The 72,089-nt window shown below is 44.8% G+C and overlaps 1 protein-coding gene across 1 annotated transcript; it reads left to right on the top strand.

Annotated features, from left to right (window-relative positions):
- The first annotated feature begins 28,944 nt into the window (after nucleotides 1–28,944).
- On the top strand, nucleotides 28,945–54,365 carry ccr12a (chemokine (C-C motif) receptor 12a). Its single transcript, XM_056293331.1, has 2 exons — nucleotides 28,945–29,029; nucleotides 51,859–54,365. Exon 2 carries the CDS (start codon nucleotides 51,873–51,875, stop codon nucleotides 52,953–52,955), a length of 1,083 nt encoding a protein of 360 aa, XP_056149306.1. The 5' UTR covers nucleotides 28,945–29,029; nucleotides 51,859–51,872; the 3' UTR covers nucleotides 52,956–54,365.
- The last annotated feature ends 17,724 nt before the right edge of the window (nucleotides 54,366–72,089 follow it).

Here is a 72,089-nt window from a genome sequence, read left to right as displayed (position 1 = left end):
ATCTTTACACCATTACATCTTACCATGACCATAAATGGTCTGACATATTCATTATCATTTTTAGGCCTACCAGTAATGGAAAACAACTCCAAGTCTTTTTCAGTCCCTGTTACCTCGATGATGGTCAGCTTGTGGGTTTTGTTGGAGGCCCTGTAGTCCTCATAATCAGTCTCTTCCTCCGATGCACTTTGCTGCTCATGGGGAGACTCCTCCCCGGTGATGTAGCGAGTCTGCCTCTCTGCAGGAGTGGCCCTCCTGCTCGTCCTAGGTCCCCGTCTGGAGCTGCCGCCGTGGTTGGCCGCCTCCGACTCCGATGATGCAGTGGACCTGCACGCCCTCTCCAGATGGCCCTTCCGGTTGCAGGCTCTGCACTGGAACTCTTTGTACCTGCATGTCTCTGCTTGATGTCCCTCTCCGAGGCACCGGCAGCACGCGGTGTCCCTGGCGCCCTTTTTCCTGTCGTGTGCCGCGTTTCTGCGCGCACTGGCGCTCCCTTTGTAGCTGCTGGCTCTCACAATGTCTGTTCTCAGCGGAGCTTGCTGGAACGCTCTAAGACTCGTGAATGTGCACTCAAAATTGTTCACCGTGTCCATCACTTTAGCCCAGTTTAGCTCTTGTCCATAAGCAGCACTCAACAGCTTAGTTCTCAGCTCTTTACTACTGATACCATATACTAGCTGATCTCTCAGTTGTTCTTTTAGCGTCGCGCCAAATGCGCAAGAGGCTGCTAACCCTTTTAGCGCGGCAACATACTCGGCTAGAGACTCACCACTTTGTTGCTTGCGGGCACGGAAGCTATAACGTTCGCTAAGGACATTCTTCTTTGGCACATAAAAGTCCCTCAATGCTTTAAAAATATCAGCTAATGGCGTTTCCGATGGCTTCTTTGGCGCTACCAAGTCAGTCAGTAAAGCGAAAGTCTTTGCACCCACCACGGATAGGAACACCGCCCGTTGCTTCCCCTCCTCAATCCCGTTGGCTTCGATAAACTGTGCAAAACGATCCTCGTACGAGCTGAAGCTTTCGTTAGCCTCGTTGAAGCACAAACCCGACTCCCTGCTAAACACAGCCATGTCGTGACTGACGTTGCTAGTTGCTCCTTTGCTTGCTAGCTAGCGCGTTGCTCCGGTTAGCTCTCTCTTCTCTCACACCTTTTTCTCCGTCTCAGAAGAAAAAGTTTTCGTGGAAAAACGAATCCCCTCGTCGCCAGTGTTGTGTTCTTATGGACAAAGTACCCGGAGATGACTTTATGTAAAAGGAGCTTTTATTCATATCTCTCGGCTGTACATGTCCACCTGACTGTCAAGGCATTGGAGAGTGCAGTTCTGGGTTTTGGCGCTTTTGCACCTAATACTTATATCCTTTCTGGGCGGGGTTAGATCCGGTCAACAACATGTAAACAATTAGTAGTTCCGTATCCACAGTGAATGATAGAACATTTATCAATACACCACAATGGTGGAAGTAACGAACAATTTCGAACGCACGAATTCTGGAGTAGAAAGCATGCAGAAGGGACAGTCATCTGTGCATATGCGAGCGGATCATGTCGGAGTGAGGAGACACTGAGAGCCCAGGACTGCGCGGAACCAGAGGGAGGTCAGCGACAGCCACCAGGACTGCTACAGGTGCCTCGGGAAAGGGCACGGACCGGGGAGCTGCCGCTTCAAAGACTTCCGGTGTCGCGGATGTGGAAAGAACGGACATCTGGAGCGAGCCTGTCGGAACCAGCGCACCGACGCCGGTAGGGACCAAGGGAGGCGGTCTGCTGGACATTCGTCTGCCCGCCCGCCTCAGACCAAAGGCGGGCGGGCAGTTGAACTTTGTGGACCAGGCAGACGCAACTCGCGAACCGGACTCAGGGACTGATTCTGAACGGCGAACTGATATGAGACTGTATTCAGTAAAGACCGAGTGTGAGTGTGTGAAACCTTACAAGGTGATGGTAAAATGCAGTGGTGTTAGGATGTACATGGAGGTAGATACCGGGGCAGCCATGTCAGTTATCTCAGAGAGCTGTACAAATCCAAACTGGAAGGGTCGAAACTTCATTCATGTGACGTGACATTGAGAGCATACACAGACCAACCGTTAGCTTTGTGGGGTAAAATCCTGGTGAATGTGCAATGTGGGAAGTAGCATTTACAGCTGCCTTGCTAGTGGCCCGTGGTAATGCACCAGCGCTGATGGGGCGGGATTGGATTCGAGTGCTCAGCTTAGTTTGGTCAAAAGTGAATCGCTACTACTACTACTGCTACCATGACTACCAGGCAGCAAACTATTTCCTGAAGTAAAGTCGCGTGAGGAAGGCTAGAGGGAGTAAATAAACTTCAAAATAAAAGTACTCTTCTCACATTCTAATAAAGTAACGTCACAAGTGCGCATTTGCGGAGATTATAGGGTGATGGTAAATCAGTGGCTTGATGTAGATCAGTACCCACTTCCAAAACCGCAGGATTTATCCTCCACTTTAGCAGATGGAAAGCATTTCACCAAACTTGACTTGACGCAGGCCTACACTCAGCTCGACATGGATGAGAAAAGTAAGCCGGTTCTCACCATCAATACACACAGAGGTCTCTATGTATGCAACCGCTTGCCATATGGGGTCGCTAGCGCGCCCGCTATTTTGCAGCGCACTATGGATGAAGTATTACCAGGGCTTGATGGCGCGGTATGCTACTTAGACAATATGTTGGTAACAGGAACAGATACTACCACACATCTGCGCATCTTAAACAAGTGTTACAGAGACTGGAAGAACATGGGCTGAGGCTTAACAAAGAGACATGCGCCTTCTTTTCAGAACAGTGTGGCCTACCTCGGGCATGTAATTGATGCCGAGGGTGTGCGCCCAATTAAAGATAAAACTGAGGCTATGGACAAAGCTCCTGTGCCAAAAATGTGATAGAATTGAGGTCGTACTTAGCCATGCTCAATTACTATGGCAAATTTATACCAAACCTGTCCAGCGAGATTAAGCCTATGACTGGGCTCCTCCATAAACATAAAGAGGGGTTGGACAAGAAAAATGTCAAGAGGCGTTTGAGCGTACTAAAGCACAGCTTGTAGCCGCGCCAGTGTTTACACATTATGATCCTAAACTGCCTGTAATTTTGGCATGTGATGCTTCACCTTACGGCATAGGTGCTGTGATTTCACATCAGTTTCCAGACAACAGTGAGAAACCTATAGCCTACATGTCTAGGACACTCACTAAAACAGAAGTCAGCTATTCTCAGATAGAGAAAGAAGCACTTAGTATCATCTTTGGGGTGACCAAGTTTAATTACTATCTGTATGGACAAAAGTTTACTCTGCTTACAGAACACAAACCACTGCTAAAGATACTAGGGCCCAAGACTGGAGTGCCTACATTGGCAGCAGCTAGGCTGCAGAGGTGGTCTTTCATTTTAGCAGCATACCAGTATGACATACGTTACAAGCCATCCTTACAACATGCAAATGCATGTTGTAAGGATGATAGAATCAAGAATCAAGAGGCAGACTCAGATTATAGTTCTGTGTTTAGGGTCTCATTCTTGTGTAACCTGCACAACAGGGGAAGGGGCCTATGCTTGCACAGGGACAGTTTACAGTCTAATGTCTAAGTTCAGTGGAGATTGGTGTAGGTTTTTTTTCTAGACCAGATTCTAGTACTCACCCCAAAGACAACACACACTCGTGGGTATAGTTTACAATAAAAAAAACAATTTATTTCAACAGTTCAAAGTCAAGTTATTTCAATATCAATACTAAATGAGATGTGTTATATTATATATATATATACACTCACCGGCCACTTTATTAGGCACACCTGTCCAACTGCTCGTTAACGCAAATTTCTAATCAGCCAATCACATGGCAGCAACCCAATGCATTTAGGCATGTAGACATGGTCAAGACGATCTGCTGCAGTTCAAACCGAGCATCAGAATGGGGAAGAAAGGTGATTTAAGTGACTTTGAACGTGGCATGGTTGTTGGTGCCAGATGGGCTGGTCTGAGTATTTCAGAAACTGCTGATCTACTGGGATTTTCACGCACAACCATCTCTAGGGTTTACAGAGAATGGTCCGAAAAAGAGAAAATATCCAGTGAGCGGCAGTTCTGTGGGCGAAAATGCCTTGTTGATGCCAGAGGTCAGAGGAGAATGTCCAGACTGGTTCGAGCTGACAGAAAGGCAACAGTAACTCAAATAACCACTCATTACAACCGAGGTATGCAGAAGAGCATCTCTGAACGCACAACACGTCGAACCTTGAGGCAGATGGGCTACAGCAGCAGAAGACCACACCGGGTGCCACTCCTGTCAGCTAAGAACAGGAAACTGAGGCTACAATTCGCACAGGCTCACCAAAATTGGACAATAGAAGATTGGAAAACGTTGCCTGGTCTGATGAGTCTCGATTTCTGCTGCGACATTCGGATGGTAGGGTCAGAATTTGGCGTCAACAACATGAAAGCATGGATCCATCCTGCCTTGTATCAACGGTTCAGGCTGCTGGTGGTGGTGTAATGGTGTGGGGGATATTTTCTTGGCACACTTTGGGCCCCTTAGTACCAATCGAGCATCGTGTCAACGCCACAGCCTACCTGAGTATTGTTGCTGACCATGTCCATCCCTTTATGACCACAGTGTTCCCATCTTCTAATGGCTACTTCCAGCAAGATAACGCGCCATGTCATAAAGCTCGAATCATCTCAGACTGGTTTCTTGAACATGACAATGAGTTCACTGTACTCAAATGGCCTCCACAGTCACCAGATCTCAATCCAATAGAGCACCTTTGGGATGTGGTGGACCCGGGAGATTCGCATCATGAATGTGCAGCCGACAAATCTGCAGCAACTGCGTGATGCTATCATGTCAATATGGACCAAACGCTCTGAGGAATGTTTCCAGTACCTTGTTGAATATATGCCACGAAGGATTAAGGCAGTTCTGAAGGCAAAAGGGGGTCCAACCCGGTACTAGCAAGGTGTACCTAATAAAGTGGCCAGTGAGTGTATATATATATATATATATATATATATATATATATATATATATATATATATATATATATATATTACTCTATTATACTTTTTAAAAGTTTAAACTATGTAGCTCGTGTGCCTCCTAGAGGCTACTAGTGGAACTTACATATGTCACAGGGTACAGGTAATCATGTGGGTTACACTTGGATAAAGTGCCAGTGTCCTCACAAGAGATTGCACAACAGACAAAGACTGATGCAGTACTACAGAGAGTGAAGCACTTCACATTGAATGGTTGGCCAAAGCATTTAAATGGAGATGAGTTAAGGCCATACTTCATAAGAAACACTGAACTGACTGTTGAATCTGACTGTGTGATGTGGGGTTTCTGGGTAATCATAACAGAGGTGTTAAGACCACAGGTGTTACGTGAATTGCATGAAAATCACCAGGGAATGGTAAAGATGAAGGCATTAGCCCGTAGTCACTTTTGGTGGCCAGACCTTGATTCTGACATAGAGTCACTGGTAAACCGTTGCCAGACATGCCAGTTAAACAGACACCAGCCTGCCACAGCTCCTGTTCACAATTGGAGCTGGCCTAACCGTCCTTGGCAGACGATACATATAGATTATGCTCAGAAGGGAAAGTTCAACTTCCTAGTGGTCACTGATAGCTATTCACGTTGGCCAGAAGTAGCTTTGATGAGTAGCACTACATCTGAAAAGACCATAGAAGTTTTGAGGGGATACTTTGCCACTTGGGGTCTTCCAGGCGAACTTGTGTCTGATAATGGACTACAATTTGTATCTGCTGAGTTTGAAACATTCCTGAAAAACAATGGGGTGAAACACATTACGAGTTCTCCTTACCACGCTGCTTCTAATGGGGCTGCAGAGCGTTTGGTGCAGAAGCTGAAAACAGCTCTTGGAAAGGGAAAGAGTAGCAATATGATGTTGCAGCACTGCATACACACTTTCCTATTCTGTTATAGGAGTACACCACAGTCTACTACAGGGAAAACACCTGCAGACTTGTTTCTCAGATGTCAATTCAAAACCAGGTTGTCTCTCACCAAACCTAATTTCCCAGAGTCCATGCAACAGAGACAGGACAGTCAACAGGCCAAGCAAGCAGATAAGTTGGCACAAGTCAGACACTTCCTACCAAAACAGAAGGTGTTGGTTCGAAACCACAGGGGAGAGGAAGGTGTTAAATGGGTGCCTGGGTGCATTGTAAAACCACTTGGTCCTGCCACATATCTTGTGAAAGTGAATGGAAAGTGTCCTTTCTCGGTCACTGCATCTACATTGACAGTCACTAGATTTAACAGTTCACATGTTGGCAGCCCAACTATGGCTGGCCCTGGTACGTCTACAACATAGAACTTTGCATTGATCCATTTGGATTCTTTGTACTGGCATGGAATGTCAATGGTGCCTAGGCAGGGGATGGTGTGACCACTGTATGCAGATAGCCTCCTGTTGGTTTTTTTCAGTCGTTTCTGGGTGCATGCATTTTCACCGTACATCTGCTTGAAGGTACGCAATGGAAGTGTGTTGCCTGACGCACCTGTGTCTATCTTCAGACGTAGTGTGTATCCACGACCAGGTAGGTCAGGTGGTGTCACCTTCAGGACTGTGTACGCCTCCTCTCTGGCCGGCTTGCTGTCTATGCTATGCATGCACTTTTCACTGATAGTTATGGAGTGGAACTGTTTCTGGTACGTACTTTCGTTCTCACTGTCTGTTTCACTGCTACTCTCTACAGCATGTATGCGAGTCCTGCTCTGTTGCTTTTTGTCCATATAGGTTTTGCGCTTGTGCTGTTTGTCTTGTGGTGTGTGGGACTTACTTCCCCCGCTCCTGCTCTGGCTGGAGTGTTCCTGGCACTCTCGTTTGGCCTTCCTGCAGCACCGCTCCCAGTGACCTTTTGCACCACACGCATTGCATTCATCATCATATGCAGGACATCGACATGGTTTGTGGCTTCTCCCACAGTTATGACATATGCGGTCCCTGTCCACAGCGTGGATTCTCTCATTGTGTGACAGGCTAAGTTTGTCTAACTGTTCATTGCCTGCTGTCAGGGCTTCATATTTTCATCCCTCGGCCAGAACCTCTGCTAAGGAATATCCTTTTGGTTTGCTGTATAGATCATTCCTCAGGGCATCATGGGGAGTGCTCGCAATAATAAGCTCAATCATATGCTCGTTAAGCTCTTCGTCTGAAAACTGACATTTCTGTGCTAGTGTTCTGGCTCTGGTCACAAAATCATCAATATTCTCATCTGGTTTCTGTCTGTGTTGCATCAGTTGCAGTCTATGGATTCTGAAATTTACGTTCAACTTTAGCTGTTTTTCAAAGAAGTCCCATAGTTTGGCAGGCTTTTTCTTTTCATCATCAGTGAGACCACTGGCGTTCAGTCTTTTTGATCCTTCATCTCCGATTCCACGACATATTTTCCTAGCTTGTTTAGCTGCGCCATTTATTTCTTCATCTTCTAAATACAGAGTCATTTTCTGTTTATACAGTGAAATTGCCTCACCCAGGTCCGGGTCGGACCAATTCATCGTCGGTAGATGCGATGCCATGACGTCTCCTGTTGCTAGCTAGCTAGTTAGCTTTGCGGCTAGCTCAGCTCCGGCGCACTCTTGCTTGAATGATGACAGAAATTATCCACGGACAATTTTATCAGTCTATCTTCATTCTTCATAGAGAGTACTTTACCGCTGCCACCATGAAGTAATACTTGGGGTAGTATTGGTCGAGGATCAATGACCACACCGGGTTATAGAACTCAGGTTTAATCGTGGCTCAGTAGGCAGACGTAATAACCATACATGGTAGTGGTGTAACCATAATAACAGTCCGGGTAGTACATAACACCTAGTGTAGTTCCAGTGGATATACATAGCATTATATCACTACAGAAAGGTGTACAAGAGACATGTCAATCAAATGATCAATACTGAGATTGAGAACTGTAATTTGTCAGATGAATCTGATGATGATCTGAGGGTTGTTCCACATGTATCACATGCATGTGTAGCGACGCCTGTAAACGTTCCAGAATCCACTGAGAGGGTTGTGCAGCAAGGATGCAGTGATACTGCTCCCTCCTCAGTTGCAGAGGGTGTCCAGAGGCCGCAGCGGCATGTGAAGCCGCCTGATAGGTTAAATCTGTGAGAACCAGTTGTTGTTATAACAATGTCATGTTGAAAAGATGTAAAAAAATGAAATGTTGTTTTACTGTAAATGTACTGGGTTCAGATTTCAGGGGAGGAGTGTAGTGTATGGAGATGCACACGAAAGCAAATGTTTTTATTTGCAGTAATATGTATTTTATGTTTGACCTCTGACCCTCAATGTCTATTGGTTGTGTATGTTGTATAAATGTATGCGCGCCACTCTGGTGTGCGCCCTTGAAAGAAGACAGAGCACGAGGGTCACTCATGTGTTTTCCTGCCTGCTTAACGCAGTCGTGTTGTAATGTTACTATGGTCTAGCAAATAAAAGAGGAAGACCAAGATACACCTTGATCGTTGTATAATTCAGTTATCCTGTACATACACGACAGACAACACGCACTACATCAGCCAATACACCCACACATGCACTGCCTTACACCACTGATTTACTGACACACACCTCCATACTTTATTGTATTAAGTGTATTCTTTATTTTGTAATAAATTATGCTTTATTGAATAGTTTTGATGTGTCACCCTTTTTGGTTGCACCCTGTAGAGCCAGGGGTTGTAACAGGTAGACAGATTTTTTTTTGTTTTTGTAAGTTATATCTCACATCAGTACGCTCTGTACGTGCACTCAATCGAGCTCTCTAGATATTACGGCCATTCATGGGTCACATTCAGGATTAGCTAGAGTTTCAATGGCCATGTGTACTATTCACAGAGGATTTGGGAATGTTTGCAATCACAGCATTGTAAGATGGTTACAGATGTAATCTTCGACCCCCCCCCCCCCCGGCTCAGGGATGGTCATTTCCTCTTAACATAGATGGCCTCTTTGACTCCCCATTCAAACCAGTGTTCCTCCCTATCAAGGATGTGCACATCCCCATCCTTGAAAGAGGGGCCACTGGCCTGCAGATGGTGTAGACTGTGGAGTCCTGGTCTGACATGGTAGCTCTCCTGTGTTGTGCCATCCTCTTGGCCAGCATCTGTTTGATTTCCTCGATGTACAAGTCACGACAATCCTCCTGGCGCTCCGCTTGCAGAGCTGATAATTTGGGCTTCATTGACAATTTTGATTTGTTCTGGGAACGCTTTTCCTTTTTTAGAAGAGACAATATCTACCCCAACAAGCTGGGTAGCCACATGTTAGCGGCCAATTTTCATTACGCCGTGCGGTCCTGTATTCATGAATGACCATTTTTATTCCCCACAGTCCCCCAGGTTAGTTCCAGAGCTGTAGATAAAAAAAATAAAATAAAAAAACAAAAACAAACCTTTGTTACATAAAAAATGTCTCCAGTTCGTTATCACCTGCTGCCCTGTGTAATCCAGCTCTTCTAAAGGTGAGTTCTAAAGGTGAGGATGACACACATTTGTCCATCAATGTGCCACAGACTGTTGGGAAATGGGACATAGTAAGTGCATCTTGTGACAGCATTGCTGCACCTCTGTGCTGCTGCTGCTGCTGGGTTGATTCTGGTTGGTTACTGCACCTCCAAAGACCCAGCTACTACTACTACTACTACTACTACTATGCTGTCAGTATTAGTTAATGTCTCTTTAAGAGTCTTCTGTTCACTGATGACGTCACCAGCACCACATGACAATACAGGAAGTGCAGTAGTCAACAGAAAACCTGATAAAGCCTCTAGACGTTTTGTTCATGATATCGCTATATTCTCTACATACATTTCATGCTTTTGGATGCACTGTCGATATGTTAATATTCTTGTTTTGTAACTTTAATTTTTAATGGCAGTATTGCAAATTACAAATATTCACAGTTTCATAGCAAATATAATAATACAGACAACAACAAAGGAACTAAACAATAATAATGATAATAAAAAAATAAAAATTAATAATAATAACAAAATAAAATGATAGTGTGACATGTGGGTTACTTCTTATTTACATAACATCTTTTGCTAGTTTCATGGTCATGTGGTGTCCTATAAACGTTACATTTGTTCCTCTCTCTTGTACTCAATTCATTTCACCCATTTCGAATCAAACTTCTCCCCTTGCACCCTCAGTATAAACGTGAATCTTTCCATATTATATATTTCCTCTACCGCACTCAACCACTGTTCTTTCGTAGGTGGATCAATCTTATACCATGCTCTTGTTACAGCTTTCCTACTAGCAACAAGCAAGATTTTGACTAGATACATATCACTACCTTGTATGTTTTCCTCCGTCAGATTCCCCAAGTATAATACTAATCCAGTCATAGGCACTTCATAACCCAAAATCGTCTTCAGAGCCCCCCATATTTCTTCCCAGTACTCTTTCAACTTGGGGCACTTCCAAAATATGTGAGAATGGTCAGCCCCAACCTGGCCACACTGTCTCCAGCAATCATTATGTTCTGGTGCATACCTCCCCTTCACTTTTGGTGTTAGGAAGTACCTGATGACATTTTTCCAACCAAACTCCCTCCACAACCTCGAAGCAGTGGCTGAGTGCTGAATCCTACATACATTTTCCCACTCCTCCTCGGTCATCTCCATCTCCAATTCTCTATCCCACTTATCCTTTATATATTTAGTTGAGTTACCCCTGTTTTCAAGCAGTGCTTGGTATAAAGCTGAAATGGCCCTCACTTTCTTCCCTTTATATGCATTAGCCACCAATCGAATCAGCGGGTTCTGTTCTACAGATTTGTCTATTTTTATTTCCTTGGCATAATAATCTTTCACCTGAATATACCTATAATAGTCTCCACCACCCAAATCAAACTTGTCCTTAAGACATTGAAAACTTTGTATCTCCCCTTTATCCATTATAGTACATATTGCCGTGATGCCCCTATACTCCCATCTTTTGAAACTCCAATCATCTTTCCCTGGTTGAAATCTACTGTCATGAGCCAGCGATCTAAGAACCTTGGTTTCTTTTTCCAGTTTGTATCTCTTAATCACAGTGTTCCAAATGTCTAGAGTGAATTTAGTGATCGTGTCCAATAATTTCCCCTGTGTCCTAAAAAGTTCCCTGTCCCCTAACAATGTCTGAATCTGAAAGCCCTCCCTCCCTGCTAGCCCTCCTGTTTCCATGTATCTCCATCTGGCTTCATAATTTGAATCACACCAGCATAACACTGCCCTGAGCTGGGCTGCATAATAATAATCCTCGAGATTAGGCACTGCCATTCCCCCTCTCTCTTTGGGCAACTGCATAGTTGTAAATCTAACCCTAGGTCTTTTTCCTCCCCAAATAAAACGAGATATCAATTTATCCCATTCCCTGAATTGATTATGTGGTATTTGTATAGGAAGAGATTGGAATAGGTATAGAAGTCTCGGCAACATGTTAATTTTGACCACTTCTATCCTTGAGCTAAAATCAAGGTTGATTAGTGACCACCTTCTCAGATCCTTGTTTATTTCTTGGTTTATGCGTGAATAATTTGCATTGTATAATTTGTCTATCCCTTTTGTAATGTATACCCCCAAATATTTCATTTCGTCTGAGTCCCATCTGATTTTGAAGCTTTCTTTGATCCCTTTTGGAGGTGAGTAATTCAACATTAAGATCTGCGTCTTTGTCACATTAATTTTATACCCTGAATAGTGTCCCTATTCCTGAAGTAAGCCCATCAATGCTGGAAAGCTTATATCTGGTTGTGTCATGTAAACTATCAGGTCATCCGCAAATAGACCCAACTTGTGTTCTGTCCCTCTTATCTCTACTCCCCTGATGTCTTGGTGCTGTCTAATCGCTTGGGCCAAGGGCTCAATGAAGATAACGAAGAGCGTGGGTGATAAGCAGCTGCCCTGTCGAGTCGATCGTTCTAATATAAACCTCTCCGATAAACTCCCATTCACCTTCACTCTTGTGGTTGGTTCTTGGTACAATGCTTTGATGCATTTAACTGAGTTATCATCGAATCCTAACTTTTCTAATACAATGAAAAGGTATGACCAGCTTACACAGTCAAATGCCTTTTCAGCATCTAAGCTCACCAGGACTGCACTCACTCCGCTCCTCTGTGTCTCTTCCACAATATGAATAGTCTTCCTTATGTTGTCCTGCGTTTGCCTTCCTCTTATAAAGCCAGACTGGTCCTCATCAACAACATCGGTCATGAATGTCCCAAACCTCTCTGACAGTATTGAGGTGTATATTTTATAATCTACATTGAGTATGGATATTGGTCTGAAACTACTGCACAGTTCTTTGTCCTTCCCTTCTTTTGGAATTGTGGTGATGTTAGCTTCTTTCCAAGAAGGGGGAGTTTTGCCCTCTTTCATGGTATACCTTAATGATGCCATAAATATTAGGCTCAGCTCCTGTCTGAATACCTTGTAAAACTCTGATGGAAATCCATCGCTACCTGCCGACTTGCCATTTTTCAGTCTACTTATTGCTTCCTCTAATTCCTCTTCTGTTATATCAGATGTCAGGAGGCTATTCTGTATTCTTCCTATTGATGGCAGTTCCAGACCATCTAAAAATTCCTTCATCCTATCTGGCTCTGCTGCTGTAGGTTGTGTGTACAATGCTTTGTAATAATCGACAAACACCCTCTCTATGTCCTCTGGTTCTCTTACCAGCTCATCAGTCATGGGGTCCCTAATTTTATGTACAGTGTTTAACTTTTGTTGCATCCTAATTCGTCTGGCTAATAATCTACTTGCTTTCGGCCCTCCCTCATAATAAGACTGCTTCACAAATCTGGCTTTCTTCTCTACTTCTCTCAATAGTAACTGATCAATCTTCCCTCTGACTTCCTTAACCCTCTCTAGCGTCTCGGTGGTATTCAGTTTTCTGTGATGTTCTTTTAGTTTTTTAAGTTGCCCGATTAAGTTTTGATAGAGTTCCAGTCTGGCTCGTTTGAGGAGAGATGCTTGTGCTATTAATTTCCCTCTGATTACTGATTTTAGTGCGTCCCACAAAATAGTCGGATCCACTTCTCCATTATCATTCTCCTCTCTGTATGTAATCATATCTTGTTTTATCTCTTCTACCAATTCCTTATTGTTTAATAGTCCTACATTCATTCTCCACTCAGTCTTCCTCCTCCTGCTGTTCAGGTCCACTGTCAGGTATATAGCACTATGGTCCGACAGGTCCGTTACCCCTATTCTGCATTCCTCCACCCTTTGTCGGTCCCCTGCTGTCATAAAAAAGTAATTGATCCTAGAGTGGGTTGAATGTCGATGCGAGTAATGAGTGTAATCCCTGTCTAGTAAGTGCATATCTCTCCACACATCCATAACTCCTAATTCTGACAGTTGTATGTTTATGTATCTACTAATACGCATCCTACTCCTGTTTGTACTTGTAGTGTCTAATTTATGATTGAGTACCACATTGAAGTCTCCTGCGCATATAAGAGTACCTTCTGTTTCCTCTGTTATGATATCAAATATAGTCTCAAAGAATTTCTTATCACTATCTGGTGGTGCATAGACATTGAGTAACGTGACCATAAGCCCTTCCATCCTCCCCTTAACCACCACATACCTCCCCTCCTTATCGCATATCTCCTTAGTTATGTCAAATGTCACAGAATTCTTGATTAAGGTGGCCACTCCTCTCCTATTGGTCTGTTTGAATGAACTGTGGAATGTATTATCATATCCAAACCGTTTTAGTTTGTCGTGCTCTTGTGACGACAAGTGAGTTTCTTGTAGAAATATGACCACGGTTCCCTCCTTCCTAAATTTTGCTAATACCTCGGCCCTTTTGACTGGGTTGTTCATTCCATTAACATTTAAAGACACCATTTGTATACCCCTATTCATTGTACAGCTCCACAAAAAGCCCTCCCTCAGTTCCCCACATGTCAAGAAACACACACAATAAATCAGTAGCAACCGCTAAACTCAACAAATAAACGCAAAAGAACAAGGTTTGGTCTTCCAAGGTAAACGGGGTTTTAAAATCTATACCCCTTCCCCCTGTTGGCGGGCAGGAGGTAAAACCTTTCCTAGTGAAAGGGCCCCCCCAAGTGGCGAAGACGTCCATTGCAATGGGTCTCCCAAGCTCACTATAATTGTCCAACATTATCATGCTAAACTCCGTAGCTCCCGGTCAAAACTTGTGGTTCAGAGTTAAATTTATCAAACAGTCTGAACATTGTGGGTATCAAAACCAGATCAAATAACATGACGTTAACCAAAAGAAAATATCCCTTGCACTCAGTTGTAGGCTCCTTCAGCCTTTGCGACCGTCGCTTGGTGTCCTTATAAATGTTATCCTACAAAAGTAAACGTGCACTTGCTATTTCAAACTTTTCTTACTCACCCATAAAAGCCTCGAGTCGAGGATGGTAAGCAATTATAAGTATTTCATGTTCTTTCTCAGTGCTAGTTCCAAGTGCCATCAATGGACACTTAGATCACACTCCCATCCCGTCTCTCAATATTCACCCCATCCCTCAATTGGGGTCTCTCGTTGTTCACGTACCGGGGGGATCTCCGCGCTCTCGTCTCCCGACCCTGGTCCACTTGCGTATTGCTTCCGCTCTCTGCATCAGCGTTGGCCTTTCCTCTCTCTGAACTGGTACCTCCAAGCCTCTCTGTCGCATCACCCTGGCTGCCTCCTGTGGGTTGTCGTAGACCTTGGTTCCATCGTTCCAGTGGATCCTCAGCGTGGCCATGGGTGATTGGAACCGGAGTCCCTTTTCTTTGAGAATCTTTTTAAGACCGGCGTAGTCCCGACGCTTAGCTGCTACCTCCGCAGGATAATCATGATCAAATGTGACTCGTTGCTCGGCCACCTGCACGTTCTTCTTCCATGCCGTCTTGACGACGTTCTCTTTGACATCAAAGCTCAGAAAGTTCACAATGATTGCTCTCGCTGGCTTGTTTTCTGCCGGTCTGGGGGCCAGTGCCCTGTGTGCTCTCTGGATCTGTAGCTCCTTGCCACCAGGCAGATCTAGCTCCTTGTGAATTAGCTCGTCGATATATTTTTTAGCCGAGTCCCCCTCAAGTCCTTCTTTAACTCCCCAAATACGGATGTTTTTTTTTCTTGATCTTCCTTCGAGGCCTGTCAGTTTTTCCCGGAGTCTGGCTTGTTGTTCCATCAGAGCTGTGATAGCGTCTTGAGCCTCGGTGTTCCCTTCCTCTGTCTCTCCCACGCCTTCCTCTACCAAGCCCATGTCTTTCCGCTGATCACGAATATCCACCTCAACAGCCGCGATTCTTTTGCTCGTTTCTTCCCTGTAGCTATCCAGGCTCTGCTTCGTCTCCGTTCTGATTTGGCCCATTTCCTCTCTCAATCTTGCCATTTCGTCTCGAACTCCTTTCAGAGCGTCATCCATTTGCTTACGTATCTTGTCCAGTTTAGTTTCCATGTTTCGCTGGCTAGCATCCATTTTAACTTGCATACAAGCTAAGCTAGTCTGCATGCTAGCTTGAAACGTAGCCACCCAGCTAGGCTGCTCGTCACTGCTAGCGTTAGCTGCTAGCACGGGGACCTCGTTGGTTTCTTTTGGCATCGTCGTCGTCTTTTTCTTATTTTGTGCGTCGGTTTTTGGCGGATTGGGCATTTTGTCTCTTTCTTGGCCCCTTGTATTCTTATTCATGCCCTATTCAGACTATTTTAGGAATTTTACACAATTTCTTTCTTATTTTGACCGGGAGCTCCTCTTTAATGCTGCCTATCTCCTCATGGCCAAACCGGAAGCCGTATGTTAATATTCTTAACATAAGTCTAAGTCACATTTTTTAGTCATATTAGTTTGGCTTGATGTAAATATTTTTTATTTTATTGTATGAGTTCATATTACATGTGCCATTTTTAGTGAATGCTAACGCTAGCAAATTAATTGGATGTGATAATCCGTTGTCATCAGTTTAGCCAGAATACTCACCTTAGTTGGTCAGTAATAAGGTATATGCTAGACATTGCATGGCAGTAACACACTTGAAACTCATGTATCATTTCAAAGTCATTTTTATTGATGTATTGAACTATGTATGTTTGTTGCGTTGTGTCTCTTGTAGTTTTACCCTACTTCCAGTCAACCATTAAACGGAGTGGAAATAAGCACCCTCTTCTGCGTGGTGATTCGGAGGAGGAGTTGTCTATCTGCCTGTTTATGCAGGGCGTATAGGGGTGGCAGAATAACTACTACTACTGCTACTTGTACTACTAGTAGACTTCTGATGTTTGCAGACAACACTATGGTCATTGGACTCATCCAGGATAGTGACAAGTTGGCATGTCGGTAGAAGGTTGAACGGCTGGTGCTCTGGTGTAGTCAGAACAACTTAGAAATGAAAATGCTGAAGACTGTGGAGATGAGAGTGGACTAAAGGAGACACCCCTCAGCACTGCTCCCCCTCACAATATCCCAACAGCCCTGTGTCAACCATCGAACCCTTCAAGTTTCTGGGAACAACCATTTCCAAAGACCTGAAGTGGGAGACCAACATCAACTCTCTCCTCAAAAAGGCTCAGCAAAGGATGTTCTTTCTGCAGCAAATGAGGAAATGTGGTCTGCCACAGGAGCTGTTGAGCCAGTTCTACACTGCAGTCATTGCATCTGTCCTGTGCACATCCATCACGGTTTCGTCCAGAGTACCAACAAAACAGCATAGGAACAGACTGCAGTGAACAGTAAGGACAGCAGAAAAATATCATTGACACTCCCCTGCCTACCCTACAGGACTTGCTCACCTCTAGAGTCCGGAAACAGGCGGGCAGAATCAGCACAGACCCCCCAGGTCACAGTCTGTTTGTAATTGTCTGGCAAGCACTACAGAGCAATGTGCATCAAAACCACTAAACATAGGAACAGTTTCTTCATCTATCATGAACGCTTAACAGCGTGGTGGACACTTATTATGGAAACATGACACTTTGTAAATACCCCCTTCTGGTCAAGATGTCTCAACAACGTATCGACTATGTGCACTACCTATATTTAAACCAGATGTGCAATACAAATGTTTGTGCGATACAAATGTAAAATTGTTAATACATATTCAACTGCTGTATACTGGTTACAAGTATTGCTGTTACTGTTGTGGTTGTAACATACTAGAAGAAAGCCACTTTATTTTTTGTTATTTTAGTTATTTGGTTACAATGAAACTTGTGTTCTGCATTCAACCCCTCCTATTGTATATGAGCAGTATGTACTTGTGAGGTGGATGGAAGGTGAATATATAATGTATACTTCTGATAAATAATACAGTACATTGTAATATAGTGGGAGCATGTAGTTGATGTGGAGTTGTAGTATGGTACAAGGTATAGTGTATGGGCAATAAGCAATATGGTATATTATATGGGCATAGGTTGTTGATTACTCAACCATAATAAAACTGTATAGTAGCGACTTAACTGTTGTGCAGACATGCTTGCCTCCAGTGTCCTGTTGTTCCAATTCACCCTTCACGATGTCCCGCCCCGCTTGGTTACTGTTGCTACGCCTGGCAAGCTATCGTCCGTCGCGAAATTTAAACATGGCGTTTACTGTCATGTCAGTGACAGATATTCCAGGTGAATTGACATACAATTTCTGGAAAAGCAAGGACATATCAGAGAGAAGTAGACATAAAGGCTTGCAATATGCATTTGAAAGCTACATCCATGATATAAGTTGTCAGCGTGTGAATGAAGGGGAAATTAAAATCGAGGCTAAAGCCTACAGGTCCCCAATATTAGACCCAGGCACCCCACGTCTTAACTATTCACGTTAAGGACAAGGAGATAAATTAACAACAATGTTCGTGTACAGCAGGGTAAGACAATATAGATAGTTGTATTTTAAGTTGTATTTTAAGCTGACATTTAGTTATGAGTCCATATAGCCTACTAGCTAGCTTTCAGATCTAGCTAACATTAGGCTATGTTTTAGCTAGCCAGGCTAGCCAGCTGGATCAGGGGAGATCGCAAGCACTTTCCCGTTTGTTTAAAGTGCACCAGGATATTGCTCACAAATCGTGGGCTTGATCCATACACTGGATCTTATAAAGGCAAGAACAGAAGAGTCAGCTAAGTCCTGCACAAGTTTGTCACAACATTGGCACAAACCAAGAGGTGGTAAAATAAAGGCTGTGCCCGTATCATCGGTGGTGGTCGCAAAGGCTAGACAGGATCGAAAGTGGAGACCAGTTGACTGTCACTACACTGGGAGCAGGTAAGTTAACTGGATTGTCACTGACTACCTGGAATGACCTGTCATATTCCCCCCAAAATGACATACTTTACATATTCAGCAGTAGTCCATATTGATATTAATAATGTTTTGATATTATTTTCCAAGGACCCCCTCAGTAATGGACGAGGACTTGGCACTACTGAGACGGCAGACGGGAGCACCCATCAGCTACTTGGCTAACAGACCGCCTATCGATATAACTATAGGGGAAAACAAGTACCCCCTTGGAAGTGGTTTGAGCCAACAGGTAAATGAAAAAGGATTTGACTGAGTCAACATGAGTATTTATTTTGTATCCAAAAGTCACTTGTTACATAGGCAATACTGTACAAATAATTTCAATTAGGTTAGTATCATACAATATTACATAGGACTAATATGACTAAAGAAACATGAAAAAGGATGTAATGGACATGTACCTGTATTATAGGACAGTAATACCTTTTAGACAGAAAGGTATGAGAGGAGGGGACCCTTAGCCACCAGGGCGCCTCCTGATCACTGGTCTTTGATGATGTGTGGTTGGAAGTTGGACAGCATGCTAACCACGTACCATATCTGATTTATGTTGGAAAGTCGGGACATTGGTATTCTACCAGAAACAATCTTAAACTTTTTAATTTTGGCAATTGCCCTTTCCACATGAACTCTGTGTTTGGCGATTTTTTGGGTCATCTCAACATCTACATGTGGCATCTGACGGTTAGATCTAGCAAAAGGTGGAATGTTCAGTCTGAGACCAATCTCTTCCACTCCTTTTTCAATCAGAAAACCTTTGTCGGTCATTAATCCATCTCCAACTTTAAGGTAGCCACACGGAATACAACCCTGCAGTAGCTCTATGATATTACACCGATTAAAGATCTCTTTGTCTGAAATAGATCCAGTGAAAAAAGCAGACACATACGTACATAACTGCACCTCGTGGGTTACAAGCAACTAGTGACTTCAGTGTGTTCGAGGACTTGTAGGTTGAATAGGTTTGGCTCTGCAACAGTAATGAGCTGGGCTTCTGTGTCTTCAGTTCTGTGCAGTCCAGAATTGCAAATGTATTTGGGAATTCCTCTTTAAAGTTAACAGGCATGTTCTGTGAAATCACATCTTTATGCGGCCAAATGGACAGTTGGCCAAATCTGTCATACATGTAGTCTACCCAGGAGTTTATCAGTGTTCTGACACTCTGTACACGAATCTGAAATCTAAATGCTAAATCTTTGTGGTCAACATTTTGTATTAGTTTCATTAGTGTGAGTAAAAACTGACCACGCACGGGAAATTTTTGGATCTCGATGTCTGGCATTTTGTAAGAGAGAGGAATGTTTGTTTGTGGGGTGATGGGATCATTGGGTACTTTGAAAAATTCAGATAAGCTGTTGAGCTGATCATAAGGTGAATCCAGTGCAGTAGTGGAAGTACTCAGGTACATGACTGTTGTTTAGACACTCTGGGGTTAATGCATTTGTAGTGTATGCATGAAGTTCCTTCCCAAGCAGCTGGATTTGGCTGTCTTTGGCTTGAAGTTCCATCTTCAGTTTCAACATCTCCTGCTTCTGTTCTGCTAGTGTCTCCTTTAGAGTCTCCAATGCCTCTCCATGGTTGTCTGGGTCATGATGTGTCTCTGTAAATGACAAAATTATAAAACATTAGTTAATAATTTGTACAAATTTCTTCCCTTTTACAGCTTCCTCTTATCAGGCCAGCAAGACCAACACCACCTACAAACCAGCCTGGCGATTTCCCTGATTTCCCATTGCCGCCACAACCAACACATGTCTGTACGGTGCTCAATCGAAATGAAATGTGTAGCTACAGTAAAATGACAGTCACTTTGGCAGAATCTGTAGCTCTAGAACGTGAGACCATACAACAGGGCACAAGTAACATTTGGCATCTTGAAAGGTCTCCCCGACTCACATCAAGCTCCTTTCATAGAATATGCATAAGGAGAGCCAACCATGATATCATTGCCGCTAGTATCAAAACCAAGGCCCCAAGACAGACCAAGGCAATGAAAAGAGGGGTAGATCTAGAACCTATAGCTGCAATGCAGTACTCTGAGGTCACAGGCAATCTAGTGTTCCCATGTGGCTTTGTGGTTAATCCTCATACTCCACACCTTGGCACTTCACCAGACAGGAAGAGGGGGGATAGTATAAACTATGGACGTTTGGAGATCAAGTGCCCATTAAAAGACAGTTTCAAAGAATTTACCTATCTCGTGAGGCAGGCAGATGGTAGCTACAAGCTAAAGGAGAGCCAATCCTATCACTACCAAATAACGGGGCAGCTGGGACTTACGGGCATGCCATGGTGTGACGTCTTTGTAATGTGCACTGAAGATTATCACCTACAGCGTATGTTTTGATGCAGTAAAGTGGGGTAACATGAAAAACAAATTAGATTTTTTTTTCTTTGACTACTTTCTCAGCAGATGCCATCAGTAGAACAGAAATAAATAGACACATAACTACATAGATGCACTTGAACACTGACCCGTATCACTGTCACAGGCTTGAGAAGCAGTGTCTTCGGCAGGGTTTGGAGAAGCAGTGTCCTCAGTAGGGTTTGAGCTGCAGGCTTGCGGAGCATCCTGTTTCTCACTTCTGGTTCTGTAAAAAAGTTCAGTTTGCCAATCATCTAGTTAGAAACAAAAACACAAATTAATTAATAAATGCTGTATTTATCATTTTAAACAGACAGAAAGCGGGAATCCTGGGGTGGGTTTTGATACAAAATTAAATGCATTCATTCAGTGTAGCCTAGCAATCCAAATGCATTCATGTCATATTCCTTGATCAATCTATGAAATTAAAAGTTGTGTGTAAACTGCGTGGTAGAAAGAAATGTCATTGTTGTGACTTATTTGGTCACACGATTGAGTTGAATAGTAGTTCAATAATTAGTTCATGAAAACAAGTGAATTATATTGTTTATTTGATTGATTGATTATTCTATTGAATACACGATTAGAGATATGATTGATTACTATATGTGATACATGATTACAGAAATATTATTTGTGATGTTAAAAAGAATAGATCGAATGTTCAGATCGCACAGTTCATATTAGAAAAGCCTACTGTATTTCGTAATGTAAAACTCAAACTCCCAGCAGGCTTAGCGACAAGGAAACAGGAAGTTGATTCGGTTGACGGTCGAGACTCGTGCGAGAGCAGTGCGCTCAGATTTAGCAAGAAAAACGTTACCATTAGCTTTGTCGAATGTATGTCTGCAACCATTTTCATATAAAGAAGCTTCGTTTTATAATCCGGTTTTTGTGGTCTTTGCTGTTCGAGAAGGGAATATAATTCCTACATTTTTTGGTGCCGAAACCCGGGAGATATGGACATTGAGAACCCCGACGAGAACGCAGCTCAGGCTGCTGAAATGGCGGACCAAGAACTCCGGAGCGATATGGAAAGAATGAAACGAAAGCGCGGTACCATACGAGGTGGTGCTACAAGAATTCTGAACCAGATTGACATAGAAACGGTAAAAGAAGACCCAGACGTTGATCACTTGACAACTTTATTGGATGTTATGGGCGTTAAGGAAGACAGTTTGTTCGAACTGGACAGAGGAATAGAACAGCTAACAGAGATGGACGACTTGGAGGCTGAGATTGAAACTGCGGAGCAGTACAGGGAGCGCGTGGTCATGACAAGAAGCCGCGCGCAACGGATGATAAGAAAAAATGAAGAACAGAACCAAGCAGCAAGACCACAGCGGGTGAGTGATGCTAACTCAAATGACTCAGCCAGATCCTCACAGAGACAATCAGTAAAACTACCGAGGCTGGTCATTGAAAGATACAATGGAGATGTTAGCATGTGGCAAGAGTTCTGGAGCCAGTATGAGACTGCTATTCACAACAATGATGCACTTTGCAAACAAGAGAAGTTTACCTACCTGAAAACTTACTTCACAGGACTGGCTGCAAAGGCAATAGCAGGACTGACTTTAACAAATGACAATTATGATGCCGCAGTCACCTTGCTACAAAGCAGATTTGGAAGAAGAGATCTAGTGATCAGCGCTCACATGTCAAAGCTCCTGAATCTAACTCCTGTGAAGAAATCCTCCGAAGTGAATGCACTGAGGCAGCTACATGATGAATGTAACATTCAAATAAGGAGCTTGGAGTCACTGGGTGTAGTGTCAGAAACCTAGGGAAGCCTGCTATGCCCAATCCTGCTACAGATGATTCCAGATGACGTAGCTCTTGAATATAGTCGTCAGAGGGGAGTGGATGATGAATGGAAGGTCTCTAAAATAGTGACATTCCTACAGAAGGAGGTTCAGAGCAGAGAACGAGCACTACAGATGACAAAGTCAACGACGCCCAGCCCACAGAAATCAGAGAGCAAGCCATGGAAGCAAGCATGCTCATCCAGCGAGGCCAAAGTGAAGAGACCCAGTATGCAGTCCGCCGCTGCTCTGCACACAGCCAGTCAGAAGACACACAACTGTATATTCTGTGACAGTGCAGAACATAGATCAGAACAGTGCCCAGACCACAATGTTGCGGAAAGAAAAGAAAAGATCAAGAAAATGGGAAGATGCTTTGTATGCTTGGGACAGAAACACATCGCTAAGAACTGTAAGGAGAAGGATGTGTCATGTGCAACGTGTGGGAGAAGACATCACATTGCTGTATGCCTGGGCAAGAAAGAAGATGTGGGGGCAGCGATGCAGTCCACTGCTACCTCTGGAGGCACTCTAGCCTCTGCCTGCTCAGTCATTCCTCAGTCATTGAAGATGAAACCAGATGGACAGAACACAGTGCTTCTGCAAACAGCTAAAGCATGGGTGGAAGGCCCAGGGGGCAAGAAGATAGCTCGTTGCTTACTAGACGGGGGCAGTCAGAGAAGCTTCATACATGAGACACTGGTGAAGAGCCTGAAGTTACCAGTAATCAGACAAGAGACACTAACCCTTCACACGTTTGGCTCCTCTGCCCCAACCGTGTCACAACGCAACACAGTGAAAGTCATCTTGAGGAACGTCTGGGACAGCCAGCAGAAAATTGAAATTGAGGCCATCGAAACACCCCAGGTGTGCTCAGCAGTGATGAAGGTTCCGGGAGATCATATCCAACAGGAACAGGAGAGAAAGGGACTGAAACTAGCAGACTTCCCAGAAAATGAAGATGGTCCTGAGCTCTCCATCCTCATAGGAGCAGATTACTACTGGCAAATAGTATCGGGACGAGTGGAGAGACTGACGGAGACTTTGGTTGCTCTGGAGAGCACCTTTGGATGGTCTGTCCAGGGACCAGTGTCGATGTCGAGCATCTCCGAGGCAACATCCATGTTCATCCACACAGATGAAGACACACTTGTCTCCACGCAGCTGAAGGCATTCTGGGAAATGGAGTCTCTGGGTATCACAAGCGAGAAACAACAGAACCCAGAAGAAGAAGAGGCTCTACAGATGTTCGAGAGAACAACAACCTTCAAACAGGGGCGATACCAGGTGGAGTTGCCATGGAAACAAGAAAGCACAGAACTCCAGGACAACTACAGAATCGCCAAGAAAAGGTTTGAAGGCCTGAAGAAAAGACTAAAGAAGGACGGGACATTGTACAGCAGGTACAACGAAGTGGTGGGGGACTACTTACAACAGGACATGGCGGAGGACGTGCCAAAGGACGACGCAACACACAATGTGAAATACTACTTACCTCACCATGCAGTACTCCGAGAGGACAAGGCGACGACAAAACTGCGAGTAGTGTTTGACGCTTCCTCCCATGAAGATGGCAGTCCGTCTCTAAACAACTGTCTACTCACCGGACCCAATCTGAACCCAGACATCCTCGACGTCCTGATTAAGTTCAGACAACATGGGATTGCCTACATGGCTGACATAAAGAAGGCTTTCCTACAGATCTCCATAGCAGAGAAGGACAGTAAAATCAAAGAACTCAAACCATTCCTGGATGATCACAAACTACTCAGCGTGGGAGGAAGGCTGCAGCAGTCCGACTTCACCTACAGAGAGCAGCACCCATGGATCTTGCCCAACAAACACAGATACTCAGAAATGTTGATACGTGACAGCCATGAGAAGGTGACGCATTCAGGAGTGAGGGATACTACAGTACAAGCGAGAGAGAGGTACTGGATCTTGCGCGCCCGACAGCTCGTCAAGAGAGTTGTGGCAAGATGCACAGTATGCAAGAGATGCAAGGCACAGGCCGGAAAGCAAGTCACAGCGCCTCTCCCAAGGGACCGAATAACCGAGTCTCCCCCATTCGAAGTCACAGGTGTGGATTTTGCAGGACCGCTCTGTGTGAAAGTGGATGGTTCTGTGAAGAAGTCATACATCGCTCTGTTTACCTGTGCTGTATCAAGAGCAGTGCACCTGGAACTGGTCTCAGATCAGTCAACAGAGACATTCCTGTTAGCTCTGAAGAGATTCATCTCAAGAAGAGGATTGTGTAAGGTGATCTACTCAGACAACGCGAAAACTTTCAAGAGAGCTAACCAGGATTTGAAGGAGCTGTGGAAGGCCATCAAGGACCCACAGCTGCTGGACTTCTTCTCAGAACGAGGTATCACCTGGAGGTTCATCGCCGAGCGAGCAGCTTGGTGGGGTGGATTCTGGGAGAGGCTCGTCAGATCAGTAAAAACATGCCTGAAGAAAGTTCTCGGGAGAGCTTCACTCAACTACGAGGAACTGTGCACCGCCCTGACAGAGGTTGAGGCTATCCTGAACTCTCGACCTTTGACCTTTGTGCACAACGAAGTGGATGAACCACAACCGCTGACCCCCGCCCACTTCCTGGTGGGTAAACGACTGACATCTCTACCCCCCAAACCATTCACTGCCGACACACAGCATCCTAATGCGAAGAGGCAGGAGATCACTCGAAGATGGAAGTACCGACAAAGACTCACTACCAGCTTCTGGAACAGCTGGCAACGGGACTACCTACTAGATTTGAAGTCCGCACACCGCTGTGACACACCGCCGCCCACCCCTCTGACAGTGGGTGATGTTGTGCTGATTGGAGAAGACAACACCCCCAGACAAACCTGGAAACTGGGGAGAATCGAGGAACTTTTTCCAGGCCGTGATGGTCTGGTCAGGTCGTGCATGGTGCGTACTACTTCAGGGACTTCGTTGAGGAGACCTATCCAGTTACTGTATAGTCTGGAGATTTAGATGAACTTAGTAGTTCATCGGGGGGGAGAATGTTGTGACTTATTTGGTCACATGATTGAGTTGAATAGTAGTTCAATAATTAGTTCATGAAAACAAGTGAATTATATTGTTTATTTGATTGATTGATTATTCTATTGAATACACGATTAGAGATATGATTGATTACTATATGTGATACATGATTACAGAAATATTATTTGTGATGTTAAAAAGAATAGATCTAATGTTCAGATCGCACAGTTCATATTAGAAAAGCCTACTGTATTTCGTAATGTAAAACTCAAACTCCCAGCAGGCTTAGCGACAAGGAAACAGGAAGTTGATTCGGTTGACGATCGAGACTCGTGCGAGAGCAGTGCGCTCAGATTTAGCAAGAAAAACGTTACCATTAGCTTTGTCGAATGTATGTCTGCAACCATTTTCATATAAAGAAGCTTCGTTTTATAATCCGGTTTTTGTGGTCTTTGCTGTTCGAGAAGGGAATATAATTCCTACAGTCATGTCCTTTCAAACTCAATAAAATTGTTAATGATGCTTTGATTGCTCGTCACCTTTTTGTTGGAGGCTTTTGGCAACCGCCATAATGTTCCTTCCTTTGGACAGTTGCAGGGATAGCAGCTATGGGGTTCAGATATTCAGGTGTAGGCTGTCCATTCACAAAATGCTAAAAGATAACAGTTGATAGTTAAGAGCATGCATACCTTCGCAACCAACGTTACCAGCTAGTTTCTTTTATGTGCTAAATTTGCTATGATACTTCCCCTTTCTCTGAACTAGCTAGCTAGCAGCAGTATCGGCGTCTGTATAAGAGACTAGGGTTGTCAGATGTAACGTTAGCTAGCAACTTCTCTACATTTGAAAAGATGTTGCTGATTGAGATGATGGAAGAGTTTGGGGCACTGAGATGATAACATAACTCATAACATACAAAGTTAGGTATAAGGTTTGGTGGAACCGGACTAAAATGTAACGAGCATTGTTAGTACTAGATAGCTAACCTAGCTAGCTAGGCTAGCTAACGTTAGCAAGCTTAACTTGGAGCGAACAAATGTGTTTTTGTTTATCCTCGATGGATTCAGGTATGAGTGAGGTCTTCCACACTGTTTGATCCACATTCGACATTTTTCCTCTTGTGTTTTAGGCTTAGGAAAAGCCCAAAATACGACCCCACCCTCCAAACTTTTAGGATATCTGCTGTCTGAGTTGCAGGTACCGTAAGCGCACCACTTCAGCATTTCCTCGATAGCTTGCCAGGCCTCCCTGCTTAGTAACGGTTACTAACGTAGAATTGGACAGTGGCTGTTCTAGGGCGGGGCTTAGCGAAGGGTCAGTTGGTTCTTGTTTTCTTTTTTGTTTGTTTTCTTCTTTCTTTTTCGTGTGAGTGATGTCAGTAAGTGCAAGAAGCTGCTGTGTACAGGAGGCAAATTCTTCATGCACACTTGGCCGATACAGCAGATTCTGATTCTAACTCTGAGTCTGATCATGCTGTTCACACCTGCTGTGCTGTGTCATAGTCAAGCATCACACCAATAGCTGAAATGGCAGGTCGACGAAGGCAAATTCTACTACTACTTCCAGCTGCTCCCGTTAGGGGTCGCCACAGCGGATCATCCGTTTCCATGTCTTCCTGTCTTCTGCGTCTTCCTCCGTCACACAAGCCACCTGCATGTCTTCCCTCACCACATCCATAAACCTCCTCTTTGGCCTTCCTCTTCTCCTCTTCCCTGGCAGCTCCATATTCAGCATCTCTCCTCCACACATGTCCAAACCATCTCAATCTTGCCTCTCTTGCTTTGTCTCCAAACCGTCCAACCTGAGCGGTCCCTCTAATATAATCATTCCTAATCCTGTCCTTCTTCGTTACTCCCAGTGAAAATTTTAGCATCTTCAACTCTGCCACCTCCAGCTCCGCCTCCTGTCTTTTCATCAGTGCCACTGTCTCCAAACCATATAACATAGCTGGTCTCACAACCATCTTGTAAACTTTCCCTTTAACTCTTGCTGGTACCCTTCTGTCGCAAATCACTCCTGACACACCTCTCCACCCACTCCACCCTGCCGGCACTCTCGTTTTCACCTCTCTACTGCACTCCCCATTACTTTGGACAGTTGACCCCAAGTATTTAAACTCAAATGCCTTCGTCACCTCCACTCCTTGCATCCTGACCATTCCACTGTCCTCTCTCTCATTCACGAATAGGTATTCCATCTTGCTCCTACTGACTTTCATTCCTCTTCTCTCCAGTGCATACCTCCACCTCTCCAGGCTCTCCTCCACCTGCACCCTACTCTCGCTACAGATCACAATGTCATCCGCGAACATCATCGTCCATGGAGACTCCTGCCTGATCTTGTCCGTCAACCTGTCCATCACCATTGCAAACAAGAAAGGGCTCAGAGCCAATCCTTGATGTAATCCGACCTCCACCTTGAACCCATCTGTCATTCCAACCGCACACCTCACCATTGTCACACTTCCCTCATACATATCCTGCACCACTCCTACATACTTCTCTGCAACTCCTGACTTCCTCATACAATACCACACCTCCTCTCTTGGCACCCTGTCATAAGCTTTCTCTAAATCTACAAAGACACAATGCAACTCTTTCTGGCCTTCTCTATACTTCTCAAACAACATTCTCAAAGCAAAAGATAAAGGCAAATTAAAACTGCCAATACATAAGAGCTGTCTGAACCTGCTTGGTCAGCGCTGATTGCTGTGGCTATATATTTATAACTTGTGTTTTTATCTAATTTATTTATTTATTTGTATTTACATTTAATTTTTAAAAAGTTTAAGTTTCCTTTAATAAACCCTGTGGAAATGCAGTTACTGTAAATGAACCCATCCGCTCCCGGTGTGGGAAGATGGCGGCGTGAATTCACATTTGCAGTGACCTCGCCCAGTCTTTGTGTAGCACTGCTGTGGGAAATGACAATTCGTTTGGGAAATGAATTGACAAAGGTTTCCTGATTGCTGATCCCAGCTGTCATCTATGCAGCCAGGAGCTGCCGCCTTCATGCTTCAACCGGGGACCAACTCCCGTTCTTTTCCCATCGCCTTGCTCAGGGGCACAGACAGGAGTGTTAACCCTAACATGCATGTTTATTTTGATGGTGGAGAAACTGCAGCACCTGGAGAAAACCCACCGCAGACACAGAGAGAAAATGCAAACTCCACACAGAAGACGACCTGGGATGACCCCCAAGGTAGGACAACCCCAGGGTTCGAATCCAGGACTTTCTCGCTGTGAGGCGACAGCACTAACCACTGGGCCACAGTGCCGCCCAAGTCTGTTTGTAATAACTATTCCAATTGCTGTGGCAGCAATCAAGGCTCATTAGAGAGGGTTCGTTAAAGTTTCATCTGATCTGGTTTAAACAGCCGCCACCTAAGTTCCTCTAAGGACAACCCTCTTGCTTGAGACCAAACCCTCAAGAGTAAACCAGTCTAGCCCTTTAGCCGGGAAGCAGGAGGGGATACTCAGAGAAGCAGACAGATTTACTCCGTTTCACTTCTTGTCTTGAGACTCTTGCGGTGCACAGGGAGCGACAACGGTAAGTTTGACTTCTTCTGAAAAAGAATAATAACCAGGACATGTTCGTTTGCAGTCGTCGGCTAAACAGTAAATCCACGGTTGGAATTTGCTAGATGGAAAGTTTCACATAAAATCTTCATGAAGAACAAACCACGATTAGCTCATTTTCAGACCGTAGTTGGTGGGACATTACACGGTGTCTCAAACAGAACTTGATGAACATGACTGATGATTCAGGTTGCTGGTAAAGAAGATCCCCTGTCTGAAAAGACAGATTAGTCTTAATAGCCAGAGCAGTAGGACCACCTCAGTGAGGACACCCCATACAGTCCATGAGTACTAGACAGAGAGAAACACACACATCATCAGCATACACACCAGACTGGTGAGCGCTGCTGCATATCTTAGATGACCAGAAGAAGAAAGACGGGAGTCCATGTTGCCAGTTGATCTGACACCACCTGAGGGGTCTTATTTGTATAAAGTCTGTCCCGTAGTCCCAGCTCATTAGAAAATGTCCGCTATTCGCAAGTACTTCTTGATCAAATATTTCCACACATATTTTACTGTTGTGCTGTATTGCCTTATGGAAGCTATTTTTAAATATGAGGAACAAAGCCTGTCCTGCAGTGGAATCATTTCCCCCTTTTTTTGTTGCAAATCTGTGAAGTTACACAAATTACAGTCATAAAAGTGTTAACTTTGGGACGTTTGTAACCATCATTTTTTCATTTCATCTTATTGTACATAGTTTGGATGTTATGATTTTATTTTCAGTGTACCTGTAAAATCACCTGCTAGTTAATCACAAGCTGTAAATAAAAAGCAAAAAAAAAAAAATCAAATGTATTTCCAGTATCAGCTGATAACAATCCACCATTACTAAAGTGACATCTTTAGGTTTTTATAAAACTAAGGATACATTTTATTCTACAGTCAGACCATAAAGACCATTTTACTACCACTTCCTGCTTATAAATCATGCTATTACACTTGCTGTGCCATGTCACACACACACACACACACACACACACACACACACACATGTATATATATATATATATATATAATGTAACGATCGCGGATGAATAGGCTCGGTAGGCTTTGGTTGACGGGTCGGACCCTTGAGTCGACTGGTTAATGTTGTCGCTTGCGGTGTGGGAGCCACGGGGTTGCGTCCCGAGCTACCCTCCGAATTCGCTGCAAGGGCTACCCAGCCTATTCATCCGTGATTGTTGCTTGCTATATGTATATATATATAAAAATATATATATATAGTATATATATATATATGCTTGAAATCACAATATTGTATCTCAGATACAAATTCTTTGGATAGCTCTTGTATATAAAGAACCAGAATGGACAATGGGAAAGTGGACATTACATGGGTTTGACCGAGCGCACTTTTACATCCAAGTACAGCAGCCACATGTGCAGCTCGAGACATGAGCACGTAAGGAAGGCAGCAGCCCTAAGCCGCTATGTTTGGTCCTTGGCGGACAAAGGAATTGACTATGGTGGAAGGTGCTTGCCAAGAGCAGAGCATATTCTACCTACACCAAACAATGCAACTTGTGCCTCATGGAAAACTACCTTATTGTTTGCAAACCCCACTTGTCAAATCTGCACAGCAGGAAGGGAATGGCCAGCAGCTGTAGACACAGAAGAACACATCTGGTTTGTAACTAGGTGTAACTGAACTGTTTGTATCTGTGTATAACCTTTTCTTGGTGTGTGTGTGTGTGTGTGTGTGTGTGTGTGTGTGTGTGTGTGTGTGTGTGTGTGTGTGTGTGTGTGTGTGTGTGTGTTTTAATATAAACGCTAATTTACGCCATGTACGCTATTTACTTGTAACATTTTGTTCATGTACTTAGTCTTTATGACATTGATTTTCTGTATCTAGCATATGTTTTTTTAAATGTACCCTACTCAAACCCAACTGGACAGTTCACATGTATCAGTGTTCTAACCGGACCTTGCCCCCCCCCCTTCAAATGTATCACCCCCCACCCTGTTTAAATGTATCAGTGTTCTAACTGGACCTTGCCCCCCCCCTTCAAATGTATCACCCCCCACCCTGTTTAAATGTATCAGTGTTCTAACCAGACCTTGGCCCATCCCCGCCCCCCCGTTTAAATGTATCAGTGTTCTAACCGGACCTTGGCCCACCCCCCACCCTGTTCAAATGTATCAGTGTTCTAACCAGACCTTGGCCCATCCCCCACCCTGTTTAAATGTATCAGTGTTCTAACCGGACCTTGCCCCCCCCCTTCAAATGTATCACCCCCCACCCTGTTTAAATGTATCAGTGTTCTAACTGGACCTTGCCCCCCCCCTTCAAATGTATCACCCCCCACCCTGTTCAAATGTATCAGTGTTCTAACCAGACCTTGGCCCATCCCCCACCCTGTTTAAATGTATCAGTGTTCTAACCGGACCTTGCCCCCCCCCTTCAAATGTATCACCCCCCACCCTGTTTAAATGTATCAGTGTTCTAACTGGACCTTGCCCCCCCCCTTCAAATGTATCACCCCCCACCCTGTTCAAATGTATCAGTGTTCTAACCAGACCTTGGCCCATCCCCCACCCTGTTTAAATGTATCAGTGTTCTAACCGGACCTTGGCCCACCCCCCCCCGTTTAAATGTATCAGTGTTCTAACCGGACCTTGGCCCATCCCCGCTCACCCTGTTTAAATGTATCAGTGTTCTAACCGGACCTTGGCCCACCCCCCCCCGTTTAAATGTATCAGTGTTCTAACCGGACCTTGGCCCATCCCCCTACCCTGAAATTAAACACAGCACATAGAACGTAGGCAACCGGTATAAATAAGGACTTTTACTGTAACCATGTAGGAAGCTGATGACACACTGACAACTGACACAACTGACACTGACACACTAACAACTTTTAGCTATCAAAATAAATAAAAACACAAACACACACACACACACACACACACACACACATATATATATATGCTTGAACTCAATTGAGTATCTCACATGGCACAGTAGGTGTATTAAAATGAATTATAAACAGGAAGTGGTAAAATGTGCAAAAAAAGAGAGTGTAAGAACATTTGTTCTAGCTGCTAAAATATAAAAAGGAGAATTTACCTATGACAGTGCTGCAGATTTGATGACAGTGTGGCTCAGGATGACATAACTACATGCTAAATTAACCTGTAAGAATGAAGCACATATTCAACACTGCAATGAACTCCACATTCACGTTGACTGGACTGGAGATGAGTAGTCAGTGTGAAAGTGGCCTTCAGCAGTTCATCATGTGTTGTGGAGTATCTGAGTATCACAAGACCCTGAAACAGAGCTACGTACACAACTTTATACACAACCTCTACTGTACTGTGGGAACGTGGCACACTGACCAACCTGGGCTTCTGGATCCTATTAGAAAGTAATCCTTCTTACACAAACAACTACACTATGGTGGCTATCAAACACACTTCTTACACACATAACTACACTATGGTGGCTATCAAACACACTGCTTACACAAGTAACTATACTATGGTGGCTATCAAACACACTTCTTACACACATAACTACACTATGATGGCTATCAAACACACTGCTTACACAAACAACTACATTATGGTGGCTATCAAACACACTTCTTACACAAGTAACTACACTATGGTGGCTATCAAACAACACTTCTTACACAAATAACTACACTATGATGGCTATCAAACAACACTTCTTACACAAATAACTACACTATGTTGGCTATCAAACAAAACTTCTTACACAAATAACTACACTATGAGTGCTATCAAACAACACTTCTTACACAAATAACTACACTATGATGGCTATCAAACACACTTCTTACACAAATAACTACAATATGATGGCTATCAAACACACTTATTACACAAATAACTACACTATGACGGCTATCAAACACACTTCTTACACAAATAACTACTCTATGACGGCTATCAAACACACTGCTTACACAAATAACTACACTGTGATGGATATCAAACACACTTCTTACACAAACAACTACAATATGATGGATATCAAACACACTTCTTACACAAATAACACTACACTATGATGGCTATCAAACACACTTCTTACACAAATAACACGTCACTATGATGGCTATCAAACACACTGCTTACACAAGTAACTACACTATGATGGCTATCAAACACACTGCTTACACAAGTAACTACACTATGATGGCTATCAAACACACTTCCTACACACATAACTACAATATGATGGCTATCAAACACACTTATTACACAAATAACTACACTATGACGGCTATCAAACACACTTCTTACACAAATAACTACACTATGACGGCTATCAAACACACTTCTTACACAAATAACTACACTATGGTGGCTATCAAACACACAGCTTACACAAGTAACTACACTATGATGGCTATCAAACACACTGCTTACACAAATAACTACATTATGGTGGTTATCAAACACACTGCTTACACAAATAACACTACAGTATGATGGCTATCAAACACAATTCTTACACAAATAACACTACACTATGATGGCTATCAAACACACTTCTTACACAAACAACTACACTATGTTGGCTATCAAACACACTTCTTACACAAATAACTACACTATGTTGGCTATCAAACAACACTTCTTACACAAATAACTACACTATGTTGGCTATCAAACAACACTTCTTACACAAATAACTACACTATGAGTGCTATCAAACAACACTTCTTACACAAATAACTACAATATGATGGCTATCAAACACACTTATTACACAAATAACTACACTATGACGGCTATCAAACACACTTCTTACACAAATAACTACACTATGACGGCTATCAAACACACTTCTTACACAAATAACTACACTATGGTGGCTATCAAACACGCAGCTTACACAAGTAACTACACTATGATGGCTATCAAACACACTGCTTACACAAGTAACTACACTATGATGGCTATCAAACACACTGCTTACACAAATAACTACACTATGAGTGCTATCAAACAACACTTCTTACACAAATAACTACACTATGATGGCTATCAAACACACTTCTTACACAAATAACTACAATATGATGGCTATCAAACACACTTATTACACAAATAACTACACTATGACGGCTATCAAACACACTTCTTACACAAATAACTACACTATGATGGCTATCAAACACACTGCTTACACAAATAACTACACTGTGATGGATATCAAACACACTTCTTACACAAACAACTACAATATGATGGATATCAAACACACTTCTTACACAAATAACACTACACTATGATGGCTATCAAACACACTTCTTACACAAATAACACGTCACTATGATGGCTATCAAACACACTGCTTACACAAGTAACTACACTATGATGGCTATCAAACACACTGCTTACACAAGTAACTACTCTATGATGGCTATCAAACACACTTCCTACACACATAACTACAATATGATGGATATCAAACACACTTCTTACACAAATAACACTACACTATGGTGGCTATCAAACACACAGCTTACACAAGTAACTACACTATGATGGCTATCAAACACACTGCTTACACAAATAACTACACTGTGACAGCTATCAAACACACTGCTTACACAAACAACTACAATATGATGGTTATCAAACACACTTCTTCCACAAGCAACTACACTATGTTGGCTATCAAACACACTGCTTACACAAGTAACTACACTATGATGGCTATCAAACACACTTCCTACACACATAACTACACTATGATGGCTATCAAACACACTTCTTACACAAATAACTACACTATGATGGCTATCAAACACACTTCTTACACAAATAACTACAATATGATGGCTATCAAACACACTTATTACACAAATAACTACACTATGACGGCTATCAAACACACTTCTTACACAAATAACTACACTATGACGGCTATCAAACACACTTCTTACACAAATAACTACACTATGGTGGCTATCAAACACACTTCTTACACAAATAACTACACTATGTTGGCTATCAAACACACTTCTTACACAAGTAACTACACTATGATGGCTATCAAACACACTTCTTACACAAAAAACTACACTAAGATAGTTATCAAACTGACTTCTTACACAAATAACTACACTGTGACAGCTATCAAACACAATGCTTACACAAACAACTACAATATGATGGCTATCAAACACACTTCTTACACAAACAACTACACTATGTTGGCTATCAAACACACTTCTTACACAAATAACACTACACTGTGATGGCTATCAAACACACTTCTTACACAAGTAACTACACTATGATGGCTATCAAACACACAGCTTACACAAGTAACTACACTATGATGGCTATCAAACACACTTCCTACACACATAACTACACTATGATGGCTATTAAACACACTTCTTACACAAACAACACAACAGTATGATGGCTATCAAACACACTGCTTACACAAGTAACTACACTATGATGGCTATCAAACACATTGCTTACACAAGTAACTACACTATGATGGCTATCAAACACACTGCTTACACAAGTAACTACACTATGATGGCTATCAAACACACTTCCTACACACATAACTACAATATGATGGCTATCAAACACACTGCTTACACAAATAACACTACAGTATGATGGCTATCAAACAATTCTTACACAAATAACACTACAGTATGATGGCTATCAAACACAATTCTTACACAAATAACACTACACTATGATGGCTATCAAACACACTTCTTACACAAACAACTACACTATGTTGGCTATCAAACACACTTCTTACACAAATAACTACACTATGTTGGCTATCAAACAACACTTCTTACACAAATAACTACACTATGTTGGCTATCAAACAACACTTCTTACACAAATAACTACACTATGAGTGCTATCAAACAACACTTCTTACACAAATAACTACACTATGATGGCTATCAAACACACTTCTTACACAAATAACTACAATATGATGGCTATCAAACACACTTATTACACAAATAACTACACTATGACGGCTATCAAACACACTTCTTACACAAATAACTACACAATGACGGCTATCAAACACACTTCTTACACAAATAACTACACTATGGTGGCTATCAAACACACAGCTTACACAAGTAACTACACTATGATGGCTATCAAACACACTGCTTACACAAGTAACTACACTATGATGGCTATCAAACACACTGCTTACACAAATAACTACATTATGGTGGTTATCAAACACACTGCTTACACAAATAACACTACAGTATGATGGCTATCAAACACAATTCTTACACAAATAACACTACACTATGATGGCTATCAAACACACTTCTTACACAAACAACTACACTATGTTTGCTATCAAACACACTTCTTACACAAATAACTACACTATGTTGGCTATCAAACAACACTGCTTACACAAATAACTACATTATGGTGGTTATCAAACACACTTCTTACACAAATAACACTACAGTATGATGGCTATCAAACACAATTCTGACACAAATAACACTACACTATGATGGCTATCAAACACACTTCTTACACAAACAACTACACTATGTTGGCTATCAAACACACTTCTTACACAAATAACTACACTATGTTGGCTATCAAACAACACTTATTACACAAATAACTACACTATGAGTGCTATCAAACAACACTTCTTACACAAATAACTACACTATGAGTGCTATCAAACAACACTTCTTAAACAAATAACTACACTATGAGTGCTATCAAACAACACTTCTTACACAAATAACTACACTATGAGTGCTATCAAACAACACTTCTTACACAAATAACTACACTATGAGTGCTATCAAACAACACTTCTTACACAAATAACTACAATATGATGGCTATCAAACACACTTATTACACAAATAACTACACTATGACGGCTATCAAACACACTTCTTACACAAATAACTACACTATGACGGCTATCAAACACACTTCTTACACAAATAACTACACTATGGTGGCTATCAAACACACTTCTTACACAAATAACTACACTATGTTGGCTATCAAACAACACTTCTTACACAAATAACTACACTATGTTGGCTATCAAACAACACTTCTTACACAAATAACTACACTATGAGTGCTATCAAACAACACTTCTTACACAAATAACTACACTATGATGGCTATCAAACACACTTCTTACACAAATAACTACAATATGATGGCTATCAAACACACTTATTACACAAATAACTACACTATGATGGCTATCAAACACACTTCTTACACAAATAACTACACTATGACGGCTATCAAACACACTTCTTACACAAATAACTACACTATGGTGGCTATCAAACACACAGCTTACACAAGTAACTACACTATGATGGCTATCAAACACACTGCTTACACAAGTAACTACACTATGATGGCTATCAAACACACTGCTTACACAAATAACTACATTATGGTGGTTATCAAACACACTGCTTACACAAATAACACTACAGTATGATGGCTATCAAACACAATTCTTACACAAATAACACTACACTATGATGGCTATCAAACACACTTCTTACACAAACAACTACACTATGTTGGCTATCAAACACACTTCTTACACAAATAACTACACTATGTTGGCTATCAAACAACACTGCTTACACAAATAACTACATTATGGTGGTTATCAAACACACTTCTTACACAAATAACACTACAGTATGATGGCTATCAAACACAATTCTTACACAAATAACACTACACTATGATGGCTATCAAACACACTTCTTACACAAACAACTACACTATGTTGGCTATCAAACACACTTCGTACACAAATAACTACACTATGTTGGCTATCAAACAACACTTCTTACACAAATAACTACACTATGTTGGCTATCAAACAACACTTCTTACACAAATAACTACACTATGAGTGCTATCAAACAACACTTCTTACACAAATAACTACACTATGATGGCTATCAAACACACTTCTTACACAAATAACTACAATATGATGGCTATCAAACACACTTATTACACAAATAACTACACTATGACGGCTATCAAACACACTTCTTACACAAATAACTACACTATGACGGCTATCAAACACACTTCTTACACAAATAACTACACTATGGTGGCTATCAAACACACAGCTTACACAAGTAACTACACTATGATGGCTATCAAACACACTGCTTACACAAGTAACTACACTATGATGGCTATCAAACACACTGCTTACACAAATAACTACATTATGGTGGTTATCAAACACACTGCTTACACAAATAACTACACTGTGATGGATATCAAACACACTTCTTACACAAACAACTACAATATGATGGATATCAAACACACTTCTTACACAAATAACTACAATATGATGGCTATCAAACACACTTCTTACACAAATAACACGTCACTATGATGGCTATCAAACACACTGCTTACACAAGTAACTACACTATGATGGCTATCAAACACACTGCTTACACAAGTAACTACACTATGATGGCTATCAAACACTTCCTACACACATAACTACAATATGATGGCTATCAAACACACTTATTACACAAATAACTACACTATGACGGCTATCAAACACACTTCTTACACAAATAACTACAATATGATGGCTATCAAACACACTTATTACACAAATAACTACACTATGACGGCTATCAAACACACTTCTTACACAAATAACTACACTATGACGGCTATCAAACACACTTCTTACACAAATAACTACACTATGGTGGCTATCAAACACACAGCTTACACAAGTAACTACACTATGATGGCTATCAAACACACTGCTTACAGAAGTAACTACACTATAATGGCTATCAAACACACTGCTTACACAAATAACTACATTATGGTGGTTATCAAACACACTGCTTACACAAATAACACTACAGTATGATGGCTATCAAACACAATTCTGACACAAATAACACTACACTATGATGGCTATCAAACACACTTCTTACACAAACAACTACACTATGTTGGCTATCAAACACACTTCTTACACAAATAACTACACTATGTTGGCTATCAAACAACACTTCTTACACAAATAACTACACTATGTTGGCTATCAAACAACACTTCTTACACAAATAACTACACTATGAGTGCTATCAAACAACACTTCTTACACAAATAACTACACTATGATGGCTATCAAACACACTTCTTACACAAATAACTACAATATGTTGGCTATCAAACACACTTATTACACAAATAACTACACTATGACGGCTATCAAACACACTTCTTACACAAACAACTACACTATGTTGGCTATCAAACACACTTCTTACACAAATAACTACACTATGTTGGCTATCAAACAACACTGCTTACACAAATAACTACATTATGGTGGTTATCAAACACACTTCTTACACAAATAACACTACAGTATGATGGCTATCAAACCCAATTCTGACACAAATAACACTACACTATGATGGCTATCAAACACACTTCTTACACAAACAACTACACTATGTTGGCTATCAAACACACTTCTTACACAAATAACTACACTATGTTGGCTATCAAACAACACTTCTTACACAAATAACTACACTATGTTGGCTATCAAACAACACTTCTTACACAAATAACTACACTATGAGTGCTATCAAACAACACTTCTTACACAAATAACTACACTATGATGGCTATCAAACACACTTCTTACACAAATAACTACAATATGTTGGCTATCAAACACACTTATTACACAAATAACTACACTATGACGGCTATCAAACACACTTCTTACACAAATAACTACACTATGACGGCTATCAAACACACTTCTTACACAAATAACTACACTATGGTGGCTATCAAACACACTTCTTACACAAATAACTACACTATGTTGGCTATCAAACAACACTTCTTACACAAATAACTACACTATGTTGGCTATCAAACAACACTTCTTACACAAATAACTACACTATGAGTGCTATCAAACAACACTTCTTACACAAATAACTACGCTATGATGGCTATCAAACACACTTCTTACACAAATAACTACAATATGATGGCTATCAAACACACTTATTACACAAATAACTACACTATGACGGCTATCAAACACACTTCTTACACAAATAACTACACTATGACGGCTATCAAACACACTTCTTACACAAATAACTACACTATGGTGGCTATCAAACACACAGCTTACACAAGTAACTACACTATGATGGCTATCAAACACACTGCTTACACAAGTAACTACACTATGATGGCTATCAAACACACTGCTTACACAAATAACTACACTATGTTGGCTATCAAACACACTTCTTACAAAAATAACTACACTATGAGTGCTATCAAACAACACTTCTTACACAAATAACTACACTATGATGGCTATCAAACACACTTCTTACACAAATAACTACAATATGATGGCTATGAAACACACTTATTACACAAATAACTACACTATGACGGCTATCAAACACACTTCTTACACAAATAACTACACTATGACGGCTATCAAACACACTTCTTACACAAATAACTACACTATGGTGGCTATCAAACACACTTCTTACACAAATAACTACACTATGTTGGCTATCAAACAACACTGCTTACACAAATAACTACATTATGGTGGTTATCAAACACACTTCTTACACAAATAACTACACTATGAGTGCTATCAAACAACACTTCTTACACAAATAACTACACTATGACGGCTATCAAACACACTTCTTACACAAATAACTACACTATGGTGGCTATCAAACACACTTCTTACACAAATAACTACACTATGTTGGCTATCAAACAACACTGCTTACACAAATAACTACATTATGGTGGTTATCAAACACACTTCTTACACAAATAACTACACTATGAGTGCTATCAAACAACACTTCTTACACAAATAACTACATTATGGTGGTTATCAAACACACTTCTTACACAAATAACTACACTATGAGTGCTATCAAACAACACTTCTTACACAAATAACTACACTATGATGGCTATCAAACACACTTCTTACACAAATAACTACAATATGATGGCTATGAAACACACTTATTACACAAATAACTACACTATGACGGCTATCAAACACACTTCTTACACAAATAACTACACTATGACGGCTATCAAACACACTTCTTACACAAATAACTACACTATGTTGGCTATCAAACACACAGCTTACACAAGTAACTACACTATGATGGCTATCAAACACACTGCTTACACAAGTAACTACACTATGATGGCTATCAAACACACTGCTTACACAAATAACTACATTATGGTGGTTATCAAACACACTGCTTACACAAATAACTACACTGTGATGGATATCAAACACACTTCTTACACAAACAACTACAATATGATGGCTATCAAACACACTTATTACACAAATAACTACACTATGACGGCTATCAAACACACTTCTTACACAAATAACTACACTATGACGGCTATCAAACACACTTCTTACACAAATAACTACACTATGGTGGCTATCAAACACACAGCTTACACAAGTAACTACACTATGATGGCTATCAAACACACTGCTTACACAAGTAACTACACTATGACGGCTATCAAACACACTTCTTACACAAATAACTACACTATGACGGCTATCAAACACACTTCTTACGCAAATAACTACACTATGGTGGCTATCAAACACACAGCTTACACAAGTAACTACACTATGATGGCTATCAAACACACTGCTTACACAAGTAACTACACTATGATGGCTATCAAACACACTGCTTATACAAATAACTACATTATGGTGGTTATCAAACACACTGCTTACACAAATAACTACACTGTGATGGATATCAAACACACTTCTTACACAAACAACTACAATATGATGGATATCAAACACACTTCTTACACAAATAACACTACACTATGATGGCTATCAAACACACTTCTTACACAAATAACACGTCACTATGATGGCTATCAAACACACTGCTTACACAAGTAACTACACTATGATGGCTATCAAACACACTGCTTACACAAGTAACTACACTATGATGGCTATCAAACACACTTCCTACACACATAACTACACTATGATGGCTATCAAACACACTGCTTACACAAATAACACTACACTATGATGGCTATCAAACACACTTCTTACACAAATAACACTACAGTATGATGGCTATCAAACACAATTCTTACACAAATAACACTACACTATGATGGCTATCAAACACACTTCTTACACAAATAACTGCACTGAGATGGCTGTCAAACACACTTCTTACACAAACAACTACACTATGTTGGCTATCAAACACGCTTCTTACACAAATAACTACACTATGTTGGCTATCAAACAACACTTCTTACACAAATAACTACACTATGTTGGCTATCAAACAACACTTCTTACACAAATAACTACACTATGATGGCTATCAAACAACACTTCTTACACAAATAACTACACTATGATGGCTATCAAACAACACTTCTTACACACATAACTACACTATGATGGATATCAAACACACTTCTTACATAAATAACTACAATATGATGGATATTAAACACACTTCTTACACAAATATCTACACTATGACGGCTATCAAACACACTTCTTACAAAAATAACTACACTATGTTGGCTATCAAACACACTTCTTACACAAATAACTACACTGTGTTGGCTATCAAACACACTTCTTACACAAGTAACTACGCTATGATGGCTATCCAACACACTTCTTACACAAAAAACTACACTAAGATAGTTATCAAACTGACTTCTTACACAAATAACTACATCGTGATGGCTATCAAACACACTTTGTCTCATTTATCACACTGTCATGAAATACAAACACAGTTTCCTCTGAACAAAAAAAATATTATTATTATTATATGTATACAGCACTTTTCTAGACACCTAAAGTGCTTTACTGAAGGGGGTACCTCACTTCACCCACCACCAATGTGCAGCACCACCTGGGTGATGCACGGCAGCCATTTTGCCCCAGAATGCTCATTTTGCATCAGTGCTCATCAGCTTGAGGTGACGAGGGAGGAATCATTGAGTCAGTTACATGGGGGATGACTAGGTGGCCAGATGGAGAGAGTCAGGTTGGGAATTAGGTTATCTTTGCTGTTTTGCTGTGTTTGTGTAACAGCGCACATTTCATAATTACTAACATTGTACAAAACATCTGGTCCTCTTTCCTGTGAATCACACATGTTCCCCTTGTGATGCATACTTGTGCAGAAATCTGCTGACACAACATGGAAGAAGTGTTAACAAGCAGCACGTAGTCCAATGACAGAGTACAAAAGAGGGGATTATTGCGTAAATCCAAACTGAACTAGTCAGGGCCTTTGATTCAAATGATGAGAATAAAATCAAGTGGTACACGTTAGTCACAACTCTAACATGACAGTTCCACAGTATCTATAGCTAATGTAAAGATCACTTGCAAAACCCAGCAGGACTGTCCTTCAGCACATGAAGTTGGTTAGTTAGCTTTATGTTCTGGGTCCTTGTGTTGCAACTGGAACGTGGCATGTTGTTAACATGACCCAGAGCAGGAGTGCTGGGGCAGGTTGGACTGCAGCCCCACCCCAACAGCACAACAACAAACTAGTCGTGTGGTGTTGCTCTTTGTTGTGGGACTACTGTTACAAGCAAAACTGTGGTTGTCAGATCATGCCTGACCCACATTACCGGCATTACCCACAAGTCTTGGGACTCAAACAGTGATACCCGGGTTGCCGCTTTACTGTTCTTACAGTGAGCTTGTGCTGCCCTTCATAACAGAAACTGGCATGTCAGGTATGAAAGCGCAGCAGAGAAGAAGGAACGTAGGACAATGTATTCAAAGACGGGCATGAGATGGATTTCAATATGTCTCCTCTACAGCACAACATTTCAACTGAAACTTGAATATATTGTAGTGAATTCAGGGGGCAGCTTGAGACGCCGCATCCGGCACGCGAACCCGTGGCTCTCCCACCGCAAGTAACTACGTTAACCAGTCGACTAAAGGGTCAGATCCGTTAGCCAAGGGCCAACGTGTCTACTTATCTATGCATGTTAAAATATAGACCAAATCCACCTCCTTCACTGCCCAGTCAGTGTTCTCGTGTCTTTTATGCCCCTCTTCTGGCTCTGCCAATGACTGACAATATGATGAATTAATCATAAATAAGGACAAGTCACCGTCTTATCAATACCATTGGTAGGCAGCTAAACACAAATGTTGCAAGCTATTGGGTTGACTGTAAATTAGCCATACAGCTGTGGAGGACGACAGAAGGGAGACGAGACCACTTGTCCTGTTGGCCACACATCGTGGGGTCGCTTATTTCCTCCAACAATCTTCAAGTGAACAGTTTACAATCATCAAAACCTCAGCCTCGTGTCTACCCACGATCCCCCTGCTAACCCCTGAACCCACTGTCTTAAAGGGACCGTCTCTTCCACACGGTGAATATCTAACCTGCAAGTTGGTCACTATACCCCCCCCAGAATTCACCATGATGAAAAGAAAAAAAAAATCTATGTGGCGGGGGACGAATAATATAATGCAGCCAAAACGGCTCCTCTTGAAGGGTGTAGGGGCAGGGAGGCATCCACGCCGAGGGGGCTGGGTCAGTTGAACTGGCCTGTCTAAATCCAGGTGAGTCGGATTGATATGGTCCACCAAAATCCGCTCTGGCTTACCACCCATGTCCACCACAAAGTTCTTAGCCCCTGCCGCCATAGGGGGGCCGCAGGGGGGTATGGTAGGTGTCGTGCTGGATGAAGATGAACCCAGCTGACTGCAGGTCCTTGGGGACATAAGACTGAGGGAGGCCGTGCCGCGAAGTTGGGAATGGAGTGAAAACGTCACCGCCATCCTGGAACACAGCCCGTTGGTGGGCAGCAGACCAGAGTGCTGCGCTGTCCGGGAGAAATTCCCCCAGGACACACAGTGGCTGGCTGTAAACCAGCTCAGCCAACGAGGACTGGAAGTCTTTCATAGGGGCACTCTGCAGGCCAGGCATGACCCATGGGAGCCGGTCGACCCAGCTGCTGTCTGTAAGGCTGGCCCGAAGAGTGGCCTTCATAGAACGATCAAACCACTCACATAAACCTTTGCCCTGGGGTTTGTACACCGTGGTGTGGTGGAGCTTCACCGCTAGGCTTTCAGCAACTGCAGTTCAGAGCTAGCACGTGAACTGTGGGCCCCGGTCAGAAGTGAGGTCAGATGGCGTGCCAAACCAGGCCACCCAGGACCTGATGAACGCCCAGGCCACCTCAGCAGACATGGTGTGTTACAATGGAATAGCCTCCAGCCACCTGGTGGTCCTGTCCACCATGGTGAGGAGGTGAGTGAAACCGTGGGAGGAGGGAAGGGGTCCCACTAGGTCCACATTGACATGGTCGAAACACCTCCCGGGCACGAGGATCGGCACCAGGGGTGCCTTGGTGTGGTGTTGAACCTTGGAGTGCTGACACGCCACGCAGGTGCCTGCCCAGTCCTTGACGTGCTTCCTGAGGCCATGCCACATGAACTTGGCCCCCACCAACTTCTTTGACCCCTTCATGCCCGGGTGTGACAGGCCATGGATGGTGATGATGGGCCAGTGGGTACCATGGGCCGGGGCTGACCCATGAAGATATCACAGAGAAGCGCGACCCCGGCGTCATGGAACACAACATCCTTCAACTGCAGCCCTGTGTAAGCGGGCCAGTAGGCCTGCACTTTCGTGTAGTCAAGTCCCAAGTGGACAGCTCCCACCACCGCCGGGAGAGGCAGTCGGCGACGAAGTTGTCCTTGTCGGCGACATACCAGATGTCCGTGGTGAACTCAGAGATGTAAGATAGCTGGCGCCCAGACCATGGCTCAGTGGCTTTGGCCATGGCAAATGTCAGCAGCTTGTGGTCCACAAACACAGAAAACCGGTGACCTTTCAGCAGGAACCGGAAATGTCGGCAGGAGAGAAACAGGTCAAGAAGCTTCCGGTCAAAAGTGCAGTAATTCCTCTCACTGCTGTGCAGCTGGCGGCTGAAAAAAGTGAGCGGCTGTCTCTGTGAGTATGTGAGCGTCTCTGTGATGTGTGAGACGATCCAGCAAGGAGACCAGGAAACCACGGGGCATATATACCTAGGGGGGGCAATCCAGGAGATTGGGCACAGGTGCTCAGGACAGGGCAGGAACAGGACAGCCAATCAGAAAAAGGGGGAGGGGGGAGATTGGGCACAGGTACTGCACAGCAAATGGGAGAAGGGGACAGATGCGTGAAGCTGGGCAATCAGGGTCACTCAGGCACATGGGTGCAGGTGAACTGAAACACCAATCACGGGATGGGCGAGCCCTGATGACCCAGATCACACACCCATGACAGGACCCCCCCCCCTCAAGGGACGGATTCCAGACGTCCCAAATGAATGGACCATGAGCACCAAGCAGGATGGACGGAGGGGGTTTGGGAGAGGATGAATGGGGCCAGGGATCTCAGGCGGATGGCCTGAGGGCTGGACCGATGGGTGGAACCGATCTGGAGGGCAACCAGGGTGCAGCACCAAAGTGCAGAGCAGCTGCAGAGGGCGACCAGGATGAAGGACCGAAGGGATGGACAGATGGGTGACGTGGAGGCCGGCGATGCAGACAGGACTGCCACTCTGGAGGCTGGCGACGCAGACAGAACCAGTCGTCGGAGGTGCGGCATGGCCACTCGGGGACCAGGCTTCAGAGGCGGTGGCACATCCACTTGGGGACCAGGCTTCAGAGGCGGCCGGACGGCTCGGGGAGCAGACCGCACGTTGGCTGGGGCAGCCGACAGCTCGGGAACAGTCCACACGGCAACCGATGTCTTGGGAACAGACCACCAATTTTGGAACAGGGGTGCACTGGGCAGTTGAGACTCGCGGGCACTGGGCAGCTTAGGCTCTGGGCAGCTTATGCTCCGGGGTGCTGGTCAACTTAGGCTCTGGGGTGCTGGGCAGCTTAGGCTCCAGGGCGCTGGACTGCTGAGGCTCTTGGGTGCTGAGCAGCTGAGATGCTGTAGTGCTGGGTTTGGGAGGAATCACACTCAGCTGAAATTTCCACCTAAAGGAAGCCACTTCTTGAGTTAAGTCAGGGTCCTGCTTCCAGATAGCAGTGAGAAGCTCAAAGAAGCCTGGCTCTTCATTGAGGAAAGTCTCCCTCGACACACCAAAATCCTCACATGTATGCGGCTCGCTGAGCAGGTCTGCTTGGTCCATGTTTGGTCGGATCGTACTGTCACTGCGAGACCAGAGAGATGCAGACAGCAAGGATAGGCTGGGCTTGAACAAAGCTTTAATAAGGCAAACGAACTTACATTACAGGAAGAGACGGCAGGTACAGACAGAGGGAAGAGCTCAAAACATGACGTGGACCAAAAATCTATAAACAGCAGGAACAGACGGCAGGTACAGACCGAGGAGAAAGCTCACAACATGACGTGGCGCATCCGAACAGACGGCAGGTACAGACAGAGGGGAAAGCTCACAACATGACGTGGCGCATCCGGCAACCAAGTCTCTGTGAGTGTGTGAGACGATCCGACAAGGGGCCCAAGAAACCACGGGGCATATATACCTAGGGGGGCCAATCCACGAGATTGGATGCAGGTTCGCAGGACAGGGCAGGAACCGCACAGCCAATGGGAGAAGGAAACAGGTGCGTGAAGCCGGGCAATCAGGGTCACTCAGCCACACGGGCGCAGGTGAACTGAAACACCAATCAGGGGATGGGCGAGCCCCGATGACCCAGATCACACCCCCATGACACCCTGCTAACCCCTGAACCCACTGTCTTAAAGGGACCGTCTCTGGTCCTTATGGTGAATATCTATGTTGTGGTTACACCGCCCCGAGCTGCCTCCCCGGCACGTTCAAGCCACTCCCCCAGCTCGGACGTGCCGGAAACATCCGAGCGCTCGGCTCGCGCTCTGAGGAGACGAGAGCTGCGCTGCACCAGGTGTTTGCCATCATCCATCAGGCACACCTGCAGCAATCAGGCAGCCCTCTACAAGAAGCCTCCCAGAACAGCACTCCGTGCTTCGACGTACTGAACCCTGCGGTAAAGCTCTGACAAGCCCTCCAGCGGTCCTTGCCCTCTTGCTGTTCCCTTTATTCCCCAGTGTCTTATCTTCGCGTCTCTCTGTTTCCTCCCAAGACTCTCTCTCTGCGACTTCCATGGCTCCCCGCGTCTCCAGCGACCTTCACGTTTTCTCCCCGGACCTCTCCAGCGATCTCCCCCCGTGTCTCTCTACCTGGACCCCTCCTTTCGGACTTGACTTCCTGGATCTCGGACCCGGACTTCCTCGGACAACCCCTTTCGGATCACGGACTGGACTTTCTTGCCAGGTGCACGCACATTATTCAACACCTCCTGGTCATTTACATACCGCACCACACATAGGCTAAAGACACTCACACAGTTATACACGCAAACCACGGGACACCACACATAGTTTATTCACAAAGCCCACTAACAACGTTTTTGCACCATACATTCCCCTCCCACTCCATTCCACTTATTATTTAGTGGCAGTATTTGTTATCTCCCCTCCTTGTTATTCCCCTCCCCCAATAAAACCGCCTTTTGGATTGTGAACTGTCATCCTGTGTCTGTCTGCCTTGGGTTTCGCCACACGGGTTGGGATCTGGTGCGTTAGCCTAACAATCTAACCTGCAAGTAGGTCAGTATACAGTAATGACAATGCATATGCACAATTTGTCAGGGTGATGAGGAAACAAAGGCCAGAGATACAAACTCTGAGATGCAAACGCTTAATTGTCAAGCGCCGCAGGCGTAGTGACACATTTTTGCCAGCACAACTAACTGAAACATTCAGAGGCATTTGTATGGCGTCAAAACAAGGACAGAAAGCATTGTTAATCATAAGTGAAGTATTGTAAACAAAACCAAAATATTGAAATGGTTGTTTTGATGTTTGCAAGAACATTATCACTTTTGTTTTTGCATTTACGATACTTTTGTGTTTTACAAAGTTGTTTTGTGTTTACAAAACCACCTTGAAAGAACAAACCACGATGAGCTCATTTTTATGACCATAGTCGGTGCAACATTACACATTAAACAATTTGATAAGTATTTCTAGGGATTTTACTAATACAAAAGCACATTATTGCAGTAGCAGCTCTGACATGGAGAACACCATGTTAAAGTGCAGGGTGCTGATGGGGAACACAAGTTGTTAAGGAGTAAGTCTACACTGTGAGAAGACTGAATGAGAGGTTTAATCAGATGAAGACTAGGCTGCTGTCCAAGGTTTTTGGGTTGACAGTAAAAGTCGAAGTTGATTGGTCGGGCGTCCCTGCAGACACAATTGTCCGTGTCTGCGGGTGGGAAGCCGGATGTGGGTATGTGTCCTGGTCACTGCACTAGCGCCTCCTCTGGTCAGTCGAGGCGCCTGTTCAGGGGGGGAGGGGAACTGGGGGCAGTGGCGATGCTAGGGTCTGTTGGGGCCCTAGGCAAAAATGATCAGGAGGGGCCCCCAACAAGCGTTCATCGCCATTATGTTATAAATAATCTGACACCAACAAAAAGTATACAAAATATAAACTTTTTGTGATTCCAAAATGTGCAGAGAATGTAACTTTTAAAATATAAAGAACAATAACAACCAGAACATTGTCACACTATAAATATGACATGGGGGCGTCTTGGTGTGGACGCTGGGGGTAACTTTCACTTTCGAAGAGCGCATGCAGTGCAGTGCAACGCGAATGACATTGGTTGGGCCCCTACAAGGGAGGTTTCCTAGCGTGTTGTCATGTCATTGCAAATCGTCCGTTGGTTGTTTAAGGCAGAGGGGGTTGTGGTCACTGCTTTGGAGTAAATTCTGCCGGCCCTCGGGGGCCCCCTACAGCCTGGGGCTCCAAGCAGTTTCCCGCCTTGCTTGTTCAGAAGCTTCGCCTCTGACTGGGGGGAATAGCGTGATCCTCTCACGAGCTACGTCCCCCTGGTGAAACTCATCACTGCCAGGTGAAAAGAAGCGGCTGGTGACTCCACATGTATGGGAGTAGATTACATGGGCGGTGCCCAGCATGAAAAATAACTACAAGGTAGTTGACATTTTGCTCCTATCAAAATGTTTAAAACTAAGCCCTTCACATGAGATAGCTGAATAATTGTAAAGTAATTTGTGATATTAGGCCAAATGTGACTGCTTCAGTGAAGCTTGCTAACTGCTGGGGCGGGGACGGCTTGGCCGGTAGCCCCTGTGTGGACACAGATGACTACATCATACAATATTAAACATTTATTCTGGGTGGGGAACAAAGTAGCAGTACAGCTAAAGCCAACAACAATACTTTACAATGGATTTGGAGAAAACACACTATGGCAAGGTTCAAGTGAATGCACAGCTACTTTCTTCTGCTGTGGTACAGCGCTGAAGAGACGACGCTCCGCATCGCAGGGGAGGACTAAGCAGCACTTCTACATGTTGAGTTGTGTCCTTTAAATATGCAGTTAGGTAACGTCGTTACTGCAAAACGAATAGTGAACATGGCTTTGTTTGAACAATACAGGTCGGTTGGAAATAAGTGTAAGGCAGGTTTTTGGTGGAGATGCGGTGTTTGGAAAATACATGTCTCAACTGTTCCGACACTCCCGCCACATGTGGAATCAGTACTGGTTTACGCTTAGGCAGCTGTGGTCCTTCTCCTCTCTTCGGTTGGCTGCTGCACTGTCTGGGATCTTCCTGGCTTCGACAAACGCCCAGTTAGGATAACCACGCTTAACCAGGGTCTGTTTCATGTAGGATTTATACACTTTCCCAGCCGCTGTGTTGGTGGGGATGCGTATTTTCCAAACACCACGTCTCAATTGCTTTCAAACCCCAAAACACGCTGCACAAAAAGTAGGTCCCCCAGCACAAACAGAGCAATATAGTGTAGCTGTTAAGTGCCTGGAGGATCAGTGTGACTTGTACATCGAGGAAACTAAACAGACACTGGCCAAGAGAATGACACAGAATGACACAACACAGGACAGCTAACACGTCAGACCAGGACTCCCCAGTCTACACCATCCACAGGCCAGGACTCCACAGTCTACACCGTCTACAGGCCAGTGGCCACTCTTTCAAGGATGATGATGTGCACATCCTTGATAGGGAGGAACGCTAGTTTGAACAGGGAGTCAAAGAGGCCATCTATGTGAAGAGGGAATGATCATCCCTGAATTGGGGGGGGGGGTCCTAAGAACATGGCCATTGTAACTCAGTTAATGGTCACACCATATGTACATATGAAACTGGTTGTTGGTTTCGGGCGTTATGCCACTGTGTTGTTTATAAAGATGGGGACACCTGCAGTCAGTTTAGAGGGGTGGGCGGTGGGCAGTCGTATCCAGGAAGGGCCGGTGTGGGTGAAGGTTTTTGTTCCAATCAAGCAGTCACACCGATCCCACTAATCAACCAGCGGAGTCTTTGCCGAATAACTTGGTTAGGAGACACAGGTGTGTAACTGCTTGGTTGGAACAAAAACCTTCACCCACACCAGCCCTTTCTGGATAAGACCGCCCACCCCTGGAAAGAGGTCACGTAGATGAGTGAGGAAACGTTTCTGTCAATAAACGTCGTGTGCAGAGGAACTGATTCACCTGACATGGATTACTGCGCATGCATAAACACATGATCACAAAGTATTTCTGCTGTATATTTCTTTCTAACTATTTTTTTTAATTTCCTACAGGTTGAACTCCAACCATGGGCAACACTGATAACTATGACACTTTTCTCCGTCTGCTCAACTATAGTGACAACTCAAGTGACCCATCCTACACAGTCAGTGAGTTCGTCCAATTCTGCCCCAAGGCTGATGTCAACCAGTTTGGTGCTAAATTCATGCCACTCTTTTACTATATCAACTTTGTTTTAAGTTACTTGGGAAATGGGCTTATTCTAGTCATCATCTACAAGTTTGAGAAGCTTAGCACAGTGACAAACATCTTCCTCCTCAATTTGGTCATGTCAAATATCCTTTTTGCCTCCAGTCTTCCCTTCTGGGCGATGTACTATTCGTCGGAGTGGATATTTGGCACGGTGATGTGTAAAATGGTCAGCAGTGCCTACTTTGTTGGCTTTTACAGTTCCATCCTCTTCCTTATACTCATGACATTTGATCGGTATCTTGCCGTGGTGCACGCTGTGACGGCTGCCAGGGAAAGGAAAAAGGCCTACGCTATTGGTGCATCTGGAGCAGTTTGGTGCATCAGTGTTGTAGCCAGTATGACGGAGCTGGTTCTACAAAATGTGTGGGAACATCCGATCTATGGGCTGATGTGTGAGGAGACAGGGTTTTCTATCAGCACCATGAACCGTTGGCATCTGGTCAGCTATTACCAACAATTCCTACTTTTCTTCCTTCTCCCTCTCTTCGTGGTGATGTACTGCTACATCAGCATCACTATCAGGATTATGTCAACTCAAATGAAGGAGAAATGCCGTGCTATCAAACTCATATTCATCATCATCATAACCTTCTTCATTTGCTGGACGCCCTTTAATGTAGTCATCCTCCTCCGGGCAATTCGCATCTCTGCCGGCAACGAGAACAGATGCGCAGAGATGCAGGCGCTGGACTTTGCTCTTTATGTGACACAGAATATAGCCTACCTGTACTGCTGCATCAGCCCTGTCTTCTACACGTTTGTGGGCAAGAAGTTCCAGAGCCACTTCCGGAGGTTGCTGGTAAAGAAGATCCCCTGTCTGAAAAGACAGATTAGTCTTAATAGCCAGAGCAGTAGGACCACCTCAGTGAGGACACCCCATAAAGTCCATGAGTACTAGACAGAGAGAAACACACACATCATCAGCATACACACCAGACTGGTGAGCGCTGCTGCATATCTTAGATGACCAGAAGAAGAAAGACGGGAGTCCATGTTGCCAGTTGATCTGACACCACCTGAGGGGTCTTATTTGTATAAAGTCTGTCCCGTAGTCCCAGCTCATTAGAAAATGTCCGCTATTCGCAAGTACTTCTTGATCAAATATTTCCACACATATTTTACTGTTGTGCTGTATTGCCTTATGGAAGCTATTTTTAAATATGAGGAACAAAGCCTGTCCTGCAGTGGAATCATTTCCCCCTTTTTTTGTTGCAAATCTGTGAAGTTACACAAATTACAGTCATAAAAGTGTTAACTTTGGGACGTTTGTAACCATCATTTTTTCATTTCATCTTATTGTACATAGTTTGGATGTTATGATTTTATTTTCAGTGTACCTGTAAAATCACCTGCTAGTTAATCACAAGCTGTAAATAAAAAGCAAAAAAAACAAAAATCGAATGTAATTCCAGTATCAGCTGATAACAATCCACCATTACTAAAGTGACATCTTTAGGTTTTTATAAAACTAAGGATACATTTTATTCTACAGTCAGACCATAAAGACCATTTTACTACCACTTCCTGCTTATAAATCATGCTATTACACTTGCTGTGCCATGTCACATACTGAACTATGATTTCAAGCATACATACATAGATACACACACACACACACACACACACACACACACATATATATATATATATATAGACAGGACATGAAAGCAGGGCAGGCTAAGCTAACTGCTAGCCCATGCAGACTAGCAGTTCCGGCAGTCACCCCGGCTGGCGTTTGTTTCCCTTGGACAGTGATTTTTTTGCTTAGTGTGGATATACGTATGTGTTAGTTTGGATATGTGTGTTAGTTTGGATATGTGTGTTATTGTGGATATGTGTGTTAGTGTGGATATGTGTGTTAGTTTGGATATGTGTGTTAGTGTGGATATGTGTGTTAGTGTGGATATGTGTGTTAGTGTGGATATGTGTGTTAGTTTGGATATGTGTGTTAGTTTGGATATGTGTGTTAGTGTGGATATGTGTGTTAGTGTGGATATGTGTGTTAGTTTGGATATGTGTGTTAGTTTGGATATGTGTGTTAGTGTGGATATGTGTGTTAGTTTGGATATGTGTGTTAGTGTGGATATGTGTGTTAGTGTGGATATGTGTGTTAGTTTAGATATGTGTGTTAGTTTGGATATGTGTGTTAGTGTGGATATTTGTGTTAGTTTGAATGTGGGTGGTCTTTTAGTTTTTGGTTGTGTTTTTGTGTTTGTGTTGTATTGCTGTGGGCTGGGGAAAACGGCATTTTGTTTTATGTCATGTGCACAAGTAGATGAAATGAAATGACAAATAAAGTGTTCCTGATTCCTGATTTTCTTTTTCAAGTTGTGTTTTGTTTTATTTAGATTTTTTTTCCTTTCTTAAGTGCAACACATAGCTGTTTTATTTGCTAAAATATTGAAAAGGAGAATTAACTTTAAAAAAATTTTTTTTTACTTTGTTTATTACGTTTTACATGAAAATACAGGTGCGCCACCAGTGGATTACAACACTTTTTTTTAATCCAAAACAGGTATAAATATATATGTATATGTACATATACAATAAACTTCTCTATTATCAAAATACTGTAAAAAAGTGACAATCAAAAATGTTATACAAAAAAAACAGCATTACTGCCTCAGAGAATAAACTGAAAATAACAATAGAAAAGGAAAAAAACAAAATAACAACAACAAAAAAACAACAGAACAAAAAAGCAGCCAAAAGAGAGAGGAGGAAAAAAAACCCCAACTCAAAACCCAAACACCAGTCAGCAAACTGCGGTGTCCCCACTAGACAATACTGTGACGCGCACGGACAAGCAGACACGCCGGCCCCCGACCCACGGGCCGGACCCCCCAGCCGACCGGCCAACGCCGCCGCCCGCCGAGCGGGAGACCCGGGCCCGTGCCCCGACTACAGGGCCCGAGCCACCAGCCAAGGACCAACGCGCCCACCCACCCACGCACGCCCCAATACAGAGGTATAGCAGCAGCTACACTGCACCCAGCCCAGCGTCAGTAGCCCTGTAACCCATAAGCAAGATTATCAGCCCGGGATAAATGGGACACTTATGTGATTAATACATTGAACAAATCTACTCATATATTGTCGGAATGTGTGTGTGTGTGTGGCGTTAGTGTGTGTGTGTTAGTTAGTGTAGATAGCGGGACCGAAAACTAAAGCACTTATGATCCTAATTCTTTTTGGAGGTGCTAGGTATTGTTCCAGAGAGGACCAGAAAAATAGCAGAACATTAAAATAATTGTGCATAATTATGCATAATATGCATTTTCTAAAAATGGCTAAACATCACTTTTCTCGGCATTTCAGATGATTCTGAGCATTTGGGGGGAGGGAGTTGGAGTGGGGGGGCGGGGTTTAGGGGCAGGGGGAAGGCGCTTAGCTGGCAGGATGAAGTGGAGGGAGATTTAGACGGGTGGAGAACCAAACCGCTACATTGTAGCGGGGTTCTTCTAGTGGACCCCATAATTTCTGGAATTTACCAGCAGAACCACTCAGTTAAAGTCGAAGTTTTTCTAATTTGAGAAAATAGACAACGTCTCGAGCCCAGTGAAAATAAGAAGGTGACACCTGTGACTTTCATTTAATTACTATTAGTCTCCTGGCCCAAAAAGTGGTAAAAGCCAGGAGATCTTTTTAACTGCAGAGAGTTGGTAACATAGGAAAGACTCCAAACAACGCACCAAAAGCGGCAGGCTCAACTTTTCCCCCACTTATTACAGAAATTATTGTTACGGCTCGCCCAACCCGCGCCGTGGCCCGCCCACCCCGCGCCGACAGCCAATCAGCTCCTCAGGGCCGGGCTTAGTCTTCAGGGCTGGGCTTAAGTTTGCTGGTCTCCCAGCGCCCGTTGTCAGTTCGTGCCGTAACCTCCTGGCGGGAGTGGTTACTCTTCCCTCCCGGTGCATTTCTCTCCGAGTTTACCTCAGCCCTTGGTTTATGGTTTTCTTTGTGAAGTTTCCCTGAGGAAGTATCCTGCCATGATCCCAGTTTAGATTTACCCGTGAGTTTTTTTTCTTGGACTTCCTGTTTTCTTAGTCGCTCATTGCCTTCCTGTGTTGACCGTTGTATGAGCAAGTAACAAAGTACGCCAGTTTTCGGCTAATCCCATCTCTGCCTGGTGTCGTGCGCTTGGGGTCTTCCACAAACCCCAACAGTACGAACTGACCATGACGACCCGAGCCGACACAGAGAGCGTATCGACCAGTCCGGTTCAAGCAGCTCTCATCAGACAGATCCAACTGACCAACTCCCACACCCAGCAGCTAGAGGCGGCCTCTGTTGCGATGAAGGATCTTCAGACTCGGGTCCAGCCCCTCCAGGCCTCTGTAGGTAACCTAACGAGCCAGCAGGCGGCGTTGGCGAGCCAACAAGAAGAGATCCTGCGGCAGTTGCAGACCATCACGGCGGCTCTCACCACCCAGCCGCCGGGCCAGCCTGCCCCTGGAGTCGTGGGTAACCCGCCCCCTGGGCCCACTGCCCCAGTTAACCCTGTGGGGCTCAACCCAGCTCCCCTGGAGCCCTGCCTCTCCAGCCCACGACCATTTGATGGCGACTTCGAGACCTGTGCCACGTTGATCATGCAGTGAGAGCTGGTCTTCACGCACCAACCCAGCATGTTCACGTCTGATGCTGCCAGTGTCGCTCACGTGACCAACCTGCTCACAGGCCGAGCAGCTCAGTGGGCCACTGCTTCCTGGTCATTAGGGCCAGTTTTTGCCTCACCTACGGGGACTTTGTGGCGGAGCTACGGAAGGTTTTCCACCATCCAGTCTGTGGCCAGGACCCTGGTGCTCGGCTGAGCAGTATCCAGCAGGGCAGTGGCAGTGTCACAGACTACTCGGTGGAGTTCAGGCTGGCCGCGGCTGAGAGCGGCTGGAACGACCAGTCACTTCGGGTCACCTTCCGGAGAGGTCTCAGCGAGGCTGTCAAGGACCAGCTAGCCACCCGGGAGGAGCCCATCTCCCTCGATGACCTGACCAAGCTCGCCATCCGCATCGATGGACGCCTCCGGGAGAGGAGGCGCGAGCGAGCCCTGCGTGGATCCCTGTCCATTCCCCGTCGTCCAGCACTCCTGACAGGACCCCTACTCCTGCTCGCCCCACTTTCCCTGTGGCTGTTTCTCCCTCCGCGCCCCAGACCCCGATGGGGGAGGAACCTATGCAGCTGGGGTGCACGCACCTTAGTTCGGCCGAACGGGAGGCCCGGTTCAAGGCTGGTCAATGCCTCTACTGTGGCCAGAAGGGACATCTGATCAGCAGTTGTCCCACTTGGCCAAAAGACTAGGCTCACTGGGGCCCTGGGAGATCCTAGTGAGCCGCCTTTCCTGCTCCCGCCGTCCTGCCCCACAGAACCATCTGGTTAGCATTACCCTGGCCTGGGCTGACCAGCGGCTCACGGTGGGTGCACTCCTCGACTCGGGGGCTGATGAGTGTTTCCTGGACTCAGAGTTTGCTGCCCAGGCTAACATCCCGCTAGAGACGCTGGAGAAGCCCATGGAGGCCTTCGCGCTGGATGAGCGCTGCCTGGCCAGCGTCACCAAACGCACCCACCCTGTCTCTCTCACCATAGCCGGGAACCATGTGGAGACACTTCGGTTCTTCATCATCCAGTCCCCGTTAGTCCATGTGATCCTAGGGCGCCACTGGTTCGTGCAGCATGAGCCACACATCGCCTGGGCCTCCGGTACCATCATGGAGTGGAGCTCCTCCTGTCATGCCCAATGTCTCCAGGCTGCTCCTGGCCCGTCCCCCCGACGTGCCCCTAGTGCCCCGCCTCTCGACCTCTCCTCTGTTCCCCCTGAGTACTATGAGCTAGGTGAGGTTTTCAGCAAGACCGGGGCCCAATCTCTTCCTCCTCATCGGCCTTATGACTGTGCTATCGACCTCCACTCTGGGGCACCCCTTCCCAGCAGTCATCTGTACAGTCTAACCATCCCCGAGAAGGCTGCGATGGACGAGTACATCTCTGAGTCCTTGGCAGTGGGGGTCATTCGGCCCTCGTCCTGCCAAGTGGCAGCTGGATTCTTTTTCGTGAAGAAGAAGGACGGGAGCCTCCGACCCTGCATTGACTATTGTCAACTCAATGAGATAACCAACAAGAACAAGTACCCCCTTCCCCTCATGAGTTCCACCCTTGAGCTCCTCACCCAGGCTACTGTCTTCACTAAGCTGGACCTCCGGTGTGCCTATCATCTGGTCCGGATCCGGAAGGGGGACGAGTGGAAGACAGCCTTTAAGACGCCCCGGGGTCATTATGAGTACGTGGTCATGCCGTTCGGCCTCACCAACGCCCCGGCGGTATTCCAGGCTCTCATGAACGACATTCTCCGCGACATGCTCGACTTTGTTGTGGTCTACCTCGATGACATCCTCAACTTCTCCAGGACCCTCGAGGAACATGTCCAGCATGTCCGCCGGGTACTCGAACGTCTCCTCCGGAACTGGCTCTTCGTCAAGGCAGAGAAGTGCCGGTTCCATTCCCCTTCCGTTGACTACCTGGGCTTCGTCATTGAGAGGGGACAGACCCGGGCCGACCCCCGCAAGTTCCAGGCTGTGGTGGACTGGCCCGATCCCACATCCCGGAAGGAATTACAGAGCTTCCTCGGGTTTGTGAACTTCTATAGGAGGTTCATCAGGAACTACAGCCGCGTGGCAGAACCTCTCACCAGGCTGACCTCCCCCTCCCAGCCGTTCATCTGGTCCCCAGCTGCCTGCTCTGCGTTCCAGTCCCTCAAGGAGAGGTTCACCAGCGCCCCGGTCCTGCTCCACCCCGACCCCAAGAGGCAGTTCATCGTGGAGGTGGACGCTTCGGACACCGGGTTGGGGGCTGTCCTCTCCCAGCGGTCGGCGTCTGACCAGAGGGTCCATCCATGCGCCTTCTTCTCTCACCGGTTCCTCCCCGCCGAGGAGAACTATGATGTCGGGCACCGGGAGCTGCTGGCAGTGGTGGCTGCTCTGGAGGAGTGATGCCATTGGCTGGAGGGGGCGGAACAGCCGTTCACCATCTGGACTGATCATAAGAACTTGACGTTCGTCCGAGCAACCAAGTGTCTCAATGGTCGGCAGGCACGGTGGGCCAGCTTCCTCAGTCGGTTTGACTTCACGCTGACTTATCGCCCCGGGTCCCGCAACACGAAGGCAGACTCTCTGTCCCGACAACACCCGAGGAGGGAGCCAGCTACAGAGGAGCCGACTCCCATCCTTCCTGAGGCCAGGGTGGTTGGCGTGGTTACCTGGGGCATCGAGACCGTGGTCAGGCAGGCGTTGCGCTCTCATCCCGCCCCGCACCACGTGCCTCTACGTCGTCTGTTCGTCCCGGACTCGGTCCGGTCCCGGGTTCTTCAGTGGGGCCATGCCATTCAGTTTGTTTGCCACCCGGGTGTCCACCATGAGGAACGATGTCAGGGACATCGTAAAGGCCTGCGCTCGCAGCAAGGCCTCTCAACAGGCACCCGCGGGTCTGCAGCAGCACCTCCCAACTCCAAGCCAGCCCTGGTCCCATGTGGTGTTGGATTTTGTCTCCGGACTGCCTCCCTCCCAGGGTAACACTGTGATCCTGACAGTGGTGGACTGCTTCAGTAAGGGAGTGCACCTGGTGGCCCTCCCCAAACTCCCATCGGCTTCTGAGACGGCGGACCTCCTGATGAGCCACGTGTTCCGTCTCCACGGCCTTCCCCTGGACGTCGTCTCGGACCGAGGGCCCCAGTTCGTCTCCCAGGTATGGCGGGCTTTTTGTAAGGGATTGGCTGCATCTGTTAGTCTCTCCTCTGGATATCACCCACAGACTAACGGGCAGAAGGAGAGGATGAACCAGAGCGTGGTGTCTGCCCTCCGGTGCGTGGCTGCCAAGAAGCCCAGCTTCTGGAGCCGGTTCCTCCCCTGGGTCGAGTATGCCATCAACTCCCTGGTTAGCTCTGCCACTGGCCTCTCACCTTTTGAGGTGTCCCTGGGCTACCAGCCGCCTCTCTTTGCTGCGCAGGAGTCGGAAGTGGCAGTTCCCTCCATGCAGGCCCATCTGAACCGGTGTCGACGCGTCTGGGAGGTGACCAGAGCTGCTCTGCTCCGGGCAGCTGAGCGCGCCAGTCGGGGAGCCAACTGACGCCGGTCCCCGCACCTACGTACCAACCAGGCCAAAGGGTGTAGCTGTCCTCGAAGGACCTCCCGCTTCAGTCCACCGCGAAGAAGCTGAACCCCCGGTTTGTCGGGCCCTTTGAGATCAAGAAGGTGCTCAGTCCCGCGGTGGTGAGTCTGAAGCTTCTGGCTTCCTTGAAGATCCATCCTGTTTTTCATGTGTCTCGGGTTAAGCCTGTCTCCCACAGTCCTCTGATGCCTCTGGCCCCAGCTCCGCCTCCCCCTGAGATCGTGGATTGGCACCCCCAGTGGAAGGTCCGCCGGCTGCTGGACGTCCGGCGCCGAGGACGGGGGTTCCAGTATTTGGTGGACTGGGAAGGCTACGGTCCGGAGGAACATAGCTGGGTCTCCCGCCAGCTCATTCTGGACCGTGGGCTTCTCACTGAGTTTCATCGTTCCCATCCCGACAAGCCGGTCAAGTCGCCTGGTGGCTCCCGTGGAGGGGGGGGTACTGTTACGGCTCGCCCACCCCGTGCCGTGGCCCGCCCCGCGCCGGCAGCCAATCAGCTCGTCAGGGCCGGGCTTAAGTTTGCTGGTCTCCCAGCGCCCGTTGTCAGTTCGTGCCGTAACCTCCTCGCAGGAGTGGTTACTCTTCCCTCCCGGTGCATTTCTCTCCGAGTTTATCTCAGCCCTTGGTTTACTGTTTTCTTTGTGAAGTTTCCCTGTGGAAGTGTCCTGCCGTGTTCCCAGTTTGGATTACCCGTGAGTTTTTTTTTCTTGGACTTCCTGTTTTCTTAGTCGCTCATTGCCCTCCTGTGTTTGACCGTTGTATGAGCTAGTAATAAAGTACGCCAGTTTCGGCTAACCCCATCTCTGCCTGGTGTCGTGCACTTGGAGTCTTCCGCAAACCCTAACAGTTATATTAAAAATTTCTGTCCAATATTTATGCAAAGATGGGCAAAGCCAGAGCATATGTATAAGATCCGCAGGTGAATGCTGGCATCTGTTGCATGCAGGGGACACCCCATCATAGAACTTTGACGAACGGGCATTAGTATAATAGGTACGATGAACCAATTTAAGGCTATGCCTCGCGCAAATAGAGGATTTATGAACTCGTTTTAAAATCTCCGCCCAAATCACCTCTGATATTGCCTCCCCCAAATCCTTCTCCCATAACATCTTAATGGATTTTAAGGAATCCGGACGTAAAAGATAAATTTGGTTATAAATATGTGAGATGGAGCCTTTTAGGGTTGGGATTGGTGTCAGGAAACTATCTAGAACAGAATCATTAGGTAGGTGGGGAAACATGGAAAACATGTTAGGAGCAAAGCTCCGGACCTGCAGATATCTGAAAAAATGTTGCTTAGGAAGTGAAAATTTGTCTGACAATTGCTGAAAAGAGGCAAAAACATTATCAGTATACAAGTCTTTAAAGGTGTTGATGCCAAGCCTTTCCCAACTTAAAAAGACACTGTCGATCAGGGAAGGAGGGAAAACATGATTGGCGGCTAGTGGAGCATAGGTAGAAAAAGTCTGTAGGCCAAAGAAGCGCTTAAACTGAACCCAGATTCTAAGAGATGTTTTAACAATTACATTCTTAGTATATGGAGATGTGGAGGAATGGATAGGGGAGTGTAGCAAAGCTTTTAACGATGCAGGTTTAGCCGAATTGGATTCTATGATAAGGCATGCTGGAGGGGGTTGAGAGGCCTCAAGTTGAAGCCAGGATTTAAAATTCTTATATTGGAAGCCCAATAATAAAATCTAAAGTTAGGCAGTTCCATGCCACTGAGCAGTTTAGGCCTTTGTAGATATTGCTTACGCATTCTAGGAACTTTCTTATTCCATACAAACTCCAGGATCATGCTGTCCACTTTGTGGAAAAACGTCTGAGGGAGGAAAAGAGGTATACATTGAAATAGATAGGAAAAGCGTGGGAGAATATTCATTTTGACCGTATTGACTCGTGCAACCAAAGAAAGATTAAGAACGGACCAGCAATCCAAATCCCCTTTAATTCGGGTCAGCAAAGGGGCAAAATTTGCTCTATAAAGATCCTCAATTTTTTGCGTGACTTTAACTCCCAAATATGTGAAACTGTTTTGGGCAATCTTAAAGGGTAGAGTATGCAAGGGATAATCTTTAGCAGCGGTATTAATGGGAAATATTTAACTTTTGCTCAAATTCAGTTTGTATCCCGATATCAGGCTAAACGACTGAAGAGTGGCGAGTATAGCAGGGACAGAGGTGGGCAAGCCAGAAACGTATAAAAGGCGATCATCCGCGTAAAGCGAGACTTTCAGTTCCATGCCATTTCTTACTATGCCTGTAATATGGGGATTGGATTGAAGCGCTACTGAAAGGGGTTCAATGGCAAGCAAATAACAAAGGACTTAAGGGGCAGCCCTGTCTTGTAGAGCGGAAAAGGTGAAAGTAGTCAGAGTTAATATTATTCGTGCTAATTGAAGCATGTGGCGAAGAATAGAGTAACAGAATCCATGAAATAAAGTTTTTTCCAAAGCCAAATTTCTCTAAAGTGAAGAAAAGATAATTCCACTCCACTCTATCGAATGCCTTCTCGGCATCTAAAGATATCAAAGCCTCTTGAGTGTCAGAAGGCGGAATATTATAAATTACATTGAACAAACATCTAAGATTAGAGAATGAATGCCTATTTTGAATAAATCCTGTTTGATCTTGAGAAATTATAGAAGGGAGAACAGATTCAAGGCGTAGTGCTAGTAATTTGGATAACAATTTAAAGTCAGCATTCAGTAAACTTATTGGGCGATAAGAGCAGCAAGCTAAGGGATCTTTGTCTTTTTTCAAGAGGAGAGAAATAGAGGCTTGATTAAGAGTTTGAGGAAGACGTCCAGCGACAAGCGATTCGTTAAACATATCTAATAGTAAAGGGGCCAGCTTGGGCCAAAACTTCTTATAAAATTCATATGGAAAACCATCTGGGCCTGGGCACTTCCCATTTTGCAGAGATGTAGCAGCTGTGTGAAGTTCTGAAATAGTAATTGAATTCTCTAATACTTTCACGTCTGATAGACCAATAGAGAGAATAGCTAAATTTTCAAAGGTATCATAATTAGGAGGAGATGGACCTTGATCAGAAGAGTAAAGAGACATATAAAATTCCTTAAAAATATTATTAATTTCTAAAGGGTCAGTAGTTTTACCTGAATCTGTTTGGATCTTAGAAATGTGACGCGATGTAGCCATTTGGCGCAACTGGTGTGATAGTAGCTTGCTGGCCTTATCACCATGTTCATAGAACCGGGATCTCGACTGGAGCAAGAGCTCAGTAGTGCGATGAGTCATGAGGGCATCGTACTAAGCTTGTAAGGAGAGACGTTCCTTGTAAATATCTGGGGACTGGGAGGAAGCATACAAGTTATCAAGTTGAGAAACACTCTTTGCCAGCCTAGATAATTTTTCCTCTCTAACTTTTCTCTCATGTCTTGAATAAGAAATTATTTCCCCCCTAATATATGCCTTTAATGTCTCCCACAGCAAAGAAGCAGACACATCAGGTGTTTTGTTTACACTCACAAAAAAGTCAATCTGTTGTGAAACAAAGTTAACAAAATTCTCATTCGATAGTAAGCGTGTATTAAGACGCCATGGTGAGTGCGTGTTGATTATGTTTTTAAAAAAAATCTTCATTGAGATTGGAGCATGGGCAGATATAACAGTAGCATTGTATTTACAGTCCAACACAGATGAAAGTAGTCTATTATCAACCAAGAAAAAGTCAATAGGGGTGAAAGTGTGATGCACATAGGAGAAGAAAGAATATTCCCTTTTAGAGGGGTTGCAAAAGCGCCAGGAATCAGAAACTGCAAACTCTTCCATGAAAGACTGGATTACTTTGGCAGATTTCGAAGGTGAGCAAACCTTAGAGGAGGAGCGGTCCAACTGAGGATTGAGCCAGCAATTAAAGTCACCTCCTAAAATCAGTGTGAAGACATATCAGGGAGAGTTGAGAAGAGACGTTTAAAAAAGGCCTCATTATCATAATTTGGAGCATATACATTTGCCAAAATCAAGTGAGTGTTATGTATTTGGCCGGTAACAATAACGAATCTACCATTTGGATCAGAAATGACAGATGAATAAATAAATGGAACAGATTTGTGCAGCAGAATGGCAACCCCCGTGATTTGCCCTGGAATGTAGAATGGTATATCTGACCCACCCATCCCCTTTTCAATCTGGCATGATCAGAAGCTTTAAGATGGGTTTCTTGTAAAAAGATCACCTGAGCACCAAGAGTGTGAAGATGATGCAACACCTTGCTAAGTTTTGTGGGGTTAGTGAGTCCTTCACAGTTAAAACTAACGAATTTAATGCCCCCCCCCCCATATGGAGGCACTTTTAAGTTAGTATGGGACACGACTAAGCATATACAGTGCTATATACATGGGTAGTGTGTGACAGAAGTAGAGCATAACATTGAAAACAAATGCTGACTGATGGGGAAAAGAAAAAGGAAAAGAGAGGACCAAGAACAAAAACGAAAAGCAAAACCGAACCAAAACCAAAAGCCCTTCCACCCACCCACTTGCAGAAGCATCCCCCCAAACGGGATGTGCGCAACTTGACCCCAAAAAACACACAAACTATCACGCCTCCTAGCAGCTCTGATAAAAACCCACCAAACACTACTTGGCGTCCACTAAGAAAATGTGACATTTTAAGGAAACAATAAAAATATACAATAATAAACAGGCTTATAGCCTAATAATGTAAATATGTATGGTCTAAGCAGCTACATGTAACTATTCCGACCTAGAAAAAGTAGACAAGCAGCATGAATTTGCAGCATCAAACCAGCTTAACATGAAAGTGACTCCTGTTGTTAAAACTTCGAGGTTGAAGTATTCATACATAATTAAACAGCAAACGTGTATTCAAGTTTTAACTGTAAACAACTTTAAAAAAAAGCAGCGAAAAGTGAACAGGAAACAGTGGCAACATCAGTCTCTAGCATGGACTGGTCTCTAACGGTAGGCAATCTAACGTCCCTGAAGCAAGGCACTATGGGAAACGTTGTCTTATCGCCTGGCAGTAGCGGCTAACCAGCTAGCCAGTTAGCATGTCAGCTAAACTGCATCAGGATCGACAACTTTTTTAATGTTTTTCTCAACAAAATCTGATGCCAAAGCAGGGTGATCAGACCTGTGAGCTTGTCCGCTGGGTAAGGTAATGCCAAGCGTTGCCGGGTAGAGAAGATCAGGCTTGATGTTTGGGCAAGAGTGGAGCTCCTTCTTCACTTTGGCAAAGGCGGCCCGTTTCTTGGCCACCGCTGGAGGGAAATCCGGGAAAACTTAGATCCTCCTGCCATTGTAGGAGAGAGGAGAGGCTTCCCCAGCGCCTCGCAGAATCTGGTTCCGAACTTGAAACAGGTTTTCCCGAGCAGAATTTACTTTTGATAGTGCTGTAGATTTGATGACAGTTTGGCTTAGGTACAAGAAAATGGGAAAGGTAAAAGATACATGGACTGTAAACTGTGAAATATTCATAAAGCTGGAAGGATCCCCAGAGGAGGTAAAAGTACTGGTCATCAGAGATGAGAAGCAGCTTGAACAATTTCAGTGAGTACTAAACAACACAACAGAGCTCAACACACCAATCAATAAAACATGCAAAGTAAAACATCCTACACAACCATGAGCAGACCAGACAGTAGTGTTCCGACACTGATGATCAGCTACCAAGCAAGGACTGGAGAACATGGCGGGGGGGGGGGGGGTTAAATACATTCAGATATTCCCAACACAAATCACAGGATATGGAAAATGATATCGACCCAGGAAATAAGTTCTTCAGCAACATCAACAACTGTCTATACTACACCGATGATCAGTTCAACACGATGGTCAACTCACATCATAAAATATCAGTTATCCACATTAACAGCAGAAGCATGTATGCCAACTATCAAAACACCAGAGAAGATCTAGTTACACCAAGAAGATCTAGTCCCATCAAGAGTCACTCAACATAACAGCTGTATGTGAAACATGGGTTACCATCTGAAAAAGGTGCTGACTCTGAGTTAGCTGGATACGAATTGTCTTACAACAGGAGGAACAAAATGGGGGGGGGGGGGGGGCTCTCTGTATGTGAGCAACAGCTTCCATTACCAGGTGGTAGATGTAATGTCAGCAGCTGTTGATGATGTGCTAGAATGTACCACAATTGGAATCTGTATGGAAAAAAGAAGAATGTAATCATAAATTGTATATTCAGATTAACAGGAACAAATAATGAAATATTTAAAGACTGGACAGAAGAAATATATTCAAAATCATCACAAAAGGGCATGTTCATATGTGGGGGTTTCAATGTCGACCTCTTAAATCGAAATTATATTCAATTCCATTTATTGTCATTATCAGTTATGAAGGAAAAGAAACCATGGATTTAATTTGAAAAGCAACAGAATGTTTTTTTTTTTGTCCTGTGATGGCTTGGCGGCATGCCCAGGGTGTCTCCCCACCTGCTGCCCAATGACTGCTGGGATAGGCTCCAGCATCCCCGCGACCCTGAGAGCAGGTTAAGCGGTTTGGATAATGGATGGATAATAGTTATCATGAATAATAATTATTATAATAATGAATTATATTATGAATTATTATGTATTATTAACAATAATTAATTTAGTGTCAATGTGCAGGCAAATGTTAAAAATGAAACGAGGGCTGCGGCTTCCCCAAACAGCACAAGACAAACACAGACAAACACAGCAAACATAGCACATTGCACATACAGATGAAGACTAAAAGGGAAAGATAAAGTAAAAAAAAAAAGTACGAGTATAAACATAATTACAGACACAGTGGGTAGCCAGGTTTAGGTGGGTAACACCTTGGGGAAAGAAGCTGTTTTTGAGCTTGGTACTATGGGCTCTGAGGCTCCTGTAGCGCCTCCCAGAGCGCAGGGGGGAGAACAGTCCATGGCTGGGGTGGGTGGGATCTCTGCTGATGCTGAGACCCCTTCGAAGGCAGCGTTTGTGATAAATGATTTTTATGGCTGGGAGCTGGGTACCGGTGATATGCTGGGCCGCCTTGACGACCCGCTGCAGAGCTTTTTGGTCTACTGAGGTGCAGTTGCTCTCTATGGTGCAATGGTAGAAGTTGGTGAGAATTTTGGGGGATAGACGGGCACTCCTCAGCCTCCTCAGGAAATGCAGGCGTTTTGGGGCCTTTTTCACAAGGGCCTGGGTGTTTGATGTCCAGGAGAGGCCCTCGCTGATGTGGACTCCAAGGATTTTAAAGCTGGAGACACGCTCCACTTCCACCCCATTGATGTGTATGGGGGAGTGGCTGCAGCTTCTAGACCCCCTGAAGTCCACCATCAGCTCCTTCATCTTCTGCACATTGAGAACAAGATTGTTGGTGGTGCACCATGATGTGAGATGTTGAATCTTGTAGGAACGAGATTCAACCATGTTGTCATAGTTGGTGATATGGCCTAAGACTGTGGTGTCATCTGCAAATTTAATTATTACATTTGAGGGGTGACTTGGCAGGCAGTCGTGGGTGAAGAGGGAGAACAGGAGGGGGCTCGGAACACAGCCTTGAGGGGCACCTGTGCTGAGGGTCAGGGTGGAGGATGTATGGTCACCTAACCTAACAGACTGAGGTCTGTTGGTCAGGAAGTCCAGGGTCCAGTTACAGAGGGAGGGGTTGAGGCCAAGGGAGAGGAGTTTGGTGGTTAGTTTGGCGGGGATGATAGTGTTGAAGGCAGAGCTATAATCTATAAAGAGCATCCGGATGTATGTGTTGTTAAGTTCAAGGTGGGTCAGAGCAAAATGCAGGGCAGTGGCAATGGGATCCTCCGTAGACCTTTTGGGATGGTAGGCGAACTGATGTGGGTCGAATGTGGGGGGGGGGTAGTGTTTTTGATGTGAGTCTGAACCAGTCTCTCAAAGCAATTCATTGCAATGGGAGTGAGTGCTATGGGTCGGTAGTCATTCAGACATGTGGGTGTTATTTCTTGGGAACAGGAATGATAGAGGTGGTCTTAAAGCAGGTCGGGACTATGGATTGGGTTAAATAGGGGTTAAATATAGTTGAGAAGACCTCAGCCAGCTGGTTGGAACATTCCTGAAGGACCCGACCCGGTATGCCATCCAGTCCGGCAGCTATCCGTATGTTCACTCTGCGCAGTGATTTTCTGACCTCTGCGATGGATAGAGTGAGCACCTGGTTTTCTGGATGGGTGGGGATTTTTGTGGCTGGGCCAGTATTGTCCTTGTTGAAGCAGGTGTAGAAATGACTTAGCTCGTCTGGGAGGGAGACGTCATGGACAGTGGGACCGCTATTGGAGCTTTTGTAGTCTGTGATAGACTGAATGCCTTGCCACATTCGCTGGGGATCAGAGTTATTGTGAAACGGGTCCTGTATTAATGTGGAGTAGTTATGTTTGGCTGTTCTGACACCCTTTTTGAGGTTGGATCTGGCTGCACGGTAGGCCTTACAGTTACCTGGCTTGAACGCTGCATCCCGGGCTTTCAGCAGCTGCTGGCCCTCACTGGTCATCAAGGGTTTCTGGTTTGGAAAGGTTGTGACACTCAGTGCAAAAGTTAATATAGGCTAGTATGGCAGATGTCTGTTCATTAATGTCTGTATGGGAGCCATGGGTAGCTGAATGTGCAAAATACTCCAGTCTGTGTTGTCAAAACAGTCCTGGAATTCAGAGACTGCTCCTTCTGGCCAGACAGTGATTATCTTTACTGCTGGCTTGATCACTTTTATGAGGGGTTTGTAGGCTCGGACCAGGAACAGGCAGAAGTGGTCAGACTGCCCCAGGTGGGGGCAGGGAGTAGCCTTGTATGAGTCCTTAATGTTAGTATACAGATGGTCCAGGGTGCTTTGTTCCCTGTTGGGGCACAGTACATGTTGAATTTGGACAATACAGCCTTGAGGTTAGCCTGATTGAAATCACCACCTATGATAAAGTCATTGTCCGGGTGTTTGGTCTGTTGTCTGCTGATGGCACATTGTAGCTGCTAAGTGCTACCTTAGCATTAGCATGTGGGGGGAATGTATACAGCGGCGATGGTAATGGCCGTTAGCTCCCTGGGCAGGTAAAAAGGCCTGCACTGGATCATAAGGAGCTCGAGATCAGCAGAGCAATGCCTTTCAGCGATCTTTATATGGTTGCACCAAGTGTTATTGACATAAATACTCAAACCTCCTCCGCGGTCACTTGGTCCTTTTGAGACTCTGTACAGGGTTCCATCCAACATGGTAAGTTTCTCCCATTGCTTCAGAATCCGTAACACCATCATGCTCTCCTTATCCCGCTCACGCCTCGAAGGTCTCCGCTTCCTCTCAATGAAGTGTAAGACTCTCCTGATGGTAGGATCCTGTCTCTGGTGGCTCTGCAGGTCTGCAGATGAGAGTGAGAAGAACACATCTTGGCCAGGAGGAGCTAGCCCGCCAAGGTGACCAGCCAAGGAAGCAGCCCTCTGTGTCGGGCCGGACTCCCAATCACCACAGGAGGAGAGGAGAGATGACACATCCTCTTCGGACAATGACATGCCACCAGTAGCACACAGAGAGTGGTCCTCGGCAGACAGGTCACATGGAACGCATCTTGCACACAACTGTCGTCGATGCTGCACACTTGCTCCAGCAACTCTGAGTAGAGCTCTGACAGGAGACGCTGGCCCAGAGGTTTGACAAAGGGAGTCCTGCTGAGAGCATCAGCTACCACATTCAGTCTGCCCGGGACATGTTTGATCTCAAACGAGTATGGGGACAGTTTAGAGACCCAGCGCTGCTCACACGCATCCAACCTCGGCTTCGTCATAATGTATGTGAGCGGGTTGTTGTCAGTCCAGATGGTGAACTTGTGGCCCTTGAGCCAGTGGCTGAACTTGTCACACACGGCCCATTTCAAAGCGAGGAACTCGAGTCTGTGAGCAGGATACTTCGCTTGGCTGCGACTGAGGGCTTTACTGGCAAATGCGATGGGTCGGGCTTTGTCTTCGCCGGCAGGGACCTGGGACAACACTGCACCCAAACCATCCAGAGAGGCATCAGTAGAGAGGATGAACGGCCTGTTGAAATCTGGATGGACCAGAATGACAGAGTGAAGCAGTACAGACTTCAGGCCCTCAAAAACCCTCTCACAAGCCGGATCCCAGTCCTGAGGAGTCAGTGTGCAGAACATCCCCGCTCTCCTGCAGCCTCTAGAGCCCTTCAGCTTGCGCTTCTGTCCTCCAGTCAAAGCAAAGAGAGGCTTTGCCATCTTCGAACAACCAGGGATAAAATGCTGATAGTACAGCGCCATGCCAAGAAAAGACCTAATCTTCTTCTGGGAGGGGGTGCAGCCATCAGCTTCCATCATATCATCTTTCTGGAACCCGGAGATGACAGTGACCTTTACCTGGTCAACAGAGACTCCACTGACATCAACCACATGACCTAGGAATCTCACAGACTCCTCAAAAAGTTACACTTCTTCTGTGAGAGCTTCAGGGTACTGGCTCTGGGTCTGGTAAAGACGACCTCCAGACGCCCCAGTGCTTCTTCCTCCGACGGAGCAAATACCAGCAGGTCATCCAGGTAACAGATGAGGCTGGAGAAGTTGAGGTCAGCGAAAATGCTAAGCATCATGCGCATGAAAGACGCCCGACTGTTGCACAGACCTTGGGGGAGCCGATTATATTCATACAGGCCGAGGGGTGTTGTGAAGGCTGTGAACCTCCTGTCAGACTTGTGGAGCGGGATGTTGTAGAACCCTGAAGTCAGGTCCATGGTGCTGAAAAGGGCATTTCCTCCCAGGGCAGCAAGGCAGTCCGCCTGATGGGGCAACGGGTGACCGTCTTTGACAGTCTTGGCATTGAGACATCGAAAGTCGGTGCAGATCCTCAGGTCTCCGTTCTTTTTCCAGATCATCACGAGGGGGGAGGCATACTCACTGATCGATTTACTGATAATGCCTTTCATCTCCATGTCTGACAGCACCTCTCTCAGCTGTTGATAGTGGCCGGGGGGGGACACGGCGGTAGGGGAGGCGGAAGGAGCGGTTATCAGAGAGATGGATGCGGTGGATGAACCCCTTCGCTTCTCCACAATCCAGCTTATCCCTGGAGAAGACATCCTGGTAAGAGAGCACAAGTTCAGCCAACTTCCTCCTACAACTCTCAGTTACCTCACAGCCATCAACATCAATGTCTCCCAAGCCACAATCCTTCAGCAGCTGCACCGGGTCTCCAGTTGACTGTGGAGGCAAACTAGGTGAGTCAGAGGCGTCGATACCCGATCTGCACATCCCCAGAGTGATAGGCAAATCTTCAACAGCCAGGCAGGGGAAAACATCAGCTATCTTGGCGTTCCGGTGCAGTGTTACGGGTTTAGGTGTCGGGTTCAATACTTTGACAGGCACCCAGCGGTCCCCCCACATGGGTGTCACAACTCGTCCTACGATGTTTCTGGGCGTCGAACGTGCAGCAGTCGGCTCCACCATCATGGTGCTCCCAGGTGAGATAGGAGACCCACTGGGCAGCTTCCCCCACACCACATACTCGCGCTGGGGAAGGAGTGCGACAGCCTCGCTCAGTCGCACAGTACCCACAACATCTGGCACCTCCATGCCTGACCACCGAGAAATACAGCTCAGCAGCTGGAGAAACTGCTCACAATCAGGGTCAGTGTTGCTTGAGTAGATAAGCTTCCAGTACCTTCATTCCCCTTCATTTTCTGAATGATAGGTCTGAGAATATTGCTCCCTACAATAAACTCATCCTTTTGGTTCAGAACAACGAATGATGGAACAGTGAATTTAAAACCATAAACATCAATCTCCAACTCATAAATGCACTTTGGTCTAGTCATACCACCACCACAACCAACAAGGACAACATTGGGTAGTGCTGGCTGGGGACAGGGTAGAGCCCCAGAATCTCTAATCTCACTCTC

This window comes from Lampris incognitus, chromosome 14, assembly GCF_029633865.1.
Source record: "Lampris incognitus isolate fLamInc1 chromosome 14, fLamInc1.hap2, whole genome shotgun sequence".
Lineage (NCBI taxonomy): Eukaryota > Metazoa > Chordata > Actinopteri > Lampriformes > Lampridae > Lampris > Lampris incognitus.
The sequence above is the reverse complement of the archived record's forward strand: the minus strand, read 5'-3'. Positions and strand labels throughout refer to the sequence as shown.

What these genes read in the sequence shown, in the direction of transcription:
- ccr12a (XM_056293331.1), top strand. Translation starts at nt 51,873, where the DNA reads ATGGGCAACACTGATAACTATGACACTTTTCTCCGTCTGCTCAACTAT.